The sequence below is a fragment of the Ambystoma mexicanum genome, chromosome 5p (assembly GCF_040938575.1).
Source record: "Ambystoma mexicanum isolate Mex_15411 chromosome 5p, UKY_AmexF1_1, whole genome shotgun sequence".
NCBI classification, from domain to species: domain Eukaryota; kingdom Metazoa; phylum Chordata; class Amphibia; order Caudata; family Ambystomatidae; genus Ambystoma; species Ambystoma mexicanum.
The window spans coordinates 65,732,486-65,804,574 of NC_090930.1; positions in this window are offsets into that span (position 1 = coordinate 65,732,486).

Here is a 72,089-nt window from a genome sequence, read left to right on the forward strand (position 1 = left end):
AAGTAGTCCCAACAAGAGAGAAGGAATCTGCACACACATGGTCGCGAGGAGGATTGACCTCTCACATTGATCACTTTTTTCTATCTTCTGTACTTTACAATTCATCTGATTCTATTGACATAAAGAATTTGGGCTTTGGGGACCATCAGGCAATCTCCTTAAAATTGAACTTAGATAGCTGTGGTTATGCACCCAACCTGGTCTTGAAATAGGTAGAAAATGACATGGCTGGTCTATCGGTTAGATGGAACCCTTCAACATGTCATCAGTTGATTTGTCGGACTAAAGCCGACCCATTAATGGATAGAATCATGTCATTGTTATATCCTGATCCGGTACGATTAGATATAATCATATCAAAGAGGATTGATACTCAGTTATTGGAGATGGTAAAGCAGAGGAAGCCCGTCTATGATAAAAACAGCACATGCACTTCTTTAATATAGAGATTTTTAGATTAAAGAACCACGCTCGCGCCAGGTCAATCGTGTGTAAACTCCCCACGCACCCCTTGGAATACACGTACCCCGCTTGCGCCAGCGAAATCACGTGTAAAACTTCACACTCACCCCCGGAATACACGGACCCCGCTCGCGCCAGGCCTATCGCATGTAAAACTTCACACGCACCCCTCGGAATACACATACCCCGCTTGCGCCAGCGAAAACATGTGGAAAAAATCCCCCCGTGGAGTGGGCTGCATGTGGAGCATGACCAGGGTGGATGGGCTGCCTGCGGGGTATGGACTGGGTTGATGGGCTGCCTGCGGGGCATGCCCAGGGTGATGGGCTGCCTGTGGGGTATGGACTAGGGTGATGGGCTGCCTGCAGGGCATGGGGAAGGTGGATGGGCTGCCTGCACGGTGCGTGTGAAGTTTCACACACGATAGGCGTGGAGCGAGCGGGGTACGTATATTCTGAGGGGTGCGTGTGAAGTTTTACGTGATTTGGCAGTGTGTGCCCTCCCGGGTGTGTCCCCCCCCACCCATGCCCCGCAGGCAGCCAACACCACAGGGGACCACCCCACACCCCTGGGCATGCCCCACAGGGAGCCCATCACCCCAGTCCATACCCCGCAGGCAGCCCATCACCCCTGGGCATGCCCCTCAGGCAGGTCACATGGCACCATGCACTTGGGAGCCCTGACACATGTCCCCCACCCCCATTGACGGGCACCTGTCAGCAGGCCCCAACTCATGTCCCCCACCCCCATTGATGGGCACCTGCTAGCACCAAGTTCACCAAGTATGCATTTTTTGTGTTCCTGCCTGCTGTGTGTGTTATTTTACACACACGTGGGCTTCAGGGGTCGCATATCTCTTTTCTTGCTTTTTGGGGATGCCTGAGCATTGCGTGACACGTCATTTCTCCTAGGGGGATGTTAGGCAGAATCCTGTGCAGTGCCCTTAGGGACCACTACACACAATTAAAACTACAGGTGACAATACATGTTTTACCTTTGGTAAAAGCCTGTACTACTATGTCAGAGTGGTAGCAGTGGCGGAGCAGCCAGGCTTATCTCAAGAGTATATGAGCAGTAGCAGAGATTACACAAAGAGACCGCAATTACTGTGACTCAAGCAAACACTGACTCAAGGTTTCAGGTAGAAAAATATAAGTACATTTATTTTTAAACCATTTGTTATAAACACACACACTTCTATTAAACTTAAACACAAACCACATGTCAAATATACTACAACTAACCAATTCACTTTGTACAGTATGTCTCAAGGTAAGTACCCTGTGTTGTAATGAACCGGTTATGAACAAAACACGTTACTGTGAATACGATTGCGATCACTTTTTGACAGTTCGGTCTACTCAATAAACGCGTATCCGCGACTTTGAAATGCTACCGGGGCAAAACCACACTTAGCACCTGAGATACTCAGAGGGAGTTGGAGGCAAAAATCACAGGCAATATTTTGGTTAGGCAGACAGAATCAAGAAACACTCAGAGAGAAGAGTTCAAAAGTCAAAGGGCCGGAGCCAAGGTCAAGTGACACCGGGGGCCTGTTGCCGAAGATCACACAGCCAGATAGTTCACGATTCAACGTAGCCAAGAGTACTTCGATATTGTCAATGTTCAGAAGCAAAAGTTATAAGAAGGAGGGAAGACAAGGCCAATCCTTGGAAACGAAGAAAAAAGGGTTCACCCAGTTTCCTCAAGCAGTACACAATACCTTATTCCAATGGTGCAGCTGGTGCCCTGGCAGTTGTTCCTGTTGGTTTCCCGCAGACCCACAATTCCTGGAGCTTCGTTGTGAAGGAGGACGTCTGAAGGGGGGTCTGCCCCACACAGGGATGAAGCCGGCAGCAGCAACAATGAATAAAAGGTGCGCTCCTTAAAAACAGGAGAGGCTCTTCAAATGGCTATCCGGACCACTACAGCTGTGTGCAGTGATTTCGACCAAGGAAGAGGATCCTCTGGCTGTAGAAGATGAGCTGATTATCCCCACCAGGCTCAAGGGAATAAGACTCCAGACTGGATCTTCTCTTAGTCGTTGAAGGGTAGATAGCTCAGGACTGCAGCAGGGCTTCATCAGGATGAGATAGTTGCAGCAGCCATCGTTCTCTCCGCTTCTCTTCGGTTCCTGGTAGTTCCAGTGGCGACTCTCTGACTCCTAGCCCAAGAGACCTGCCTTTTATGCGCAAAACCCCCATTCACACAGCCTGGCTGTCAATCACCCAGCAGGGGGGTTGTCCAGCCCGGACAACCACCTCAGCCAATCATGGCAAAGTGCGACTTGGGTTTCCTAGGATACCCTGTGCAGGGGGTGACTACACCCCTCCTTCACATTCAGCCCACCTAGACACCCAGGCGCCTGGTGGAGGGCTTCTGAGCAGAAGCCCGCCAAAAGACAGTGAACAAAGGAGGCGAACCTAGTTTGCAGCGCAAAGTAAAACACAAGAAGGACTTTAACAAAAAGAAATGGCGAATAAACCCACCCGGAGCCAAAAGAAAGACGATTTGGTCCATCAGGATTATGTTCGAGGCTAATATAATAGCCAAGAACAATACCACTTTTATCTAATATAATCGCGGTAGGAAAGTTAGGGTAGATACCACTGCCACCAGCCAAGTCTAAACGTTAAAAGAGCAAAGCAATGCTCTAGGAGGTACAGATAAAAAGGGATACGAATTAACCCTTTCCAGTACTCCATGGAAGATGGGGTGCACTGGATCTGTGGTAGATTGATTAAGTAAAGTTAATGGCAACTTTACCCTTTTCTGGGGGACTGTAGTCAGCCTCAGAAATGGAGTCGGGGGGAGTCTCAAAGACAACCCTGTGCCACGGCACTGAAGGTGCAGGTGACACACAGAAAGAAGGGGGCTACTGAAGTGGTGTACTTCAGAGTCCACAATCATAAAAACAGAGAAATACACATGGCAAAACATAGGCAATAGTGGGGGAAAAGCTCACACTCTTACCAAGTGGAAAAAAATAAACTCCAGAAGTCCAGCAAAGCTGCTGGGGGACTCACTAGGTGAGGGAAATTAGCCATAAATGAGAATTCTCCCTAACAGGGGCCACAGAATGGGACATTCATCATAGCTGTATATACGTGTTTGTTGTTTGCGCACACTTTTATAATGCGCAGGGACGCTGCCACCTGCCTTCGTGTGGCGGACGTGCTTAGGCCTGTGTCTGTCTTTGGCCATGCACGGGTTTCCCCTATTCGATTCCATGAATACGTATAGTTCGTGTGCGTGTGGGCGTTCCGTGTACTTCCCGTGTACATCCCCAGTTACGCCCTTATTTTCACGCGTTGTTCCCCATTCCGCGCGTTCCGCCCGGTGTTCCACCCCCTTTTGGTGTGTGCGCTACACGTTGTGCACTTTCCCTGTGCGCGTCGCGCACGGCATTCGGGATGTTACAGTGAGGTGTGCGCCATCCGCAGATTTGGTGCACATCCCGTGGAAAACACGCGCAGGGCCTTCCATGAATTGCATGCGTGCACGTGCGCTTGCTTTTACACACTTGCACCAGCTTGCGCCACGATTTTAGGCACACATTTGTTCCATGAATCGGCCCCCAAATATCTGGGTAATCTTTATCAGAGTCCTTTTCTAAGTCCTGGTGGAAGGAAAGAATCCAAGAAAAAATTAGACCCCTAGTCTCCCAAATGAGATTAATTATGGGAAAATACTATGGATGATATTCTAGATACCCTACAAGGGGGTGTCTGGAAAAAAGTACTCGGCTTAGCCTTCTCCATTCCTAATGATATAGGCCCTCATTACAACACCGGTGCTAAACCATGGCGCTATTATAACCCTACAAGCTAAATCTGTGCATTTCAAGGTGTGGTCTATCGAAATTCTTGGTATGTCTAGGGCAGGCCAATCTTAATATGGGTATGAGAAGGTTGCGTAAAGTAACAAATTATATAGACACAATGGCCCTCATTACGACCCTGGCGGAAAGTGACTGACCTGACCGCCATAGCGTAAATAGCGTTTCCGCCATCGCACGACGGAGCAAAGTGCGGCCAATTCCGACCCATCGGGCACGAGCACTACGCCATGGCGGAAGTGCAAAGTCCGCGATGGCGGAAATGTCCCCAAAACGCCCCTCACCGCTGTCGTACGGCGCCCTAGGTGCAATTCCGCCACCCATCTTAGCGGTCACCGTAATGAGCGGCAACCGGAAAGTACGGTGACTGTAAACATACGGAAACGGAAGTAAAAACATGGGCCCGGAACGGGAAACAGCACGCCGTACACCTATAAAATCAGAATTCCCACACAACCATTAAAAATACTACCCTGAGACACATCCCAACCCGTCATCCACCCCAGTGAAAGCAATAGAAATGGGAAAAGTAGCGAAAAAAGCGTGCGACCGCAAGCGGCAGGTCCACTTCTCCCGTGAGGAACTCACCGTGCTTACAGAGACCCTCCAGGAGAATGCTGCCGTCGTCTTCTCCACGCAAATGACCAGGACGGCACTTGCGAACAAGAAGGCCATATGGGCCCTGGTGGCACAGCGGGTAAGTGCGGTGGGGACCGCACCCCGCAACCCACAGCAATGCAGAAAGCGATGGGACGACCTGCGGATACGCGTACGGAGCATACTATCCGCCAATCGCAACATTGCCACAGCTACCGGGGGAGGATCGGAATCACCCATCAAGTTGACCCCCTGGGAAGAAATCTGTGCCTCCACCATTGGAATGGAGAGTATAGAGGGAGTCGGAGGGATGGAGAAAGGAGTGCAGACATCCGAAGAATCCGGTAGGTGGGCAACTAATACAATGCCAAATCCACAATGTCCAATCATGTGAAGTACCATGTGTCCACATAGTGCAACAGTAACACATGTCCAGGAGAACGTCCACATACATTGGCCTGACAGCGCACTTTAAAACTCACATTAAATACATAAATAATTAAAAACCCTAAAAACACCCTCTACACGTGCAGCAGGCACACCCTAACTGCAGGCTGCAAAACAACTGCATCCTCAATCCACACAAAAATGGAACCACCTCCAAGGCCCCGACCCAAATCACCCTCAGGTACCACCCCAATGCATGTGATACATTGCCATTCCAATTTCAACAGACCCATTAATAACGCTCGCCCTCCTTTACTCCACCACAGGGTCCGATTCAAACGACGAGCTCCAGGACACCCCTACCAGCACACCTGCAAAGAGGGCCAAGACCAACGGCCAAAGACCCTCCACCTCAGCTGCACGCATCAAGACACGGCAGCAGCACAAATCAAGTGGCAGCACATAGGAGGGAACATCAACAGGCACCCCAGCAGCCAGCATGCCCACAACAGCACCACCACAGGTCCCCCCAATGGATGCCACAGAAGGCACTGCCTCTGGTGGCAGCAGCACCATAGGTGACACTCCATTAATGGCAGCATGCTCCGACACAGAAGACGGGGATGTCGAAGTAAGATCCATCCATGACCTGTCTCAATCCCCCTGTTTGTTTCATCCCGTACACCATGAGGATACCACGCAGGGGCACCCACAAGACGACGACTGGCCATCCCCCACAAGCCCTGTGGCAAGGCAACATGAGGTGACCAGCCCCTCTGTGACACCACCGCAAATGGCCATGGCACAGCAGAGGCAACAGTCCCTCGACCAGGTCATCGTGCAACAGCAGCAACTGGCCACGCTCCTCAAGGACCATGCTGATGAATGTGGGGGTACTAAGGCAGCCATAGAAACAGCAACTGAGACGCTTAGGGCAGAAATGGAGAGAAGCACCGAGAGCCTGAGAGTACAAATGGAGAGAAGCACCGAGAGCCTGAGAGTACAAATGGAGAGAAGCACCGAGAGCCTGAGGGGGGAACTGCATGCGACGTCCAAAGACGTATGTGCTGAACTTGCCGCTGTGCGCCGTGTGCTCACTGAGCTCTCACAAACCCTTAGGGACATGCATGGACGTGAGCAGGCAGAGACATCATCCGTTGCAAGTTCCGTCCAGGGCAGCCCCCAACGTAGATCTGGGAGGAACCTGCGCTCCACAGGCAGGGGTGCCCCTGATACCCGGAGAGGGGGCTTGCAATAGCGTCTGCCCACTGACAATGAGCATCTTTGGACACTGGTGTTCGGGGGGGAGGTAGGAGGGTGGAGGAGGGGTGTTGGGCTCACTTGGGTGGCGGGTCGATGGGGTGTGTAACATAATTTCACATATGCTATAAACATTGCACAATCATCCAATGAGATGTGTGGACATTGATCTTTGTGTACGAGGCCTTTATAGGCGTACAGTCCATATTGTGCATGTTCCAGACACACACAGTGCCACAAGTCCCGTGTCCATGTAACAGCCACCAGGCGTGAGTGCTAGAAGCATGCATCTATGAGATTCTGACGAATTTCACGGCCCTCCTGTGCCTCGCGGACTCCTTGAGGTGCTGCCACATCCCCACCCTCATCATGACCATCTTCAGGTGCTTGCAGTTCTGCGTCAGGGGGCATGGGCACATTTCTACGTATGCACATGTTGTGTAGCATGACACATGCCATGACCATCTTTGCCACCTTCACATGGCGGTACAGGAGTGCCCCGCCAGACCTGCTGAGGCAGCGGAAACGAGTCTTCAGTAGGCCGAATGCCTGTTCTATGACTACACGGGTACGTGAGTGGGCATGGTTGTAGTCCTCCTCATGCTGGTTCTGTGGGTTCCGGAGTGGTGTAAGGAGCCATCTCTTCAGTGGATACCCGGCATCACCTGTATGTGGACAATAAAGGATGTTTGTGGAATGACATTGCTACGTACGCACCCCCCCCCCCTTCCTGCCAGGTCATTGCCGCATCACATACCCCACATTATCATGCATGAAATGAGACTCACCGAGTAGCCAGGATCTGTTCCCTGCGTGTCGCTCCATGTAGCGTGGTATTGTAGAGTTCCTCAAGACCATAGAATCATGGGTTGATCCAGGAAATCGGGCACAACAATGTGTAATGATCCTGTTGGAGTCACACACCATTTGTACATTAAGAGAATGATATTGTTTTCGGTTGCGGTACTGGGCCTCCATGGCATGTGGGACGACCAATTCCACATGGGTGCAGTCGATGGCACCAATGCAACCCGGTATGCCGCCAAGTGCATGGAATCCCACTTTTGTGTTCGTAATTTCCTGCTCCGAGCGTGGTAGAGAGATGTAGTCGTCTGCGTGCTTCAGGAGGGCATCGAGCACTTGCAATAGTGTCCGTGAGAACAGTGGCTGTGAAATGCCATGCAACTGTCCGACTGTGTGCTGGTAGGTGCCTGTGGCCAGTAAGTGGAGTACAGACACCACCTTCAGTAGGGGTGGGATGGCGGTTGGGCTATCTATCATGCTGACAAGGTCAGCCTGTGTCATGTCCACAATGGCGGTTATGGTGTCCCGGTCCAAACGGTAGAGGGTGTGGATCTGCTCATCAGTGAGGTCGAACGGATGAGCTCGGAGGCGTGGGATTGCGGGCTGCCTGCGTGGTGGTAGTGGCTGTGCTGGTGGGCCTTGCTGGCCCTGCCTTGCCCTCCTCCTCCTCCTGCGTCTCCTCTGTGCGGCCGGTTGTTGTAGTAGTTGGTGTTCGTCTTCTTCTTGAAGTTGGAGTACTTGCAGTGCTATCAGGTCCCCCAGGGCCAACATCGCTAGTCCTGCTGGTAGCATTTTGGAGTGGGTGTGGTTGTGGGAGGGGGTTGGGTGTGCAATTTATGTGTTTTCAGGCTGTATAGCCTCCACCTGTGGTGATTCATTTCACCTGTGCCAGCTGCAATCCCCTTTGGGCGAGCACCGTACCGAGGTTCACCGACGGGCGGGGCGTCCCATTTGTGAGTGAAGCCAGTTGCCATTTTCACACACTGCCGCACTACATGGATGATTTTGTGATTTCAAGCGGTCACAGATGCCTTTTCGACGTGATGTTGCAAATGTGGAATTCGAAGGACAGCGCTTTCGGTTTTCAGCTAGCGGCGAGGAGACGCCCACAGGTCTGACTGCAAATATAACGTTCTATTGTTTAATGTCCTTGGGACAGGGGCCATGGCGAGAATGCTATGATTGATATGAATAGTATGGGATGCGCAATAGCGTAGTGGACAAAAAGGCAGGACGTTCCCAAATACATGTTACTTCACAACACTAGAATTCCGGGCTGGAGAACAGTGGATTTTGCAGACTGCATTACGCACAGACTCCATGGAAGTTTCGAATGTGATGTGAGTAAATAATCAGGCGTTTTCATACCGGGATGAGGGAATGATGTATGGATGCATGGATGCATGGACAGATGATTTGACGGAGAGTTTGCCATGTACAGGGCTTTTTGGAATCTATCCACCTCCCCTGCGCTATGTCATGCAGAGCTGCCATAGTGGGACCATCGTCTTTCTGCCCTTGTTGAACCCTCCCTGTCTCGACGCCCCTTCAGGCACTTGTGTCTATGCACGTTACTAATCCCATCTAATGGATTCTTTCTTCACAGACGCATGCACACAAACACTCGTTTGTAATGGTGTTTTCACCTCGATTTTTATGGTTGTGATTCGCAAGTGATTTTTGGGTGGGTATAATCCTTTTGAGTGGGCTAGCATGCATATGGCTGTGGATTTAGTGTGATCATTGAAGTGAGTTATACAAATGTAGTTCTGATGGCCATACTATTCTTTTTCATTTCATTTGGGTGACAGGTATCTCCTCGCCTTTTGCCGCTGCCATCTGTACGCCACTCCTGCAGATGGCTTTTACTCCCGACACCTGCTGCTTCGTGTCAATCAGTGGAGCACCATTACGATCTTATGGGACGATCGCCAATGGGCCACATGCCCTTACGCAGTGCTAGTGGCTAGGAGCAACATTTCGTCCTTTCTGCTGGACTAGTGCCTACCTAATGGGACGGCCCTGCGGTTCTAGGCGCTTCCGTGTTGCCTTTTTGGACGTGAATGTAGCCCCTGTGTACCATGAAGGAACAGGGCGTCACACAAGAAGAAGCTGGTCATTTATTGCGGATGCAGCCCACAATACTGGAATGTATTTTGGAGTCATGACCTAATGGCTGTATGGCCCTTGGTGGTTTTGTGGTGCAGTAAATCTCTATTCTGTTTTTGTTTGTCTCATTTTTCTGCTCATGTTGCTGTACTTGGACCTTCACATGCCTGTGCTGCATCAGTGCGGCAATGGTGCCATGGCAGATATGGATGCCCACTCACAAGGCACTTGGAGCCCCTGGATTCATTTGTTCATTGGCATGCATGGGTGACTTGTACATTTCACTGGTTGCATTGTGTGACTTCATTGCACCTACGAGGAGTTGTGCAATGTGGCCAGGGAGTGGTGTACAGGCACTCAGTAGGGCCGTTTACGGTTGATTCGCGATGCCGTACTTCTCACCATGGCGGAATGGTACTTTCCGCCATGCTTGATGGCGTTAGGTACATGTTCGCTAGGGTCGGAATTCGCGTACCGTTGCGCCATGGTGGTAATTACGGTTTGGCATGGCGCGCGTGCGCGTACTTGGTGCAGTTAGCGTTGGCGTTCACTACGGTGTCGCTAATGGCATCGTACTTTACGGTGACGGGTCATAATCGCACCGAGCGCTATTCGATGGCGGTATTGCATTTCCGCCATCGTTTTTCGATTTCCTCCAGGGTCGTAATGAGGGCCAATGTCTTATAAAAAAAAAAACAAAAAAAAAAAAATCATTATCAGACTATGCAGAAAAAAATGAATGATCTAATGGACATGATGGGGATCTCAAAGGAGGATCTTATACTGGGTTTAGCAAGCTGTAAATTGAAAATGCGCCTGTATTATTGGAGTTGTCAGGCAGATTGAACTGGCTCTTATAGATAGTATTATGAGTTCGACCCCTCTGGAAGGAAGTGGGGGGACAGACCCAGATACATCTTGCAATTCCCCTCTGCCTCAGGTCGTTTCCTGTATCTACGATATAAATTGAATCAATTTCAAACTAACTAAAGGCTGCTCCAATGGGGTAAAAGGGACATCCAATTTACAATGGACTCAGGCCCTTTTTGGAAAAAAGTTACAGTAATGGAGTCTCCTAAACACCTGCTTATCTATTGTGAACCCTGTGGGGACTTGCGACTTTGCGACTTTCTATGTTTGGGAACTTTATGTGTTCATGCTCCACTGTGTCTCGAGAGGCTTTATGGGAAAGATGTATGAGGGGAGACAGCATTAAGCTTATTATCAGATTAACATTGATCTTGGCTAAAATTGATTTCAAGTTGAAGGAATTGAACTGTGAAGAGACAGAGATTTGTTAGGTCTTTTTTGAAATTGTCATATATGTCTACTCATATTTTTTATCAAGTGCATTGTTGTATGTATGTTAAACAATTCTTAATTTTGTCATTTTTATATCTATGTATGTTATATGTTAGGAACTTAAATATGAAATATGTTAATGTATCAAGTTTGAATAAGAAATTGTAAAGATTTTTAATCAAATACAATAAATAAATAAATAAAAATAAAAAGTGTCCTTGGATTCCAGCTGTCTTGCCAAAAGTATTGCCTATGATTTTTATCCCCTATTCTCTTGTGTTAATTCATGTGCTAAGTGTGTTTGACTACGGTAATAATTCATCTCTCGGGTACGCCTTTCTTTGGTAAAACCGAACTGTCATTACTGTCAAAAAGTGATCGCATATTAACCCACGGTAACGTCTTTGTTTCACAACACCGGTCTGTCAAATCCAAAGGTACTTACCTTGAATTGATCTGCACAAGGGGAATTGGTTGTGTGTAGTATATTTGAAGTGTGGTTTTAATTTAATAGAAGTGAAGTGTATTGTGAACAGATGGTCTAAAAATAAATGTACTTTTACTTTTTAACCAGAAACCTTGAGTCAGTGTTTGCTTGAGTCACAGTAATTGTATTCCTTTGTGTAATCTCTACTACTGCTCATTTGCTCTTGAGATAAGTCTGGCTGCTCAGCCACTGCTACCACTTTTTCTGTGTAGTACAGGTTTGTACCAAAGGTGAAATTGTACTACCACTTGTAGTCTTAATTGTGTGTAGTGGTCCCCAAGGGCACTGCGCAGGATTCTGCCTAACAATCAGTCTGGGATTACCTGAAATTAAAATCACTAGAAATCACAGACGCATGGTTAAATATTCAGAGTGAAGGTAGACGTTGTCGCCTTTGTGGGCAGGACTGCTCAGAGTCTGTCCAACATCAACAACATCTGTCCTTCGCTACTCAATTTACAGCTCGAGGTGGTAAGATCTGCTGGAATGGAGGTGAATATTCCTCTGAGAACCTCGGGAATCTCTTCATGCGTGGTAACCATGAAGCTTGTATATTGTATGTATCCAAATTCTGGAAAAGAATTGTTATTATCCTTGAGATAGACCATTCTACCCTTTACCAGAATGATGGAATACATGATAATAATTTTATTTAAACCTGGGTGAGAGTATAAGTATGGAGATGCAACAGCGCCCCCTTTAAGAGACAAATATATTAATGTGTCTAAGAGAATGAATTGGTCTGGGTTAAAATATAATAGCAACACATCAATCTAAATTCATACAAACATATACTATGAGGGCACAATTACTGAATGAGACCTTGTCATACCAACCTAAATGCACATCCATATATATTAAGGGTATAATAACTGAGTAAGATTCTGTAAATACTAACTGTTTGTATATATGAGGCAATGATAAACATCTTGCTAGGTAGTTAACAGCTATTTAATAAGAATTTGAGAACCCATGTTGTGAATGAGCGGCGAGTGATACCGTCTATAATATTAGTGACTTTAACATTTGTTTACATTAAACGCACGTGTGACATCATCACGTACATGTATGTGCAACGTCATCATGATGCGGCCCGCTTTTTCACGTAAGCAGCGTATTTAGGAGCCGGCAATATTCGCGGAACCCCTCTGGAGCAAATAGATGATTAGTATCTGGGATCTAGCCCATGGATTGTATAGTATTCCACGTCCCGAGGCTTCTTGTCTCGAGGCCTCCAGCCCGTGGTATGAGTGAATGTAGAATGCGATGACGTGAGTGTGGATGACGGTTGGGGATGTGAGAAGGAAGGTGGAGGCTGCAGTACGGGGCGCCGGTTATTCATAAAGGACTATCCTTATATGCATACAATAAAGAGAGTTTCTACCATTTCGGCTCGTGTCGCATACCTCAAATGGCGACGAGGATGCCGGCGCCTTGAGAACCCACAGATTGGAAGGAGCGGCAGATACAGCGACAGCGGTCATACCGAGAGCGGGTGATCCGAGTGGCTGCACCTTTCGTGCAGGCTTGTGCAGACAGAGAGCAGATGCTCCGAACTAGCGCACTAGCATTGCGTTGGTTCGTGCAGTTAAACGGCGCCAGGACAAGAGAGGCTGCTCCGAACTAACGTCTTTCACGTTGGTTTGTGCTGAACTGTCCCTGCCCTCCAAGTTACGTGCCATTGAAGCGTTAGAGAAAAGGACCCGCAGTGTAGCGAGTCACGTGATCTGCCTGAATACAGGCAGAGCAGGCAGAATGAGGAGTAGACAGTGATCCACTCCTCCTCCTCACAGTACTTAAAAAAAAAAAATAAGAAAGAAATTATAATACATAGCTTACACCTAAGGGGTATTCATATACTATAATCAGTTCTCTACAGGATTAGGCAGGGCATCAGTATACAACCGCCAGCAAGTTTCATTCCAAACCCAGGTCAACCTGTAGTTTTATGGTCAGAATGGAAAGAATTCTGGTTGAACTATATCCAGGCAGTAGAACAGGAGGAACTCACATCCCAAAAAAAGAAGTTGTTATTACTACATGCGTTGGGGTTGGAAGGGCAAAGGAAGTTCAGAGAATTGCCAGAATTGACTAGAGATGAAGCTGGTGATGCTGATGAGCATGACAGAGCGATCAGGCAATTGGACAAATATTATGCTCCAGAAACCAATGTGGCTATAAACAGGTATAAGTTCTATACCAAAGTACAGAAGGAAAATGAGAACATTGAAGAATATGTCTCCGCACTGAGAGTATTATCACAGACTTGCCAATTTGGCAATGGCATCACCTTGGATGAGTTGATCCGAGATCAGATCATTATCCACTCGAAAGATAACTTGATCCAAGATAGATTGTGGATGGTGGGTAATCCGTCTCTGCCAGAAACCATAGCAATAGCAAAGCGAGTAGAACACACTCATTTATGTTCGAAGGAGGTGAAAAGCAAGAAAGAGGAGGCTATACAATGTATGCAAAAAAATAGCCAGAGCAGCAAGGAGATGCAAGAAAAAGAAACAGAGGAACAAACACAGGTCAATGTAGTTTGACCGAAAGACAGAGGAGGAGGAAATACTAAGATCAAAGACAAGATTGAAGTCAATGCACCAGGACGAAATAACAGAATCAGAAGTTATGAGCAGAGAGGGAATTCATATAGAGGGAAGTCTTGGGTGAAAAATGAACTCAGACCCCATAATGATCAGAGAACTCAGCATAACCAACAGAAGGAAGGAGACAGATGATATAGTTGTGGAAGAGTTGGTCACTATGCCTATGCAAGACAATGTCCCGCGTTGGGACAAAAATGTAGAAACTGTGGCATAAGAGGTCATTTTGCAGTGATGTGTAGAAGAAGGAAGAAGATATCTGCCATTATGGAAGAAGAAGAAGAATCGGATGAAGAAAGAGTGTTTCTGATACGGGAACCACCTGATGGAGAATTCAAATGCCCGAGTTGTGAAGTAATTTTGGACAACTGGAGAATAAAAGTAAAAGTGGATAGTTGTTCGCCATGGACAATTATCACCAAGAAAACTTGGAAGAATTTAGCACAATGTGGCCTCAAAACCAGGATGGAGGCATCTGACATTCTGAACCCTGGTGGATTTGAGGGATCCAAAATGGAGATGATTGGGTGGTTCTCGAGCATCGTTCAATTTAAAGACAGAAGATCTCAAGTAAAGGTATACGTGGCTGAAAAGGGGGTAAATGTTTTGGGTTGGAGAGATCAAGCTGGACTCAGGATCAGGCTTGACCCAAACAATGAAGAACACATTCTGGTTGTCAACAAGAGTCAAGCAGTAAAAAGCAAGGAAGTCAAAGAAAAAGAACAGGCCAAATCGGCTAAATTGGGCTTGTTGAAAGATTTTTCACACAGAATTCGTCTTAAGAAGGGTGCAATTCCTGTCAGACATACTAAATCTAGTCCCATTCCATTTGCCATTGCTGAAAAGGTGGAACAGGAATTGACCTTGTTAGAATCTGAAGGAGTGATAGAGAAAATTGAGTCGTCTGAATGGATAAGCCCCATTGTGATTGCAGTAAAGAAAAATGGCAAACCTAGGATTTGTGTGGACTTGAGAGACGTCAACAAGAACATTATAACAGATGTTTTTCCACTTCCTATCATATCCGAGATGCTAAATCGTATTGATAATGCTGATGTGTTTTCTACGTTAGACTTATCTAGCGCTTATCATCAGATATCCCTGACAGAAGATTGTAGAGATATTACTGCTTTTGTTACGCCTCAGGGATTGTATCGATGCAAACGCATGCCGTTTGGTTTGGCGTCTGCAGCAGCAGTATTCCAGAGAATTATGACGAATGTGTTGAAAGGTTTGAATGGGACACTTGTATATCAAGATGATATAATAGTGTTTGGCAAAGGGTCTGTGGAGCATGATAGGAGGTTGAAGGAAGTGTTGAAGAGGTTGGAGGAAGTCGGTTTGAAAGTTGAAGATAGTAAATGTAAATTTGGAGTGGAGGAAGGTAGAGTATTTAGGACATATAGTAAATGGCAAGGGTTATAAGCCGAAAGGGGATGCATTGAAAGCCATCAAGGAATCCCCTGAACCTAAAAACAAAGATGAGTTAAGGTCATTTTTGGGATTGTGTGAATACTACAACAGATTTGTAAGGAATTTTGCCAGCACCACTGAACCATTGAGGAGTCTGTTGAAAAAGGATGCAAAATTTACATGGAGTGATGAATGTAGTAAGGCAGTTGGAAGTATAAAACAAGGAATTTGTAACTCTATAGAATTGGGAGGATTTGTTTATGGAAGATTGACCAAGATCACGGTAGATGCCAGTGGAAGTGGTTTAGGGTCAGTGCTGACACAGATTGATGAAGAGGCAAATGAGAAAACTATCAGTCATGCTTCAAGGGCTATTTCTGAAACAGAAGGTAGATATTCGGTGATTGAGAAGGAATTGTTGGCTTGTTCATGGGCAGTGAATTATTTCAGAAAGTATTTATGGGGAAATAAATGTATAGTTCAGACTGACCACAAACCTTTAATAGAAGTTCTCACGGTGAAGGGAATGTGTAAAGCGTCACCGAGATTAGCTAGATTGAGTTTAAAATTACAAGATTACAATTTCTCTGTAAGGTATGTACCAGGGAAAAGGAACACAATTGCTGATTATTTGTCGAGGTTACCATTGAAGAGCGATGAGACAAGCACTGATTCTGACGAAGAAAGAGTAGCGACTATATTTGAAGTCACATCCAAAGAGATGTGGATGGTGGAGTTGGCCAAAGATGAGGAGTTGCAAGAGATAAAGAGATGCACGGAGTCAGGTTGGCCAGAGAAAAGGGTCATTAGCGAAGGTTGTAGGAGATTTTGGGAAATTAGAGACGAGTTGTCTATGGAGGATGGATTTTTAGTTAGAGGAGATAAATTAATTCCCCCACACAAATTACGAGGTGAACTCATTGAAAAGGCACATCAAGGTCATCCCGGCATTACAGGTACTAAGAATAATGTGCGTTTGAAATACTGGTGGCCAGGCATGGATATTATGATTGAAAGATATATCAGGAACTGTTGGCCATGTCAAAACAGTGATAAAAGTTGCAAGATTGTCAAGTCCAAGCCAATTAGCATGGACAAGGGTGATTCCCCATGGGAGATGTTGGGGATTGATATCATTGGGCCATATATGAAGTTAGTGGGAGAAAAAAGATTCCTAATAGTATTAGTAGACTATTACTCAGGTTGGGTAGAAGTCAAAGCGGTAAAGAAAGTTGACACAGGTGAGGTAGTAAAATTTCTAATGCAGATTTGTAGTAGGGAAGGATTTCCCAAAGTAATAATAAGTGATAATGGTGTTCAGTTTAGAAGTAGTGAAACGGAAGATTTTGCCAGGAAGATGGGAATTGAGTGGAGGTTTTCGTCGTTATACCACCCACAAACCAATGGGTTGGTGGAAAGATATAACCGTGTAATTGTAGAAGCAGTGGAATTAGCATTGAGCAACAACATACCAGTTGATGAAGTTTTAAAGGAGAGGGTATGGAGCACGAGGATGTCAGTTAAAAGAGGAATGGAGGTTTCTCCTTTTGAATTAATGAGGGGAAGAGCTCCCAATACATTATTAAATCCTGAATGGGTTAATCTGAGGAAAGTGATGAAGACAGAATCTAAGAATTGCAATGAACGGAAAGGTACGGGTGATTTGCATAATACTCCTCCTGAGAAGTTTAGGTTGAGAATCCTACCTGGAGATTTTGTGCGAATCAAACTTGGGCGGAGTGTCAAAAAAGGTGAATCTAAGTACAGCAGACCTGTTAAGGTGGTACAAGTGTTCAAGAGAGCAGTGAGAGTTGTTGGAGGATCTGTTTGGAATCTGGATAGAGTTAGTAAGTGGATGTGGAAATGAAACAATGAAGGATTTATACAAGCCAAAGTTGGGAGAAGAGAGAATGATTTATTTGGTGATGAATATATTCAAAACGGTATGGATAGGGTGAATGATAATGTGGTGAGAGTGAGACAGTCTGGTTCTGGTGGAGAAAATGCACAGCAACAACAAGTGGTTGAGATGTCTGATAATAGGAGTGCGCGTAGTTTAAGAGAGAGGAGATTACCATTTTGGTCTAGGGATTATGACATGTGAATTTACTTAGTATTGCAATTGCGTTTAATTGGCTCGTTAGTCTCCTTATGACTTAATAAGTTTGCATTCAATTATTAATGTAATGTTTTTCAAATAGTTTTCATTCCTACATTAAGTTTTTTATTGTTATGGATAAGTTTAAGGAACCTTCAAGTTTTCATTTGTTTTTCAAAATTTGTGAAAGGGGGGGATGATGTAGTATTCCACGTCCCGAGGCTTCTTGTCTCGAGGCCTCCAGCCCGTGGTATGAGTGAATGTAGAATGCGATGACGTGAGTGTGGATGACGGTTGGGGATGTGAGAAGGAAGGTGGAGGCTGCAGTACGGGGCGCCGGTTATTCATAAAGGACTATCCTTATATGCATACAATAAAGAGAGTTTCTACCATTTCGGCTCGTGTCGCATACCTCAGATTGGTATGCATTTATGAACCACAATTTTAAGAGGGAAAGGGTTCGTTTTTTGTGTCTCCTTTTGGAATTTGGGAGGTAATGGAATGACATTGACTAACAGGGTAATTAATTGGCTTAATGGAGGTGAGGATTTTTAGATACTTGTACTAAGTTGAGTCCATTATTTTGTAGGAGAACTTTGAATTTTGGAGCCTACAATTTACACGTATAAGATTACAGGAGTTTACAGCATATATTTCATACTTGATTCATCAAACTCATCCGTACAGGTGGTTGATCAGTTCCATTTTTTATGATATTATTTTATGGGATTTTCAGCCTTTATAGAAGTGAATATGCAATAATTATAGGGTCTTTCCATACAGGATTGATCAAGAGTGATCAACTGAAATTCAGACCTCAAATTTGAGAGTTATAGAGAATAGTATATGGGGTAAGCTTTACTCACAGTATAACTGTATAACAAAGTACTAACAAGAGAATTAAGACACATTCACACTTTTATTTTGGAAACCCACATTTTGGTCTTGCTAGAATGGTTTCACAAGGTGTGTGGGTTTACGTTTCTCATTTAGAGGTAACTAACCATGTATGAAGTTAATACTTTGAAGTCTATTTGTTATTCCTTTAACTTTGTTTAAATTTGGAGAGAATATACAAGTGGGTCTTACAGTGAAATATAGTTAAGAACCGTTTAACAGTATTGAGTGAGAAACTAAACTGTGGTTTCAATTTATGTTTTTTCCTTTGAACATCGTTTTTTAAACTCTTGATCATGGCGTGAATTTTCCCTCATCCTGACCTGACATGTGGCAATATATGGTATGTTTTTTTTTAATAATTTATATATTGAATGAATTTATAATTTTGTACAGCCTTGAGAATGACCAGTGGTCGAAACATGTGTCGGCTGTTTTTTCTTGATGAATTAAAGATATTCAAATTTGAGAAGCACTACGCAAATGGATCTCTTGGATTGACTTTGAGTTATTTTGAAGAATAGTGATGTTGGACTTGCATTAAGTTTAAACTTAGATTAAGTGTATGGTGTGAGCGTGAGATATCCTCCCGAACTACGATTTTTTCTGTTTAGACTGGAAATGGGGGCGGGCAACCTGTCAAAATGTAACATTGATTGAAAAGGTACTCCCTTGTACTACTCTTTGAGTTGTAACACATGAGAATGCTGGGATGGTTGGAGAGAGCAGAGATAGATGACAGCAGTGTGGCGGTTTTTTGTCGGTGGCTTTGAACCTCATATTTATGACGCGCTTCATATCCTTGAACGTGAAAGCAGACCAGGAAACCAAGCAACGACAAACTCAGCAGGCTGACCACCAATTAGCCCAGCTGCTCTGCCCCACCATAGCTGCTCAGGTAAGGCTACACCACGGAAATAAAACACACAATCTCTACCACCCCCACGCTAAAGGTTTGGTGGAGAGGTTCAATACAGTTGTACCATCCACCATACAATTAGCAAAACAGAACAGACTGGGACATCTGCATCCTATTGAATGCATGCTGTTTACATACAGGACCACGCCTCATACCCCTATTAAAATAACACAATTTGGACTCATTGGTGGTCACAAGACTCCATTAATATCTAAGCCATGGTGGATTCTCTGATGCTCTTTTGATGCTGGTAGACCTGTCGGCTGCCTTCGATCTGGTTGATCATGAAATGCTGGTTGCGAGGCTTGCCCACTCTGCCTCCTTTTCGCAAGCAGCAACCAGCTGGGTCAGGTCATTCCTGACTGATCGGACAGCCAGAGTCTTCTTTGATAAGTCCAAGGCAAATGTCGTTGTTGTGACTTGCAGAGTCCCTAGGGGCTACTGCTTGTCCCCCAACCTATATAACATCTTTACGAGGCCCCTGTATGATCTACTGGGTTCTGGGGCTGAATATTACACCAACTATGCGGATGATACTAAGTGTCTCATTCCCCTTTCTGGGAACCACACAAGGGGCACTGAGGTCCTCAATGCATCTTCACCCTCATTCATGCCTGGATGGCGGACAATGGTCTAGCCCTGAATGACTCCAAGACAGAGTTTATGATAGTTGGTACGGCGGCTCGTCTGAAGGAGCCAAATTCAGACTATCAGGAACTTCAGCTAGTGGGCTGTGCCATAGTCAAACTTCCCAAAGTGAAGACTCTGGGCATAGTCCTTGACCAAGACCTCAGTATGAAGGTGCATAGGAGCAGCCACATGTAGTTTACCTCATATTGTTTGAAACTGTTTGCCCAGTTGAAAACCTTTCTGACTCATGATAACTATACCGCTGTTGCAGAAGCCATAATTGGTGCAAAATTGGATTATTGTGCCAGCCTCCTGCAGGGGGTTAACAAGGGTGGAATTGTGCAACTACAAATAGTCCAGAATAATTCGGTCAGAGCTGCTGAAGGCTCTCCCAAAAATGACCATGTCTCAGGAGCCAGGGGGGCCTTACACTGGCTGCCTATTTATGGTAGAATTAACTTCAGACTCCTTTGTATTACACATAAGTGCCTTTATGGTACTAGCCCAGGTTACCTATCTAAGGGCCTCTCCTGGCTGCCTGCACGTATAGTGTTGAGGTCAAACAACTTGGCCCTGCTTCATGTCCCCAGGGCCAATCTCAACTGCGTCATCCAGGGATCTTTCTATCATGCAGCACCAAGAAGCTGGAACGCTCTCCCACCAGACTTAAGGACATGTCCATCGCTTTATATATGTAAACGTGGACTGAAGACATTCCTATTTCATTGATCCCTTGAACTTGGGCCCCCTCGGCTGCTGCTAACTGGTTTGGTTTATGTGTGCGTGGTGTATGTTTTGTCAGCGCTCATATGCCTTTAGGCTTGTTTTTAGCGCTATACAAATTAATAAAGTAGAGTATGTGCCCTACACTACATATAGGAAAAGTGCTTTCTGTTTTAGGTATGTCTCTGGACCGAATGTGAGAGTGTACATTCAATGGTCCCATGATAGATGCCAACCCAGATCCAGTAAAGGTGTTTGGCTAAAGGTAAAGTACCAGAGTCTGCTCCTAAAGGGATGCCCAAATGCATACTTACCCTGAAGGTCACTCGGGTGTTAAGAAGATGCCCCCACAATAGAAGTGACACCAGGAAGAGTGAAAACAAAGCTTTACAGCCTCTAGATGTGGGGGGATTGGTAGTGATGTCAAACAGTTCCAGGTATACCATGATTTCGTTCATGGGTCCTAGAGCCCAGGTCCCATTATGGCACATCGAGTCAAAACAAGGTGCCATAAGTCAATGGTTCCAGTAAGGTACAGTGGGGTGAGTGCTGAGGAGAAATAGGATGGTTATCATCAAGGGTATGTTATCCTGCTGATTTCAGTCACCATGACAACAGCTCATATGTTTATACAGTTTCCTTTTTTTTTTTTATTTTTTATTAAAGCCTGATGTCATATTAGTGAAGAGTAGTGAAGGGCAGACAAAGAAAAGTGCAATTCCTGTTTGGACCTGTTCGGACCAGGAGGACCCAGTGCCTGAACCCCTGCTCAGACAGCAGGTAAGCATGCACCTACATCTGTTTAATTCCTCTGTCCCCACAGGCCATCCCCACCCCTCTGGTCCCCCTGTGATGTTCCTTTGTGCCCCCCACCCTTCTCGCACACAGTTGTTGCCTGTTTTGCTGATTCTTCTACCCTGCTCCCCCTCACCCCTGCTCCAGCCTACTTCTGCAGGAGTCTGTCCTGATACATTCTGGTTTCACCATCACCGTCTTGTGGCCAATGCTGGACTTCACTTTTATGGACTTCATTGTTTCATTGTGCGTCACCGTTTCTCAACTCTCATGCTGGACTTCCTTTGCATCTTGTACTCGTGGTGGCCCTGAATTATGCTGTTCCCATTTTCCTCTTGTATCCTGGCTTGCAACATTATGGGCCTCATTACACGGTATGCGGTAAGGGTTTACCGGTACCAGTAAGGGCACCGTTAAGGAACGGGCCCGCAAAGGGACCTTGGTGCTAATTACGGTACCGCAATTTGCGGTATCGTATTTTCCTCCTTCCCCATTCCCATTGAGCCCTATGGGGGCAAAAATGGGAATGGGGAAGTGCCTTGGTGAATGGGGAATTACCGCCCCCGCTCACCTTGGAGTAGGGCGGTAATTCCGCCATCCACCAAGGCAGACACGGTAAAATACCGGCGGCAACCATGGCGCTAAGAGCGCCATGGTTACCGCATACCGTGTAATGAGGCCCTATGTGCTACTACTAACTTCTGTAATTGTATTTGCGCTCCCCTCTTGCTTCGCCACTCTTTTTTGACTGCTTACTCTCTGTTCTCTGCTCCTCTCCCTTTTCCTCTCTCCTCCCCTTACTTTCTTCTATGCACTTACTCTATCTGAATTTTCCCTGGACCTAGTATGATAGCAACCTCGTCTGTCTCCTCCCCTCTCCTTTTATTTGTTCCCTCCTCCCCTCAGCACTATCTGAAAATGACAGGCCTACTACAATAGTCGCTTGTTTTGTTCCTCCCCTCCCTTTCTGCACCCCTGTCCCTCTCCTTTTGTTTTCTCTGGCTCTACCAGAAATGTCGTCAGGCCTAGTAGGATAGTTAATTTCACATCCTTCCTGTTCATGGCCTGTAAGAATGTCATTGTATTTTCCCTTGTTCCCTCCCTTGCCTTGAAGCACTTTGAAACACATTGTGTATAGGCGCTATATAAATAAACTATCATATCATATCATTATATAGTTTATTTTATTCATTTATATACATGAAGAACAATGCTCTTTTGATCACAAAAGAAAGAACGTACAATGGTATGTTATTATTTAGTGTTAGGCTGAAAGTGCATTCAGTCATGTCAGGTTAATTCTGAAGAAGATAATAATAGATGTCCTCGAAGAGTCCCTAGCAAAAGGGTGCAGTACTCGAGTCTATTGCTAGATGTCCTCGCAGAGTCAGTAACCGAAAAGGATGCAGTACTCCATTCTATTACTAGATGTCCTCGCAGAGTCCGTAGCAAAAGGGTGCAGTTCATTAATAGCTGTCCCAGTAGATCCAGTAGTACAAGGGTGCAGTACCGCAGCTCATAAATAGATGTCCCAGTAGAGCCAGTAGCCAAAAAGGATGCAGTACTGCAGTCTGTTAATAGGTGTCCTCGTTGAGTCCGTAGTAAAAGGGTGCAGTACCATAGTGTGTTAATAGATGTCCTCGCTGAGCCCGTAGCAAAAAGTTGCGGTACTGCAGCCTATTAATAGATGTCCTCGCAGAGCCAGTAGCCAAAAAGAATGCAGTACCGCAGTCTATTAATAGATGTCCTCGCAGAGCCAGTAGCCAAAAAGGGTGCAGTACCCCAGTCTGTTAATAGTGCGGCGCCGCCCGATGACGGGCACGCACGCGGCGGCGTGACGTTGCACGCGGTCGCGTGCAGTACAAATAAACGGGGCGTTTCCCGGTCGCGTTAGAACGACCGGGAAGCCCGAACCAAGACGGACGTGTGGGTCTCAGTTCTTGGTGCCGGGGCTTGCGGCGATGCGCGCGGGGGGCGCCAATCACCCTCAACAGTGGCGACGAGTGGGGGAAACGATGCCCGGGCCCGGCGGTGATCATCGGAATAATTTTTCACCGAAACGAGGTCGGAAGACAGACTTCGTTTCAGGCCGCGGGTAGTGCGTTGCCCACGCGGCTGGCGGCCATTTTGTGCAACGGGCTGTGGGATTTCAAGGAGCTCCGGTTTGGGCCCTGAAACGACCCCAGGCCTAATTTTTGGACATTCCAGTAGCTGACAGCTACATCTACACGGAGTTATGCCCAATTAGTGCATCGACTCAATTTTGGGTTTCCTACGTCGAGTGGAAGCTAGGAGAAGGCCTATCTTGGCTGGGCCTGCTGGATCCAGTTATTATTTTGGCTACCAATTTTTGGAACAACCAAAGGCATCCTGCTTTTTCATCCCCTTCATCATCATCCTGGTGACTCCACCTATCTTCATCCTCTTCATCATCACAGAGGTGGCAGGAGTCACTGCATCCAGAGGTGGTCCATGCTGATGATCATTTTGGGCTGAATGTTTGAGTTGCGGCCCGATCAGCATTATGGGGGTGCCTGTGCGCTCAAACTCATGAGTGACACCGAGGATCAGGACGGAGCACACTGTGTGGCGGCGCAGCTTCATACTCGTGCACCAGTGGCCCAGAAAGGTTTAATACCGCCAATGCAGCAATCGGCAGCTCCAGCAGATGGTCGGGCAGCGGTTCCCGCCCTCCAACCCCCAGTTCAACCTGCTGCTGCTCCTGGTGTTCAGCTGGCGGCGCCTGCCATGGCACAGGTACGTGCGCATGCTGCTCTGCAGCCCATCCCCGAATTCGATGTGTCGGGCCCGCCATCCAGCTTGGGGCCCAGATGGAGAAGGTGGGTGGACCGCCTGGACATGTATTTCAGGGCTGCGCAAGTGGTCGATGATGACACCAGGCTGGCCACGATGTTGTACTCGGCAGGGCTCTCTGTCCAGGAGACTTTTGAATCTTTGCACAAGGGAATGGAACCTACGATCATGCAAAGGCCGCCCTCCAGGCATATTTCCTGCCCCTAGCCAACGCGGACTATGAGCGATTTGTGATGCTCTCTGCCAAACAAAAAGATGACGAGACCTTGGACACGTTCTATGGGCGCCTAAGGATTCTGCCGCTCGCCTGCGCCTGGGGCGATGCAGAGGACATGATCAGGACCATGCTTATCCAGGCGTGCTCATCAGGCAAGCTCAGGCGCCAAGTGCTGAGGGAGCCTGGGATAACGCTCCAGCGCATCCTTGAGCTAGGAAGGTGCCACGAGGTGTCAGAGGCGAGAGCTGCAAGATTGGAGGCCGGGTCGCGCCCTATCAAAACTGAAGAGATCTGCGCGATGTGGCGAGGGGGGAGAGGTGCTAGGAGATATGGCGGCGGCACACGGGACAGAGCTGGGAGGGCAGGCGAGATTTGCCAAAAATGCGGATACGACCTGCCTCACCCAGCGGAGTGCCCTGCAGCTGGAAAGACCTGTGGACGGTGCGGGTTGCCAGACCACTTCTCAAGGGTGTGTAGGGTGGCCTTGCCCATACTGGTGCCAAGGGGCCAAGGCCGAGCTGTCTCCACTCGCCAAGGTCGGCCGTCCAATGTCACCCAGGTGGACCAGGGTGAGGAGGAGGCTCAGGTGGAAGAAGCAGAAGAAGAAGACGAAGAGAACGTATTCTTTGTCTCAAGTGTGGAGCTTCTAAGAGGCAGGAACCGACGACAACCAAGGTGCGTGGTCGAAGTGAACCAGTCTCCAGTCCCTGTACTCGTGGACACAGGGGCATCGGTGAACGTCATGGCCCGAGAACATTACAACGCCATGGATCAGCCGCCCAGGCTGGTCACGCCAAAGGCCCGCATCTTCGCATTCGGTGGTGTGGAGCCCATCCCTCTGGACGGGGCCTTTGTAGCAAAAGTAGAACACGATGGCTCCCACATCACAGCCCGCTTCTACGTGACCCCAGTGAGTAAGAACACTTTGTTGAGTTGTGCAGCGGCGGAGGCTCTCGGCATCGTCAGCTTCGCGTACTCCGTCTACCTGGAGGACATTAATGACTTGCTGGATAAGCATCATGCCCTATTCAAGGGGATTGGGCAGATGGCCGGGGAGCCGGTGCGGCTGCACATTGATGATTCGGTACAGCCGGTGGCCCTCAAACATCGGAGGGTACCTTTACACCTCCGTGAGCTGGTGGACAAAGAACTGGACAGCCTCGTCGATCTAGACATTATCGAGAAGGTGGAGGGACCGACTCCTTGGGTGTCCCCCATAGTGGTGGCAAGGAAGCTCAAACAACCGGGCGCAGTCAGGATCTGCGTAGACATGAGGATCCCCAACAAAGCCATCAAGAGGGAGAGGCGCCTCACACTGATGCTGGATGACATCATTGCGGAGGTGCAGGGCGCTTGTTTCTTCTCGAAGCTCGACCTCAGGGCCGGCTATCATCAGGTCGTCCTCCACCCCGATTCAAGGTACATTACCACCTTCACCACACACCGGGGACTATATCGGTACAAGAGGTTGAGTTTTGGGGTGTCCTCGGCCGCGGAAGTATTCCAGAACATCATTCGGGGTGCCCTAGCCGACCTCGAGGGCGTCCTAAACATAAGCGACGACATTCTGGTCTTCGCAAGGACGGAGGTGGACCACATGAGGCGTCTGGCGAAAACATTCGAGAGGCTGCAGTTGTTGGGACTCACACTACATATGGAGAAGTGCGAATTTCTGCGCCCCTCCCTGGAGTTCTTCGGGTTCGTGTTCAAGGAGGGGGGGGTGTCTCCTGACCCAAAAAAGGTACTGGACATACAGAAGGCCCAACCACCGGAATCTGTGTCGGAGGGGTGAAGCTTTTTGGGCATGGTCACGTACTGTGGCCGGTTCATCAAGAACCTGGCATCCAGGTCTGAGCCCCTCCGGGCCCTGACAAGAAAGGACACCATCTGGAATTGGGGTCCGCTGGAACAGGCGGCTTTTGATGACATTAGGGGTGCCCTCACGGCCGAGGACACAATGGCCCTCATTACGACCCTTGCGGAAATCAACCGACCGGACCGCCATAGCGTAAATAGCGTTTCCGCCATTGCACGATGGAGCAAAGTGCGGCTCATTCCGACCCATCGGGCACGAGCACCACGCCATGGCGGAAGTGCAAAGTCTGCGATGGTGGAAATGACCCCAAAACGGCCCACACCGCCGCCGTACGGCGCCCTAGGTGCAATACCGCCACCCATCACAGCGGACACCGCAGTGAGCGCCAACCGGAAAGTACGGTGACTGTAAATATACGGAAACGGAAGTAAAAGCATGGTCCCGGAACGGGAAACATCCCGCCGTACACCTATAAAACCACAAAATCCACACAACCATAAAAAATACTACCCTGAGACACATCCCAACCCGTCATCCACCCTAGTGAAACCAAGAAAAATGGGAAAAGTAGCGAAGAAAGCGTGCGACCGCAAGCGGCAGGTCCACTTCTCCCGTGAGGAACTCACGGTGCTCACGGAGACCCTCCAGGAGAATGCTGCCGTCGTCTTCTCCACGCAAATGACCAGGACGGCACTTGCGAACAAGAAGGCCATATGGGCCCTGGTGGCACAGCGTGTAAGTGCGGTGGGGACCGCACCCCGCAACCCACAGCAATGCAGAAAGCGATGGGACGACCTGCGGATACGCGTCCGTAGCATACTTTCTGCCAACCGCAACATTGCCACAGCTACCGGGGGAGGATCGGAATCACCCATCAAGTTGACCCCCTGGGAAGAAATCTGTGCCTCCACCATTGGAATGGAGAGCATAGAGGGAGTCGGAGGGATGGAGAAAGGAGTGCAGACATCCGAAGATTCAGGTAGGTGCCCCAAATAAAACAATGCCAAAACCACAATGTCCAATCATGTGAAGTACCACGTGCCCACACAGTGCAACAGGAACACATGTCCATGAGAACGTCCACATACATAGGCCTGATAGCACACTTTAAAACTCACATCAAATACATAAATAATTAAAAATCCTAAAAACACCCTCTACACGTGCAGCAGGCACACCCTAACTGCAGGCTGCCAAACAACTGCACCCTCACTCCACACACAAATGAAACCACCTCCAAGGCCCCGACCCAAATCACCCTCAGGTACCACCCCAATGCATGTGATACATTGCCATTCCAATTCCCACAGACCCATTAATAACGCTCGCCCTCCTTTACTCCACCACAGGGTCCGATCCAAACGACGAGCTCCAGGACACCCCTACCAGCACACCTGCAAAGAGGGCCAAGACCAACGGCCAAAGACCCTCCACCTCAGCTGCACGCATCAAGACACGGCAGCAGCACAAATCAAGTGACAGCACACAGGAGGGAACTCCAACAGGCACCCCAGCAGCCAGCATGCCCACAACACCACCACCACAGGTCCCCCCAATGGCTGCCACAGTAGGCACTGCTTCTGGTGGCAGCAGCACCATAGGTGATACTGCATTAATGGCAGCATGCTCCGACACAGAAAACGGGGATGTCGAAGTTAGATCCATCCATGACCTGTCTCAATCCCCCTGTCTGTTCCATCCCGTACACCATGAGGATACCACGCAGGGGCACCCACAAGACGACGACTGGCCATCCCCCACAAGCCCTGTGGCAAGGCAACATGAGGTGATCAGCCCCTCTGTGACACCACCGCAAATGGCCATGGCCCAGCAGAGGCAACAGTCCCTCGACCAGTTAAGCGTGCAACAGCAGCAACTGGCCACGCTCCTCAAGGACCATGCCGATGAATGTGGGGGCACTAAGGCAGACATAGAAACATCAACTGAGACACTGAGGGCAGAAATGGAGAGAAGTACAGAGACACTAAGGGCACAAATGGAGAGTAGCACCGAGAGCCTGAGAGTACAAATGGAGAGTAGCACCGAGAGCCTGAGAGTACAAATGGAGAGAAGCACCGAGAGCCTGAGGGGGGAACTGCATGCGACGTCCAAAGACGTATGTGCCGAACTTGCCGCAGTGCGCCGTGTGCTCACTGAGCTCTCACAAACCCTTAGGGACATGCATGGACGTGAGCAGGCAGAGACATCATCCGTTGCAAGTTCCGTCCAGGGCAGCCCCCAACGTAGATCTGGGAGGAACCTGCGCTCCACAGGCAGGGGTGCCCCTGATACCCGCAGAGGGGGCTTGCAATAGCGACAGCCCACTGACAATGAGCATCTTTGGACACTGGTGTTCGGGGGGGAGGTAGGAGGGTGGAGGGGGTGTGTTGGGCTCACTTGGGTGGCGGGTCGATAGGGTGTTCAACATGATATCACATATGCCATAAACAATGCACGATCATCCAATGAGATGTGTGGACATTGATCTTTGTGTACGAGGCCATTATAGGCGTACAGTCCATATTGTGCATGTCCCAGACACACACAGTGCCACGAGTCCCGTGTCCATGTATCAGCCACCAGGCGTGAGTGCTAGAAGCATGCATCTATGAGATGCTGACGAATGTCACGGCCCTCCTGTGCCTCGCAGACTCCTTGAGGTGCTGCCACATCCCCACCCTCATCATGACCATCATCAGGTGCTTGCAGTTCTGCGTCAGGGGGCATGGGCACATTTCTACGTACGCACATGTTGTGGAGCATGACACATGCCATGACCATCTTTGCAACCTTCACATGGCGGTACAGGAGTGCCCCGCCAGACCTGCTGAGGCAGCGGAAACGAGTCTTCAGTAGGCCGAATGCCTGTTCTATGACTACACGGGTACGTGAGTGGGCATGGTTGTAGTCCTCCTCATGCTGGTCCCGTGGGTTCCGGACTGGTGTGAGGAGCCATCTCTTCAGTGGATACCCGGCATCACCTGTATGTGGACAAGAAAGGAATATTGAGGAATGCCATTGCTACGTACGCACCCCCCCCCTTCCTGCCAGGTCATTGCCGCATCACATACCCCACATCATCATGCATGAAATGAGACTCACCGAGTAGCCAGGATCTGTTCCCTGCGTGTCGCTCCATGTAGCGTGGTATAGTGGAGTTCCTCAAGACCATAGAATCATGGGTAGATCCAGGGAATCTGGCACAACAATGTGTAATGATCCTGTTGGAGTCACACACCATTTGTACATTCAGGGAATTAAATTGTTTTCGGTTGCGGTACTGGGCCTCCATGGCATGTGGGACGACCAATTCCACATGGGTGCAGTCGATGGCACCAATGCAACCCGGTATGCCGGCAAGTGCATGGAATCCCACTTTTGTGTTCGTAATTTCCTGCTCCGAGCGTGGTAGAGAGATGAAGTCGTCTGCGTGCTTCAGGAGGGCATCGAGCACTTGCAATAGTGTCCGTGAGAACAGTGGCTGTGAAATGCCATGCAACTGTCCGACTGTGTGCTGGTAGGTGCCTGTGGCCAGGAAGTGTAGTACAGACACCACCTTCAGTAGGGGTGGGATGGCGGTTGGGCTATCTATCATGCTGACAAGGTCAGCCTGTGTCATGTCCACAATGGCGGTTATGGTGTCCCGGTCCAAACGGTACAGGGTGTGGATCTGCTCATCAGTGAGGTTGAACGGATGTGCTCGGAGGCGTGGGATTGCGGGCTGCCTGCGTGGTGGTAGTGGCTGTGCTGGCGGCCCTTGCTGGCCCTGCCTTGGCCTCCTCCTCCTCCTGCGTCTCCGCCGTGCGGCCGGTAGTAGTTGGTGTTCGTCTTCTTCTTGAAGTTGGAGTACTTGCAGTGCTATCAGGTCCCCCAGGGCCAACATGGCTAGTCCTGCCGGTAGCATTTCGGAGTGGGTGTGGTTGTGGGAGGAGACTGGGTGTGCAATTCATGTGTTTTCAGGCTGTATGGCCTCCACCTGTGGTGATTCATTCCACCTGTGCAAGCTGCACTCCCCTTTGGGCGAGCACGTCCCGCACACAACGCTGCAATTCGACGAATGGCATCTTGCTATTGCAATCATGTATTTGTACCCGATGGCAGTGTAACATTGGTTGATATGTTCATTCGGCTATGGTCCCATTGTTTCACATACAATCTTTGCAGTCGCGAACAGACTTGTGAAGGGTCAGTGGAACGTAGTACTCGAGTAACGGTGGACCCTCATGCAACACTGTACCGAGCTTCACCGACGGGCGGGGCGTTCCATTTGTGAGTGAAGGCAGTTGCCATTTTCACACACAGCCGCACTAGATGGATTAATTTGTGGTTTCAAGCGGCCACAGATGCCTTTTCGACGTGATGTTGCAAATGAGGAATTCGAAGGGCGGCGCTTTCGGTTTTCAGCTAGCGGCGAGGAGATGCCCACAGGTCTGACTGCAAATATAACGTTCTATTGTTCAATGTCCTTGGGACAGGGGCCATGGCGAGGATGCAATGATTGATATGAATAGTATGGGATGCGCAATAGCGACGTGGGCGATGAGGCCGGACGTTCCCAAATACATGTTACTTCACAACACTTGAATAACGGGCTGGGGCACGGTGGATTTTGCAGGCTGCATAACGCACAGACTCAATGGAAATTTCACATGTTATGTGAGTATGGAAACAGGCGTTTTCATTACGGGATGAGGGAATGATGTATGGATGCATGGACAGATGATTTGATACAGAGTTTGCCATGTACAGGGCTTCTTGGAATCTATCCGCCTCCCCTGCGCTATGTGATGCAGGGCTGCCATAGTGGGGCCATCGTCTATCTGGCCTTGTTGAGCCCTCCCTGTCTCGACGCGCCTTCAGACACTTGTGTCTATGCACGTTACCAATCCCATCAGATGGATTCTGTTGTAACAGACGCATGCACAGGTACACTCGTTTGTGATAATGTTTTCACCTCGATATAGATAGTTATGATTCGCAAGTGGTTTGTGGGTGGTGATGATCCTTTGGAGTGGGCTAGCATGCATATGGCTGTGGATTTGGTGTGATCATTGAAGTGGTTAATTCAAATGTAGTTCTGATGGCCATACTATTCTTTTTCATTTCATTTGGTTGACAGGTATCTCCTCCCCTTTTGCCACTGCCATCTGTATGCCACTCCTGCAGATGGATTTTACTCCCGACACCTGCTGCTTCGTGTTAATCAGTGGAGCAGCATTACGATCTTATGGGACGATCGCCAATGGGCCACATGCCCTTACGCAGTACTAGTGGCTAGGAGCAACATTTCGGCCTTTCAGCTGGACTAGTGCCTCCCTATTGGGACGGCCCTGCGGTTCTAGGCGCTTCCATGTTGCCTTTTCGTACGGGAATGTAGCCCCTGTGTACCATGAAGGAACAGGGCGTCACACAAGAAGTAGCTGGTCATTTATTGCGGATGCAGCCCACGATAATGAAATATATTTTGGAGTTCATGGCCTAATGGCTGTATGGGCTTGGTGAATTTGTTGTGCATTAAATTTCTATTCTGATATGAACCGTGTAGCGTTCTTCTTTGCGAGTGATGTGGCATATTCCTATTTGGGGAGCGATGTATTGTGAGGAGATCTGCATTGGGTTCCAGCTTCGGAGTATAGTTGCGTGGTACTGTGCTGGGCGCGTTTGCCTACGGAGCCCAGTGAGGTCAGGGATAAGGGCTGCCATTATGACTGTTTTGATGATGTCATGCTCAGGGGCGGGGGATTAGCTTTTGTGTAACAGATGCCGGTCAGCCAGTTGGATTTGGATTGGTGGAATGATGTGATTATCGGAATTTTGCTGGTCACAGGTGCCTGTGTTTGCGTGCGTTTCTTGGTGGGAGACTGAGGTCATGTCCATTTGTATAGCTTCTGTATTCGTGCCATCTGTGCCCTGCAGCTCCCATTGGGCACTCTTGAGATTCATTTGTTCGTTGGCAGGCATGGATGACTAGTACATTTCACTGGTTGCATTGTGTGACTTCATTGCACCTGCGGGGGGTTGTACAATGTGGCCAGGGAGCGGTGTACAAGCACTCAGTAGGGCCGTTTACGGTTGGTTCGCGATGCCGTACTTCTCACCATGGTGGAATGGTACTTTCCGCCGTGCTTGATGGCGTTAGGTGCATGTCCGCTAGGGTCGGAATTCGCGTACCGTTGCGCCATGGTGGTAATTACGGTTTGGCATGGCGCGCGCGCGCGTGCTTGGTGCAGTTAGCGTTGGCGTTCACTACGGTGTCGCTAATGGCATCGTACTTTGCGGTGACGGGTCATGATCGCACCGAGCGCTATTCGATGGCGGTATTGCATTTCCGCCATCGTTTTTCGATTTCCGCCAGGGTCGTAATGAGGCCCAATGTCGTTCTTTGATCCTGCCCTACCATCGGAGATCATCGTTGACGCTAGCCCATTTGGCCTGGGTGCGGTGTTGACACAGGTTGACCGTGATGGCGGCGTCCGGCCAGTCGCATATGCCAGCAAAGCGATGTCAGACGCCGAACAACGCTACTCGCAGATTGAGCGCGAGGCGCTGGCGGTGCTGTGGGGATGCCGCCACTTCCGGCTCTATGTACTCGGACGCCCGGTGACGGTGGTCACTGACCATAAACCACTGCTGCCCATCCTGGCAGGGTCGTAATCCAAACCGCCAGCACGCATTGAGAGGTGGATGCTGGCTCTTTTGGAGTACGGGGTGACCCTGGTTTACCGGCCAGGGGTAAACAACGCAGCTGACTACCTATCCAGACACCCCGGAGCGCCTGCAGAAGGAGACCGTGACACCTGTGAGCAAGAAGCTGAGGAGCATGTCCAAGTCGTGGTAGAAGCAGCCACGCCGAATGCCATGCCTCTCCAGGAGCTGGAGGCTGCGGCGGCACAGGATGAGTGCTTCAAAGTGTTGAGGCAGTCCATGCAGCAAGGCTCCTGGAAGTCAGCGCTCGAGGCCCTGGCGGGACGCACTCAGGAGGCCCGGACTGGTTTAGAACAACTATGGAAGGTTTGTGAAGAACTGTCCTTCTCTGCGTCGGGCCTGCTACTTCGGGGTGACCGGATTGTAGTCCCCCAGTCAAAGGTGGGTGAGGTGATCACACTGGCACACCGAGGCCACCAAGGGGCCGCCAAGACCAAGGCCCGCCTCCGGATGAAGGTGTGGTTCCCCGAGCTCGAACGCAAGGTGGACAAATTTGTGGCGGCTTGTGTCTAGTGTCAGGCAGCCTCACCCTTACAGCGGGAGCCGGTCATCGAGGCGATGCCGAGGGGGACCCATCCGTGGGAGGTGGTTCATGCCGATTTTGGGTCCACCACCATGGGCACCCACTTCCTGGTCCTGGTGGACGAGTACTCCCGGTACCCCGAGGTGGAGTTCGTGGAATCCGTGGCGTTTGAGAACGTGGTGGTGGTGGTGGAAAAGTTGTTCGCGGCTCACGGATTCCCACACACGCTGTGCTCGGACAATGGTGCGCCATTTCAGGGTGAACGGTTTGCTGAACTGAAGGTGAGCTGCGGGGTGGTGCACCGGAAGATCATGCCTCTGTGGCCTTGAGCGAATGGGGAGGCGGAACGCCTGATGATGACCCTCAATAAGACATTTAGAATTGCCCAAGGACAGGGACAGTCCCTACAGAGAGCCCTGTACCAATTCTTGAGGGTATATCGCACCACGCCACATGCGTCCACAGGGGTGGCCCCGGCGGAGGCAATGTTCAAAAGGTGTCCGCGAGGGCTTTTGCCGGAGGTCGGAGAGCGAGAACCTGCGGTGATTGACGACCAACGAGTCGAAATGGACCGGCAAGCGAGAATTGAGCAAGAGAACGTGCGGAGGGGGCTTCGCCCACAACAGCTGGAGCCGGGCGATGAGGTTCTCATTCGCAATCGACACCCGCATGGAAAACTCTCTTTGCCGTATGAGCCTGAGCCACTGGATGTCGTGGCAGTCCGGGGCTTCATGGTGACTGCGTCGGATGGACGGTCGGAAGTGACTCGCAACGTGAGTTTCTTCAAAAAGATCAGAGACCCTAGAACTGACCCACCTCCTGATCCGGACCTGGGAGGAGTCCTGGAGAACAAGGGAGACCCACCCTGCATGCCGGAGTCCCCAGTTCGGGGGCCGTCGGCGGACAGATCACCCGTGCCGGAGGCGAGCCGGAGGTACCCCCAGAGGGCTGGGTGAGGGAAACCAGCTCGCCTCACCGATTACGTGCTGGGACAATTGGCTGAGGATCCGGAGGGTGAGAAAGGCTAGCTAAGGGGACCCGGGTGGATGCCAATAAAGGGTGTTCACGGAACAGGGGTTTGTGATTTGTTGTCGTTGCCCAATTGTTTTCATGACTTGTTTCAATTGCAGTGTTGTATAGTTTGCAGTGAATAGTTCAATGATAATTGTTGGTTCTCCCCGAAAAAGGAGGAGTGTGGCGCCGCCCGATGACGGGGCGCGCACGCGGCGGCGTGACGTTGCACGCCGTTGCATGCAGTACAAATAAACGGGGCGTTTCCCGGCCGCGTTAGAGCGACCGGGAAGCCCGAACCAAGACGGACGTGTGGTTCTCAGTTCTTGGTGCCGGGGCTTGCGGCGATGCGCGCGGGGGGCGCCAGTCACCCTCAACAAATAGCTGAGTGTGAGTGTGTTTTCCCGTGGTCCACCAAGAGGAGATGATGTGACAGCTATTTCTTTACTTAGCTCTTAGATATACAATCTTTGTTTTGCTGCTACCCTATGGTGGGCCTGTTGCCCTTTTAAGATACAGCGTCAAGGCCTATCGTCACCGTGCAACAAAGGAGCTCCAGGCAAGCGGCCAACCCCGAAACAGGTTGAACAAAGAAAGTAGTCTCATCCTGCAGCCGCACGGGGCCTCGTGGTGGCCTGCTCATCATCTCGCATCAGGTGAGGCTGGGGGGTGTGCGCACCCCAGGCCCAGTAGGGTGGGGTGGGGGGTGGGGTGTGATGGGGGGGTGGGGGGGTGCCCACCGGTGCCCACCCCAGGCCCAGTAGGGTGAGGAGTGATCACCCCGGGTGGGCCCACCCCAGGCCCAGAAGGGTGGGGGGGTGCCCACGCACCCCCCCAGGACCAGTAGGGTGGTGCACCATTCTGCATCCCCCACTGAGACAGAGAGGGGCAGCAGTCGGGCATCTCCGCTGGTCACAGGAAAAGGAAAAACGGGAGAGAGGCCCCACCAAGTGTTACCCATAGCATGGACAAGGTTACAGTGCAGCCCACCCAGCACACCTGTTGCCCTGAGGGCCAACAGGGCACCAGAACAGCCCACAGGGCCCTTCCATATGCTATCCTAGTGGCTCCTCCATTGTCTCCAGAGACTCCGAAAGGTAGAGGCTCCGCAGGGAGCACTCGTGCGCTTTTGCGGGGTGAGGGCATACCAACCCCTCAGGACATTTCTCCACCACCAACAAGACCTGAAGGGTAGCGGCTCCACCCGGAGTGCCTGTGCCCCCTTCTGTGGTCTACGGAGTGTGGTCAAGCAAGCCACGGCCCATCGTCGGTGCGCGCCAGTGGTGGCACGCCCAGTAACCATCATGGGGGACACCAAAGAAGGAAACGACAGGGCATACCATCAGAATGTGCAGCTTGCGCTGCTGTATCCATTTGATGTGGTGGGGGCTCTGGATAGTTTAGGACCCCGATGGACGGTGTGGGTGGAAAACCTAGAACTGTACTTTGATGCCTTTGAGATTAAGGACAGAGCCAAATGACCAACGCTCCTGTATTCAGCTGGCCCGGCTATCCAGAGACTGTTCAAAACCCTCCGGCTTAGGGATCAAACGTATGGCACAGCAATTGAGGCACTTAACGAATACTTCATGATCATGGTCAACCGGGATTGTGAACGGTTCAGAATGAGACGCGTGAGACAGGAGGAAGGGGAGAGCCACAACGCATTTCATGAGAAGCTGCACGGAATTGCGCTGTCCTGCGCCCTGGGCAACTTCGAGGACGATGAGATCAGAGTGCAGATAATATATGGCTGTAGCTCAGCGAACTTGCAAAAACAGGTCCTCTGGGAGCCAAGACTGGGTCTCAACCGGATCCTGGAGCTGGGCCGTGCCCAGGAGTAGGCGGAGGTGCGTGCCTCGGCTATGGACACCTCCGGGCAGCAGCTCAAGCTGGAGGCCCTCATGCAACAGGTCAAGTTGGAAGAGGTGTCGTCCGTCAGCAAGTGGCGAGGAAGTAGGCCAATGAGAAGAGGGGATTGGCCACGGAGAGACCCAGGCACCACCATATGCCATCAGTGTGGATGGGATCTCCCGCACACGCAGGAGTGCCCGGCCAAAGGACATATCTGTGGGAGGTGTGGAAAGGTGGATCACTTTGCACAGGACGTGCCCAGCTCCAACGCCGGCCAGCATGGTGGGGCCATCGGCAGGACGAGCGTCAAAGAAGGGCGCAGGGAGGAAGACCCCCAAAATGGTAGTGGTCCAGGTGGCTGGAGAGCAAAGGAGGGGAGTGTATGACTATGCTGAGGAAGAAGAGGAGGAAAATGTGTTTTTCTTGTCCCGCAGCAGCGCAAGCGGGCAGTTTGATACAGGCATCTTTTGATTTCTTGCGGCCGCCATCAGGCCCTGTGGTGTGCGGACTGGAATGCACCCGTTGTTTGCAGTGATTTGAATAGTTTACTAGAGAGGGGTGTGGACTGGATTACACCATAGTTGCAGGCCCATACATGGGGTCGTAGTTTGATGTGTGCTATGTTTTTTTGTTTATAATAAAGGAGGGATGTGCTGTGTGGCCCATTTAACTGTGGGCCTGTTGCCCTTTAAAGATACAGCATCAAGACTGTGGCCCTCATTCCGAGTTTGGAGGTAGCCATGGTCCAGATTAGAGAGAACCAGCGCTCTGGAGACAGTGAGCATCTGGGGAAGTGAGAAAAGGAAGAAGACCTCTGAGGAGGTGCAGCTGGTAGTGGGACTTCTTAGAGATGTACGTGATGTGAGGAGAGGAGCAGAGGGTGGAGTCGAAGATGACACAAAGGTTTTTTACGTAGCAGAAAGGCACAGGTAGAGGGCCCAAGGAGGGCATCCAGAGTGAAAGAGGGAAAGCGCGAGTAGTGGTCCCAATGAGAAGGATCTCAGTTTTACTAGCATTCAGGCAGAGATCGTTAGAGGCACACAATTCCTGAATCGCGATAGACAATCAGGAATGAGTGCGAGAGGAGAGGAGGCTGAGGAGAGCCTGGTGGACAGCTGTCATCTGCATAATACTAAAAGTTAGGAGAGAAGGTAGAGATGAGATGGGCCAGAGGTGCCAAGTAAAGGTTGAAGAGCCAGGGTGAGAGGTTAGAGCCCTGGGGAACACCACATGTGGAGAGAGAGTTGGTGGAGAGAAAGGACCGCAGTTAGACCTGGGAGGGTCGATCAGAGAGAAAGGAAGTCTACCAGTCTAGGGCCTGATCCGTGATGCCCAGTTTGTCATGGAGACGATTGATCAGGATGGAGCAGTTGACCATGTCGAAAGCAGAGGAGAGATCGAGGAGGATGAGGAAAGAAGGAAGGCTAGAGTCGAGATTTGACAGCAGGTCTTCATGGGTCTTCAGGAGAGTAGTTTCCCTGCTTCTGGCTGCTCTAAAGCTAGACTGGTGGTCATGGAGACAACCAACAGATTTGGTATGGAGAGTAAGCTGGGAGATGGACAGCTTTTCCAGGAGTTTGCCTAGGAAAGGAGAGATAGAAATTGGGCGTTTTTCACAGAGGGGGTGCACAAGGGAGCGCTTTAGGGGGAAGGAAAGTTCCTGTGGCAACAGAATGGTTGCAGAAATTAGCCAAGGCTGAAGCGAGGGTGTTGATGTGGTCCTTGATGGTTCTGGAGGAGCAGGGGAGCATCTGCTTGGACAAACCTTTCATAGATCGGACTTGTCTAGGAACATCGTCAGGAGTGACCACAGGGAAAGAGGAGAATGGAGTAGGCGTTTGAGAGGCGACTAGGGAGGTGCCGAGAGAGGTAGAAGGAGAGGAAGAGGAAGAGGAGAGAGCCGACAGGATCTCCTGAGTTTCAGTGGTGAAGTGAGAAGCTAGTGGCGAGCAGAGGGCCTGGAAGGGAACAGGAGAGGTGGAGACTGCAGCACAATTGGCCAGCTCCTTGCAGATTTTGAAGAGTGCGGCCATATTGTTAGAGGCTGCAGAGATGCGGGCTTCACTGTAGGCTCTCTTCTTGGACAGGACAGACAGTCTGTATTGCCTTTGGAGCAGGCGACATGCCAGTTTGTCAGAGGATGCGCCTGATGCCCTCTACTTCCTCTCAGCCACCATGCACTTGCGCTTAAGGTTGGCGAAGTCGGAGTCATACCAAGAGTTGCACTTGGAGGTGGGCTTCAAACGGGTTCTCATGAAAGGGGCAAGGACATCAAGAGTGTTAGAGAGATGCAGGTTAGAGATGGCTGTGTCAGAGTGTAAGTCAGCCACAGGCGTAGGAGGATGTGAGAAACTAGCAGCAAAAGCCTCCACTGACACACGCTTCATGGGCCGGAAGGCCGAGAAGGCGGGGTGCACAGCTGGGGTCAGCTTCACCTGGGGTCCAGAGAGCATCAGGTGTGAAGAGAGAAGAAAGTGAGACAGGAGTGGTGAGAGGGTTTGAGAGGGGGATGTCAGAGGAGATGAACACATCCAGAGTGTGTCCGGCAGAGTGAGTCGGGCCCGAGGGAAAAATAGAAAGAGATTCCAAGGTGGGGAAGTTGAGAGGTAGAGGCAAGGAGAGAGGAGGAGAGGTTAGCCCACTCAGAGGGGAAGAGGGCAACCTGACCAGGTGGCCTATAGATGGCGGCCACAGTAAGAGAGAGGCCAGAGAGATAGGGTGCCTGCAGACCAGGCATTCAAAGGAGGAGTAGGCCTGCATAGGAATGATAGAAGCATGGATCCACTCTGGAAAGATTAGAGCTGCTCTACCTCCTAGAAGATTGTTTCTGGGTTCGGAGAGGATCTTTTAACCATCAGGGAGGAGAGTGTCAAAACTTGTGAAAGAGCTGGTCGTGAACCATGTCTCGGTGAGACCGAGGACATCCAGATCAAGTTCTTCGAGGAGTTGGCAGATGTCGGAGTGTTTGACAGCAGAGCGAGAGTTCAGAGAAGCGAAGTGGAGTAGATTGCCACATTTGAAAGACTTCCATGGAGGGATACAGGCAAGAGGTATGCCCTGCAGTGGTGGTAGAGGGGCCCGAGAGTAGGCAGAGGAGGAAGAAGGAGATGGCAGAGAAGACAGAGAGGATGGTGAGGGTGCCAGAGATGTGGCGGAGGAAGAACATGGCAGAGTAGCCAGAGAAGATGAGGATGGTGCCAGAGAGGTGGTGGGGGAGAGGGAGGTGGCGGAGGAGCAAGAGAGGTGTAGGTAGGAGTAGCAGGAGAAGGAAGGAAGTTGATAAGACGTAGGAGACGCCTATCGAAAAGGAGGAGATTGGGCTGAGGGCCCTGGACCATGAGAGTGGCATTCAGATAGACATTAATGATGGTCTTGGAGGAGTGGAAGGAGGTCATGAGGACCTCCCACCGAGTGCTACCATTAATGGGAGAGGAGGAAAAAGGGGACAGCACAGAGACCATATGGGGGGTCCATAGGCCCGAAGAGGGAAAGACAAAAAGGATATTGATAAGGGTCTGTCTGGAGGAAGCGATGGTGTAGGTATCAGCGTTAGGGAGGCCTGGGTTGGAGACCAGGATGTCCCTTTTGAGGTACTTCCTATCAGACTTAGTGGGAGGAATAGGATAGGAGATAGAGTAGCCGTTAGAGAAGATAGGAAAGATGGAGAGCACCATAGAGGGTGCGAAGGAAAGAGGAGACAGGCCCGAGGGAACAGAGAGAGACGCACAGCCCTATGGCACACAACTGGGGATGCGCCGTGGGTGGGAGGCCAGGGTGACAACAAATGAAGACACAGGTGGAGAACAAGTAACATACAACAGTGAACTGCATGCCTTACGGTGGGAACTAGGGTGGGAGGGAGCATAAATTGACCCAGTAACAGTGCCACAGTTACCAGAATGCAAAACACCCGATTCAACTTTCCTAGATGGGGGTTGGGAGCTTTGTTTTTAAACACAGTACAATGCAAAATACCCAGATTCGACTTACCTGGAGAGTTACAGCAGGATGTTGGTTGCAGGCCTGTCATGGCGGACACCGGAAGCCACCAACTGCAGCGGTCCTTGACCTTTGGGTCCTTGGCCGAGGGGGCTGTCAGGCAGAGGCTGCCTAGAAAGCCAAAGAAAAAAGGTCCCAGTTCCACCAATCAGAGCGCGTGGGCGGGAGGGAGGGAGGGGAACAGGCACATGTACCGCTCACAGCACCAACAAAGTAAATTAATGAATTCCCCAAGGCTGGAGCCTTGCAACTAGTGAGGCTGTGCTAGAAGCACACACAAAAGAAATTAATTTACCCCATGGGCTGCGGTGGAACACTCACCCCAGGTAGGAGAATGCCTACTGCTGGGAACAGAGACAGGCCCGTTCCACCAATGGGAGCATGTGGGCGTGAGGGAGTGGAACAGGGAGTAGGGAGGCAAGGTAGGGGGCGGGACAAAGGCAACACAAAGGCCCTCCCCACCCCATGTAAGAATATTTACATTGCCTTTGGCCATCGCACCAGTTTTTAAAAAAGGTACGTCAAAATAAGGAAGCATGCCCTCCCCCATGTAAGAACACTCATCATGTTGGCCTTGCCCTTAATGTGAGTACAGCATTCCATGCTATAGTAGGACTCAGCCAGCCCAACTGCCATACCCTCCCCCACTCCAACCCCACATTCACATCATAACACTCAAGTTGGCTTTCCTTTGCCCAAAAATGGCAGTAAAACATGCCATGCTCCTGCCAAAAAACGTTCATGCGCCAATGCCCCTCACTGGGCCACAGCTTGCATACACACTCATATGCACACGCAGATATATATATATATATATATATATATATATATATACATATATATATATATATATATATATATATATATGTATATATATATTACATGGCCATGGTAGTGGCCATGTAGTTATGGTTAAGTTGGTGTTTCCATAGGAAGAGCACTTTTTGGGTGGCTTATAACTTCGCTCCCCCTGGGCGAATCCTCACCAAACTTTGCAAAAAAAAGTATATGAATATTTTGGTGAGGATTCGTCCAGGGGGGGGGAAAGTTATAGGGGGGGGCCCCAAAACTTTTGTTTTTTCCCATAGACATAATGGGAAAAAACTTTGCTCACGCCTACAGCCCAAACCGCTGGACAGATTTACACCAAATTTGCGGCAGGAGCGGCGGCTTGGTCCCGAAAGCGTGCTTTGCTTTATTTGGTGTAAATCCGTCCAGTAGTTTTTTAAAAAATGAAAAAAAATGTAAGTGAAAAAAATTAGTGATATTGGTGTTCGCTTCACGGACACACTTCCCTGTTCGCGCCGCGGACAGTGCTCTCTCATTGGATGCGGTGAAAGCATGCAGTGTGTCTGGCTTCAGAGACGCCCGCCATCTTTGTTCCTCGCATGAGAGGCTTTGTATCCCGCCTGCACAGTAAGTCCCCCACCCCCGCTCATGCCCGTGTCTGTCTCCTGTTCCTCCCACCCACCCCCGCTCATGTCCGTGTGTCTTTCGCCCTCCCGCCCAGCCCCGCTCATGTCCGTGTGTCTCTCCCCTCCCGCCCACCCCCCGCTCATGCCCCGTGTCTCTCCCCTCCCCCCGCTCATGCCCCGTGTGTCTCTCCTCTCCCTCCGCCCACTCCCCGCTCATGCCCCGTGTGTCTCTCCCTCCCGCCGCCCACCCCCCGCTCATGCCCCGTGTGTCTCTCCACCTCCCGCCCACCCCCCGCTCATGCCCCGTGTGTCTACCCCACCCGTCGCCCACCCCCCGTTCATGCCCCGTGTGTCTACCCCTCCTGCCGCCCACCCCCCGCTCATGCCCCGTGTGTCTACCCCTCCCGCCGCTCATGCCCCGTGTGTCTACCCCTCCCGCCGCCCACCCCCCGCTCATGCCCCGTGTGTCTACCCCTCCCGCCGCCCACCCCCCGCTCATGCCCCATGTGTCTACCCCTGCCGCCGCCCACCCCCCGCTCATGCCCCGTGTGTCTCTCCCGCCCACCCCCCGTTCAGGCCCCGTGTCTCTCCCTCCCGACGCCCACCCCCGCTCATGTCCGTGTGTCTCTGCCCACCCGCCCAACCCCCGCTCATGCCCCGTGTGTCTCTTCCCACCCGCCCACCCCCCGCTCATGCCCCGTGTGTCTCTTATAACCCGCCCACCCCCCGCTCATGCCCCGTGTATCTCTGCCACCCGACCACCCCCCGTGTGTCTCTCCCCACCTGCTCATGCCCCGTGTGTCTCTCCCAAACCCGCCCACCCCCGCTCATGCCCTGTGTGTCTCTCCCCACCCGCCCATCCCGCGCTCATGCCCCATGTGTCTACCCGCCCGCCGCCCACCCCCCGCTCATGCCCCGTGTGTCTCTCCCTCCTGCCGCCCACCCCCCGCTCATGCCCCATGTCTCTCCCTCCCGCCGCCCACCCCCGCTCATGTCTGTGTGTCTCTTCCCACCCGCCCACCCCCCGCTCATGCCCCGTGTGTCTCTCCCCACCTGCCCACCCCCCGCTCATGCCCCGTGTGTCTCTTCCCACCCGCCCATCCCCCACTCATGCCCCGTGTGTCTCTGCCACCCGACCACCCCTGTGTGTCTCTCCCCACCCGATCATGCCCCGTGGGTCTCTCCCAAACCAGCCCACCCCCCGCTCATGCCCCGTGTGTCTCTCCCCACCCGCCCACCCCCGCTCATGTCTATGTGTCTCTCCCCAATCTCCGTGTGCCTCTTCCCACCCGCCCACCCCCGCTCATGTCCGTGTGTCTCTTCCCACCCGCCCAACCCCCGCTCAAGCCCCGTGTGTCTCTGACCAATCGCCCACCTCCCGCTCATGCCCCATGTGACTCTGCCACCCGACCACCCCCCGTGTGTCTCTCCCCACCCGACCATGCCCCGTGTGTCTCTCCCAAACCCGCCCACCCCCCGCTCATGCCCTGTGTGTCTCTCCCCACCCGCCCACCCCCCGTTCATGCCCCATGTGTCTACCCCTCCCGCTGCCCACCCCCCGCTCATGCCCTGTGTGTCTCTCCCTCTCACCGCCCACCCCCCGCTCATGCCCCGTGTCTCTCCCTCCCGCCGCTCACCCCCCGCTCATGTCCGTGTGTCTCTCAACACCGCCCACCCCCCGCTCATGCCCTGTGTGTCTCTTCCCACCTGCCCACCCCCCGCTCATGCCCCGTGTGTCTCTGCCACCCGACCACCCCCCGTGTGTCTCTCCCCACCTGCCACCTGACCATGCCCCGTGTGTCTCTCCCCACCTGACCATGCCCTGTGTGTCTCTCCCAAACCCGCCCACCCCCGCTCATGCCCTGTGTGTCTCTCCCCACCCGCCCACCCCCCGTGTGTCTCTCCCTACCCGACCACCCCCGCTCATGCCCCGTGTGTCTCTCCCCACCCGACCACCCCCCGTGTGTTTCTCCCAACCCACCCACCCCCGCTCATGTCCGTGTGTCTCTCCCCAATGTCCGTGTGTCTCTCCCCTCTCGCCCCCCCGCTCATGTCCATGTGTCTCTCCCTCCCGCCCACCCCCCGCTCATGCCCCGCTCGTCTCTCCCCTCCCGCCCACCCCCCGCTCATGCCCCGTGTGTGTGTGTGTCTGTCTGTCTCTCTCCCGCCCACCACCCGCTCATGCCCCGTGCATCTCTCCCCACCCCCCGCTCATGCCCCGTGTGTCTCTCCCCACCCGCCCACCCCCCACTCATGCCGCGTGTGTCTCTTACCACCCGCCCACCCCCCGCTCACGCCCGTCTGTCTCTTCCCACCCGCCCACCCCCCGCTCATGCCCCGTGTGTCTCTCAACACAGCCCACCCCCCGCTCATGCCCCGTGTGTCTCTTCCCACCCGCCCACCCCCCACTCATGCCCCGTGTGTCTCTTCCCACCCGCCCACCCCCCGTGTGTCTCTGCCACCCGACCACCCCTGTGTGTCTCTCCCCTCCCGACCACGCCCCGTGTGTCTCTCCCAAACCCGCCCACCCCCCGCTCATGCCCCGTGTGTCTCTCCCCACCCGCCCACCCCCGCTCAAGTCCGTGTGTCTCTCCCCAATGTCCCTGTGTCTCTCCCCTCCCGCCCACCCCCTGCTCATGTCCGTGTGTCTCTCCCCTCCGGCCCACCCCCGGTCACGCCCCGTGTGTCTCTCCCCGAATCGCCCACCCCCCACTCATGCCCCGTGTGTCTCTTCCCACCCCCCGCTCATGCCCCGTGTGTCTCTGCCACCCGACCACCCCTGTGTGTCTCTCCCCTCCCGACCACGCCCCGTGTGTCTCTCCCAAACCTGCCCACCCCCTGCTCATGCCCTGTGTGTCTCTCCCCACCCGCCCACCCCCGCTCAAGTCCGTGTGTCTCTCCTCAATGTCTGTGTGTCTCTCCTCTCTCGCCCACCCCCCGCTCATGTCCGTGTGTCTCTGCCCTCCCGCCCACCCCTCGGTCACGCCCCGTGTGTCTCTCCCCTCCCGCCCGCCCCCCGCTCATGCCCCGCTCGTCTCTCCCCTACCGCCCACCCCCCGCTCAAACCCGTGTATGTAAATCCCACCCACCCCCCGCTCATGCCCCGTGTGTGTGTCTCTAACACCCACCCACCCCCCGCTCACGCCCCGTGTGACTCGCCCACCCCCGCTCACGCCCCGTGTGTCTCGCCCACCCCCCGCTCATGCCCCATGTGTCCCGCCCACCCCCCGCTCAGGCCCCACTCATCTCTCCCCTCCCACCCACCCCCCGCTCATGCCCCATGTGTGTGTGTCTGTCTCTCTCCCGCCCACCCCCCGCTCATGCCCCGTGTGTGTGTCTCTCCCACCCACCCCCCGCTCATGCCCCGTGTGTGTGTCTCTCCCACCCAACCCCGCTCATGCCCATGTGTATGTCTCGATCACCCACCCCACGCTCACGCCCAGTGTGTCTCTCTCCCACCCACCGACCCCCACTCATGACCCGTGTCTCTCCTACCCCCCGCTCATGCCCCGTGTGTCTCTCCCTCCGGCCGCCCACCCCCCGCTCATGCCCCGTGTGTCTCTCCCCACCCGCCCACCCCCTGCTCATGCCCCGTGTGTCTCTTCTCAGTCGCCCACCCCCCGCTCACGCCCCGTGTGTCTCTTCCCACCCGCCCACCTCCCGCTCATGCCCCGTGTGTCTCTTCCCACCCGCCCAACCCCGCTCATGTCCGTGTGTCTCTCCCCAATGTCCGTGTGTCTCTCCCCTCCCGCACACCCCCCGCTCATGTCCGTGTGTCTCTCCCCTCCCGCCCACCCCCCGCTCATGCCCCGTGTGTCTCTCCCCTCCCGCCCACCCCCCGCTCATGCCCCGTGTGTCTCTCCCCTCCCGCCCACCCCCCGCTCATGCCCTGCTCGTCTCTCCCCTGCCGCCCACCCCCCGCTCATGCCCCGTGTGTGTGTGTGTCTGTCTCTATCCCGCCCACCCCCCGCTCAGGCCCCGTGTGTCTCTCCCACCCGCCCACCTCCCGCTCATGCCCCATGTGTCTTTCCCATCCGCCCACCCCCGCTCATGCCCCGTGTGTCTCTCCCACCCGCCCACCCCCCGCTCATGCCCCGTGTGTCTCTCCCACCTGCCCACCCCCCCGCTCATGACCCGTGTGTCTCTCCCACCCCCCGCTCATGTCCCGTGTGTCTCTCCCGTCCCGCCCACCCCCCGCTCATGCCCCATATGTCTCTCCCCTCCCGCCCACCCCCCGCTCATGCCCCGTGTGTCTCTCCCTCCTGCCGCCCACCCCCCACTCATGCCCCGTGTGTCTCTCCCTCCTGCCGCCCACCCCCGCTCATGCCCCATGTGTCTCTCCCTTCCGCCGCCCACCCCCGCTCATGCCCCGTGTGTCTCTCCTTCCCGCCGCCCACCCCCCGCTCATGCCCTGTGTGTCTCTCCCTCCCGCCACCCACCCCCCGCTCATGCCCCGTGTCTCCCTTCTTTCTCCCCAACCCCCCGCTCATGCCCTGTGTCTCTCCTGTTCACCCCCGCTCATGCTCCGTGTCTGTCTCCCTCTTTTTTCCCCGCTCATGGCCCGTGTCTCCCCTGTTCACCCCCACCCCCTGCTCATGCCCCATGTCTCCCTTCTTTCCCGCTCATGCCCCCTGTCTCCTTTCTTTCCACCCCCTGCTCATGCCCTGTGTCTCCCTCGTGTTACCCCCCACTCATGCCCCGTGTCTCTCTCCTGGTCTTCCCGACGCCAATGCCCTGTTGTGTTCTCTTTATACACCCTGCCTTCCCTTTCCCTGGTGTCCATCTTGGTAAAAGATTTTCCTTCCTACACCGGGACGCCTGCCTGCGGTGTCCTGGTTTGGGAAGAAAAATCTTTTTTTTACCACGCCGGGTTCCCACTTTGAGAACCTAGGATGCTAGTGGTCTTCCTCCATTGAAAAGGACATTATGGTTACGTTGCACTAATAAAAAACTAAGAAATTCAGCCCACCCCCCGCTCATGTCCGTGTGTCTCTCCCCTCCCGCCCACCCCCCGGTCACGCCACGTGTGTCTCTCCCCTCCCGCCCACCCCCCTCTCATGCCCCGTGTGTCTCTTCCCATGCTCATGCCCCGTGTGTCTCTGCCACCCGACCACCCCTGTGTGTCTCTCCCCTCCTGACCATGGCCCGTGTGTCTCTCCCAAACCCGCCCACCCCCTGCTCATGCCCCGTGTGTCTCTCCCCACCCACCCACCCCCGCTCAAGTCCGTGTTTCTCTCCCCAATGTCCGTGTGTCTCTCCTATCCCGCCCACCCCCGCTCATGTCCGTGTGTCTCTCGCCTCCAGCCCACCCCCCGGTCACGCCCCGTGTGTCTCTCCCCTCCCGCCCGCCCCCGCTCATGCCCCGCTCGTCTCTCCCCTCCCGCCCACCCCCCGCTCAAGCCCTGTGTATGTCCCTCCCACCCACCCCCGCTCATGCCCCGTGTGTGTGTCTCTAACACCCACCCACCCCCCGCTCATGCCCCGTGTGTCTCGCCCACCCCCCGCTCATGCCCCGTTTGTCTCGCCCACCCCCCGCTCATGCCCTGTGTGTCCCGCCCACCCCCCGCTCATGCCCCACTCATCTCTCATCTCCCACCCACCCCCCGCTCATGCCCCATGTGTGTGTGTCTGTCTCTCTCCCGCCCACCCCCTGCTCATGCCCCGTGTGTGTGTCTCTCCCACCCACCCCCCGCTCATGCCCCGTGTGTGTGTCTCTCCCACCCACCCCCCGCTCATGCCCCGTGTGTATGTCTCTCCCACCCACCCCCTGCTCACGCCCCGTGTGTCTCTCTCACACCCACCCACCCCCGCTCATGACCCGTGTGTCTCTCCCACCCCCCGCTCATGCCCCGTGTGTCTCTCCCTCCCGCCGCCCACCCCCGCTGATGCCCTGTGTGTCTCTCCCCACCCCCCGCTCATGCCCCGTGTGTCTCTCCCCACCCGCCCACCCCCTGCTCAAGCCCCGTGTGTCTCTTCTCAGTCGCCCACCCCCCGCTCACGCCCTGTGTGTCTCTTCCCACCCGCCCACCCCCCGCTCATGCCCCGTGTGTCTCTTCCCACCCGCCCAACCCTGCTCATGTCCGTGTGTCTCTCCCCAATGTCCGTGTGTCTCTCCCCTCCCGCCCACCCCCCGCTCATGTCCATGTGTCTCTCCCCTCCCGCACACCCCCCGCTCATGTCCGTGTGTCTCTCCCCTCCCGCCCACCCCCCGCTCATGCCCCGTGTGTCTCTCCCCTCCCGCCCACCCCCCGCTCATGCCCCGCTCGTCTCTCCCCTGCCGCCCACCCCCGCTAATGCCCCGTGTGTGTGTGTCTGTCTCTATCCCGCCCAACCCCCGCTCATGCCCCGTGTGTGTCTCTCCCACCCGCCCACCCCCCGCTCATGCCCCGTGTGTCTCCCCCACCCATCCACCTCCCGCTCATGCCCCGTGTGTCTTTCCCACCCACCCACCCCCGCTCATGCCCCGTGTTTCTCGCCCACCCGCCCACCCCCGCTCATGCCCCGTGTGTCTCTCCCACCTGCCCACCCCCCGCTCATGCCCCGTATGTCTCTCCCACCCCCCGCTCATGCCCCGTGTGTCTCTCCCGTCCCGCCCACCCCCCGCTCATGCCCCATATGTCTCTCCCCTCCCGCCCACCCCCCGCTCATGCCCCGTGTCTCCCCCCTGCTCATGCCCCGTGTGTCTCTCCTCTCCTGCCGCCCACCCCCCGCTCATGCCCCGTGTGTCTCTCCCTCCCGCCGCCCACCCCCCGCTCATGCCCCGTGTGTCTCTCCCTCCCGCCGCCCACCCCCGCTCATGCCCCGTGTGTCTCTCCCTTCCGCCGCCCACCCCCTGCTCATGCCCCTTGTGTCTCTCCTTCCCGCCGCCCACCCCCGCTCATGCCCTGTGTGTCTCTCCCTCCCGCCGCCCACCCCCCGCTCATGCCCCGTGTCTCCCTTCTTTCTCCCCCACCCCCCGCTCATGCCCTGTGTCTCTCCTGTTCACCCCCGCTCATGCTCCGTGTCTGTCTCCCTCCTTTTCCCCCGCTCATGGCCCGTGTCTCCCCTGTTCACCCCCACCCCCTGCTCATGCCCCATGTCTCCCTTCTTTCCCGCTCATGCCCCCTGTCTCCTTTCTTTCCACCCCCTGCTCATGCCCTGTGTCTCCCTCGTGTTACCCCCCACTCATGCCCCGTGTCTCTCTCCTGGTCTTCCCGACGCCAATGCCCTGTTGTGTTCTCTTTATACACCCTGCCTTCCCTTTCCCTGGTGTCCATCTTGGTAAAAGATTTTCCTTCCTACACCGGGACGCCTGCCTGCGGTGTCCTGGTTTGGGAAGAAAAAATCTTTTTTTTACCACCCCAGGTTCCCACTTTGAGAACCTAGGATGCTAGTGGTCTTCCTCCATTGAAAAGGACATTATGGTTACGTTGCACTAATAAAAAACTAAGAAATTCAGTAAAACAAAATGTGTTAAAGTGACTTTATGGTTAAGTTGCACTAATAAAAACCGATGAAATTCAGTAAAAAAACTGTTAAAGGGACGTTATAGTTAAGTTGCGCTACTAAAAACCTATGAAATTCAGTAAAAAAACGTTGTTAAAGGGACGTTATGGTTAAGTTACGCTACTAAAAACCTATGAAATTCAGTGAAAAAACTTAGTTAAAGGGACGTTATGGTTCAAAGTAAAACCGAAAAACCCCTGAAATTCAGCAGTTATGGAAAGATAAGCAACCATAACTGGCGCCATCGTGCACTGCTAACACTAACACCCAGGACATTAAAGATGACATCACAAATGTCATTGATGACATCACATGTCCACATGTCTGGCTCCACCTTTTTTTTTCTTTACTGACATATCTAGGCCACATGGTTTTGCTCAGTAAGAGTCAAGGGGCCTCATTACGACCCTGGCGCTAAGGGATTACCAGTACCGGTAAGGGTACCGGTACCGGTAATCCCTTAGCGCCTGATTACAAGGTCCCTTTGCGGGTTCCCACCTTAACGGCTGGTTTTACCAGCCATTAAGGATTGGACCCGCAAAGGGACCTTGCTGCTAATTACGGTACCTTCACAGTACGCAAAACTCTAATAAGAAAGCAGTTATCATTTCACTATTCAACATGGCAAGATTATGAATATGGCACCTTCATCATGTATGCTGCACACACTGCCTATGTTTCTGCATAAGTAGCTTAGTATACTGGATAGAACTTCATAATAGAATGCTATTTATATCAATGCATTGCTTAATGCACTAATTAGCTCATGATATTTATCCCAATGATCCTTGACAGTTTTTGGTCAACATTATAAGAATCCCTTGTACAGAGTTTTCATGAAAAGTAAATGCACATGTGATGTCATCAGTGATGTCATCAATGACATTTGTGATGTCATCTTTGATGTCCTGGGTGTTAGTGTTAGCAGTGCATGGTGGCGCGAGTTATGGTTGCTTATCTCACCATAACTGCCGAATTTCCGGGTTTTTTTCGGTTTTACTTTGAACCATAACATCCCTTTAACAAAGTTTTTTTTACTGAATTTCATAGGTTTTTAGTAGCGCAACTTTACCATAACGTCCCTTTAACAAAGTTTTTTTACTGAATATATATATATAAATATATATATATATATATATTCATTCACCCGCAAGTAACGCACCCCCCAATGCCATCTGTCATTATTACGAGCACCCAGAACATTTACACTGTGCTCTCATTAACACGCGCAGTCGCACCAGCAATCGAAGTGAACGGAAACGGTCTGGAGTGGTGTTCCACTACTTTTATTTTTTACTGTTAACAGCTACACTACTTTTTCAACCATTTCCACCATTCTGGAGCTGTTCTTTATGTGGTTAAAACACACTTCTCCACTTTACCACCGGATAACAGTTACAGCTAAACTGAAATCTATTTCAACTCAATTGGCTGTCAACCAGCATGATTGCAACCCTTGAAAACTGTGTTGCACAGTTGCTCCTTTCCTACCTGCTCTATCCCCCGCTGGAGTAGGTTATTTAACTGATACACTTATAGCACTGCATACATTCATATGTATGCACTTACAGACACCTCCTCGCAAACATACACCCACTTACACACTCGCTCGCATGCATGCATTCATAAATGCATGCACACAAATACGCTTTTTTCCTTATCCATTTCCCTCCAGATTGCTCAAGCCCTCTCCTGTCTACACCTCTACAACTCACAGGCTATTAGTTAATGCTAATTATTGGAGGCGTGGGCCATCTAAAAGCCACGGCCTGCAGTTAGGCCTTTAGCTTCAACATAGAGGGGTCTACTGATATCTCTGGGCAGGTTTTTGTCCTGTGCCTCTACCTTTGCTGCTGCCAGCAGTCATGTAAATGACTGGTCTCTCACCTCGGAGAGCGGTGTATTTACTTAAAAGTAAGTAAATAACCACGGCTCAGATGTGAGAAATGTGACAGGTTCTTTCTTTCTGAGCCCCGGCATGGCGTCACAGCAGAGTGATGCCTGCTGCCTCACAGTGGGGTTCAGGGACCTTGCCAGGTCATTAAAAGGCGTCCAGGATGCTGCTTGTGGCCGCCTTCTTACAGGTAACCTCCACTACTCCTAGGCATACTCTTCCTCGTCCCGGTACACACGTCAATGGGTATTAGGACAAGGAAGAGGGCCTGCTGGAGGTAATGGCCGGCGAGTGTGTGTTGCAACAGTGATTGGGCAGCCGGGACGATGGACCTGGGCAAGGGGTGGACAGCAAAAAATCCCAACTGGACACATTGGCCCTCATTCCGAGGTTGGTACTAGTCATGGCGCTATTAGCACCATGACTAGCACAAATACCGGTACCGCCACCGACTTGGTGGTATGGGGACTTACTGCTCTATTCCGCCCTTTGCTGGACCGGTAAATCCCCATTTGTAAAGCCATTCCCCATTCCCATTTGAGCCCCCATAGGGCTCAATGGGAAGGCTTCAATAACGGTACCGCAAATTGCGGTACCGTTATTGCGGTACCGTCCATATGTCCGCAAAGGGACCTCGGAATAGGTAGGGCGCAAAGGGATTACCAGCACCGGTTTCATTTCCGGTGCCCGGTATCCCTTTGCGCCCAGGTCGTAATGACCCCCATTCTAACAGATACCCTGTGGATTCCAGCGCCAAGAACATCAATTTACTATAACTTCTCTGTGGCGCTACGGTGTAGATATCTACATGGGGTGATAAACCGGCCCACTCCTTACAGAGGGCGGTGAATGTGCAGACATTGTCCATATGCAAATGTTATCCAGTTCATTATCGCTGGGCCTCAGATATTACTTCTCGGTTTCCCCTGCGGTTTTCACATTTGGGCCTTTTCTGCAGAGAAGGAACCACAATGGGGGCCTGTCTGGGTCTAGGCAGGAACACCTCTTCCTGCAGAGAAGGAACCGCGATGAGGGCCTGTCTGGGTCTAGGCATGACACCTCTGCCCCGTGAGCATGTTCTCTGTACAGCATTATAGATCTCCACGGTGTAGTGCAGGAGTGGAGGTCCACAAAAAGTGATTGAGTCTCCCGCTTTCACTGCCACACAAGTGCTTTATTTATTTTTTCATTTTTTTTTTCAGGGGTCAGCAAATCCGATGTGCAATGGATGAGCCTCACCCTGGGAGATCAGCCTTGTTTTTTTTTTTATTTTATTTTTTTGTAAAAATATCTTTATTCAGTTCTTAAAGATGATGCAAGGGTAATAAATTCAATTCAATAAGAAGACTTTTGTGGCAATTACATTCCCCCCTCAAAGCAGAAGGGGTGGTTTCAGTTTTACTTTGGGCATTTGGGTGGGTACATATATATTTCCTTTTTCAGAGTCTGTGGTTTACACAATGTTCGTGTTTTTGCCTGAGTAGGCTAAGAGTCTTGCCTGGGCTGGGGGTTTTACTCAGGTCCCCCATCTTCCAGGCTGTCCTTGATTTCGTAGTCTCTTAGCAGGCCGTGGACCATCCTGCGGCAGGCCTCGGTTGTCAGTAGCTCATCATTGCGGACCAGGCGTTTCCTTGCATAGAGGAGAATGTCCTTCAGGCAGCAGAGGATCCTCCAGCAGTCCTGGATTGCCTCTACTGCGTGGGTCTGTACAAAGAGTCCATACAGCACAGACTGGTGTATAATGTCTTGGGGCGGGATGTGAGCACTCAGCTCAGTGTTCAGGGCACTCCGCAGTTTCCTTGCAAAGGGGCATGCCCAGAAGAGGTGGTATGCTGTTTCCTCTGCCGGGCACCCCCTTGGGCAGCTCCTGTGTGGGCAGAGGCCCCTCCTGTTCATGAATGCTCGCACAGATAGTGCCCCCCTCACCTTCAGCCAGGCAATGTCCTTGTGAATGTTCGGGAGTTTGTTTGATGCCACATTTTTCCACACCTGGGTAACTGTGGCCGCTGGCAGGTCCTCAATGGGGTCTGTGGTGTCCTGTGTCCTGATCAGGTTGTGAATCGTCCTCGGGTTCCACAATGCAGGCACCACCCCCTGAAGGCCAAAATCTGCTATTAACTTTTCCATCTCCCTGTAGTACCAAGGGAGCGACCAGTTGCACAGGACAGAATTTTCCCACTTGTCCCAGCCCAGCCTCCTCCATGCTGGTGTGAGGAAGAAGCGGAAAAGGAGGTAGGCTGAGTGGGTCTTGTTGGTGTTACCCAGGGAAATCCTGACGCAGGTGCAGGCGAAGAAGGCCCGCAGTATCGCAGGGAGGTCCTGGATTCCTTTCCCCCCTTTGCGAGGCTCCTTGTACATGGACAATCTCTTAACTCTGTCCATCTTTGAACCCCAGACAAAGTGGAAGACCATGGCGTTGATGGCCCGCGCCTCACTGGCTGGGAGAGGTCACGCTTGGGCCACATACTTCAGGACAGGCAGCGCATAATTTCTCAGCACCAGAGCTTTCCTTCCATGCTCAGTTTGCAGAGACTCCAGAGACCCAGTTTCTGTTTGACCTTGGCCAGGCGTTCCTTCCAGCTTTTCAGCGCTGTCCCCTCCTTCCCGTACCAGACCCCAAGGATCTTGATGAAATCCTTCTCGATTGGGAAGGGAAGGGGCTCCTGGTTGCCATCCCAGTGTCCAAACAGCATGGTCTGGGATTTTGCTGCATTTATATTTGTGCCCGATGCCTGGCCAAAGTCTTTGCAGGTCCTCAGAAGCTCTGACACCGATTGACTGTCTGCACAGAAGAGGGTGACGTCATCCATGTAGAGAGAACAATTCACCTCTCTTCTCGCGTCTCCTGGTGCCGGGATGCCTCTGATGTCTGGGTTATTCCGGATGTACTCCGCCAAGAGTTCTATGATGCAAACAAACAGAGGGGGAGAGAGAGGACAGCCCTGCCTAACCCCAGACTTTACTGGAAAGGGGTCTGTTTTCCAACCATTCACCATGACTGAACTGAATATGTCTTTATACATTACTCTAATATAACTGCAGAAGAATTCCCCCAGCCCAAACCCTTCTAGGACCCAGTCTATGAACTCATGGGAGACGCGGTCGAAGGCCTTCTCCTGGTCAAGGCAAACCAGTGCTGCCCGAACCTTGTGGTCCGTGACATACTGGATTGTGTCCCTGATCAAGGCGAGGCTGTCAGCGACCCTACGTCCAGGGACCCCACAGGTCTGGTCGGGGTGGACAATCTCACCGATAGCACCCCTGAGTGTAGTCACCATTGTCTTTGCCAGAATCTTGTAGTCCACGTTCAGGAGAGATATGGGCCTCCAGTTCTTGAGGTCACACCTTTCTCCCTTCCGTTTGTACAAGAGCGTGATGATACTTTCTCTCATAGACTGAGGCATGCTACCACCTGCAACCATCTCTTTGTACACCTCGAGTAGGTCTGGTCCTACTATGTCCCACCTAGTGACATAAAATTCGGCTGGGAGACTGTCACTTCCTGGTGTTTTGCCTGTCTTGAAAGATTTTGTCACAAGGTGCAGCTCCTGCAGTGTGAGGGAGCATTCAGTGCCGCTTGCGCTGCTGGGGAGACCGTTCTTGGGATGCCCGACAGAAACCTTTCTGCCTGGTGTCCCACTGACCTCTTCTCCGCATAGAGGTCCCCATAAAAGTCGGTTGCTACCCTCATTATACCATCCCTTGAGTTACATAGTTTCCCCTCCTTGTCGCGCAGTTCAACCAGAGGGGTGTGCGCAGCGTAGACTTTCCTGAAGTAGAAGGAGTTGCATTTCCCCCCCTTCTCCAGGTTCTCTACTTTGGAACGGAGATGATGCCCCTGGATTCATCCCGAAAGTGCTGGCTCAGCCCTTTCTTGACTTCCTCCCTTACGTCCCATCCCTTGAGTTGGAGGTCGTGCAGCTGCTGCAGCTCTCGGTGCAGTTTTTTACACTCCCCCTTCCTCCCTTGTGCTTTCCTCCACCCCGCATTCTTAAAAAAGTCTTGAACCCTTCCCTTGACCCATTCGTACTACTCCCCTGTCGACTGGAAGCCGTCCTTCATTTCCTGCCACAACCTGTACATCTCCTTTAGGTCGGCCTCCAGTCTCTCTTCTCTCAGCAGGGAGCTGGTCCTGCAAGGAACTTGCCCCTCAGTTCACCCTGGAAGTGGATACCTCGATGGTCAGAAAAGTGAACAGGTATCATGGTACTCTGTCCCCCCCTCACTGTTTGGGAGGTGAAGACAAAGTCTATCCTAGAGTGCAGAGAGCCATCTGCGGAGCTCCAGGAGAAGTTCCTGGCGTTAGGCCCCATTGACCCGATTACATCCTTCAAGATTGCTTCGCGGACCATCTCTGCCAGGAGCTTTGCTGCGGCATTCATCCACCCAGAATAGTGCAAGTGAACGCCGCGGCTAGATAATTGCTACCCGATACATATGTCACCTTCCTATTATAGCAGGGATGTCATTTAGGGGTCGCCAGAGCTCACAACTGCATCCTCTGAGGTCTCCCTTGCGACCTCTGTGGTCTCTCTTGCGACCTCTAAAAAAAAAAAATGAAAACATTTTTTTTTGTTTGTTTTTGGAATGCAAGCTCCTGGGCTGTGGCCAGCACCATGTGGCTCTTTACTTCTGGAGTGGCTGGCTTTTTTGTTCAGGCCCCTTAAAAAAAAGAAGAAAATAAGAACAGGAGTGCCACACGTAAAACACTTTCAGCACTAACCCTAAATAAGAAAGAATAGGAATACCAAATAATGTGTCTTTCTGAATTTCTACAATAATTGCTAGACTCATTAAAGGTTTATTTCAGGCACACTTCAGGGGGTGAGTCACTGATTTAGTCTGTTCTTAAACACCTCAACTCAGCCTTTCATCCTTCTGAGGTCGAAAAATGAGTACCAACACAGGTTGGGTGATATTGGGTGTATATTTTTTCTATATAAAGCGCTTAAGCGTAAGTGCTTTATAATAACACATAATTATCATTTGGTCATGGACGTCTGCTTGTATTCACAGTAATTTGGTAATATGGGCCTATACACACTGATCTTAACGATACATATGGCAATACATTCTTGTATGAAATGTACATCACATTATAGTGATATCATAACCATATTTTTCGTAGTGTACAATGCTATGTGATGTCACTTCCTGTTTTGTCAATGGGTGAAAGGTCGTGTTCCATAGCCGTGAATCACTTCGGGGTGGGGTCAGATGTCATCAGGGGGTCATGGGTTGTGTAATTATTATTATTTTTTTTTAAACCTAGGGTCTTACTAAAAAACGTGCTCTATGGGTTCATATTATTTGAGGCACAAAACTAGAAACCTCATGTGACCGACAGTGACCACTTTTATATACAAAATGTAATCAAAACCTATTCATGATCATGGAAAAGATTTTAGGGACGTGGCTTGTAACAAAGCATTCTGGGTACATTTTACAAACTGTGATTGCTTGATGAAGCGGAAATGGGGGGGATTTAGGGAGGGCCCTTGCAATGTTTTCTGACAAATCACAGAATTCTAATACAGAACTAGTCGCCCACCATTCAATGGCAGCACAAAGTGAGGCAGCCGAGGACGCCATGCTTGTGGGATTCGAATCCGTAGAATCCCCAGCATTTTCCATAGAGCAACATGTGTGTTTGAACTTTTCGTGTCTAGGCACCGTGTTTCCCGCTGGATCCTCCCAAGACTCCCATTCTACAGTACATTGCCAATTCGGCCAACTCCAAGAGAATAGTCTCCACTATGTACCACATCCACTGCTAAAGAGGACCTTTCATGCAAGTTAAAGTGGGCAAGTGATGCTGGGAGGGAGCTTGATGATACACTCTGGTCCTCTATATACACAGAAGGTAACTCTAAATATGAGGTTCAAGCTGATACAATGTAAGGTCTTACATCGTGTGTATTCAACCCCGTCACGATTGATGGAAGGTGCCCAAGATTTAAGGAGAACAGTGCGGCCCAAATACCTCTGGACATACCATGCTGCATGTTCGGTTGTTACCAGGACTTGCAAAGGATACTAGAAAACTACTGTGGTTACTGGGACCTGTGAATGCCCATATTGTGGTGTATCTTTAAGAAACACACGCAGCGGAGTGACATAACACTAGCATGTGGAAATTAATTAATGGGGCACATCACGTGCGCTTGCCATGATATCATTGCTGAGCTGCAGGGTGCAAGGTTCGTCGCCATACTGGACTTGAGGGCACCACCAGATCGTTTAACACCCCGAGTCCAGGTACATCACCACCTTCACCAAGGGTTGTACAGGTACAAGCCCCTCAGGTTCGGTGTGTCGTCGGCTGCTGAGGTGTTCCAGAATATGATCAAGGGGTAACGTTACACCTATTCTTGGCCACGCCTTGGTCATGTGGCTGGATTATCCCAGATCCGCGATCCGGCAAAAATGGTCTCCACAGATCTCAGATCCAGGAAATTCATTTGTACCTTTCAAGGGCTTTATTTAATACTTTTTCTTTGCTTCTTGCCGCCGGGATTCAAACCTACGTCGTCAGACTTACCCTCTAGACCACTGGAACATTTCATCAGGGGGTATGCTGGTTGTGAGTGAACTCTGCAGACCCCCGCAGGCTGTGGCAGAGGTACGCAGTTTTCTTGGGATGGTAACATACTATGGGCGTTTTATAAGGAACCTTGCCACGGGATCTGAGCCCCTGAGGAGCCTCACAAGAATAGATACCACCTGCCCGTGGGGTCCTCTGAGGCAAGCACCATTTGAGGACTTTAATATGGCCCTCACGGCTGAAGAAACAATGACGTTCTTCGATCCGTTTGGTGGTAGATGCCAGCCCGTTTGACCTAGGAGCGGTCCTGACGCAGTTAGACACCAAGGCCCATTTCCTTTGCCAGCCGTGCCCTGTCTGAGACAGAGTAGAGGTATTCCCAGATTGAGTGCAAGGCCCTCGCAGTGTTCTGGGGGTGCAAGCATTTTCGGCTGTATGTGTTGGGCAGACAAGTGACCATCGTGCCGGATAACAAGCTGCTGCGGCCAGTCATGGCGGACTCGTCATCAAAGTCGCCAGCCAGGATAGAGCGGTGGATGCTGGCTCTGTTGGAGTATGGTGTGTTGCTGGTATACAGACCAGGTCCGAACAATTCGGCCGACTATTTGTCATAACACCTCCAGGACATGGAGGCGGATGGAGCAACCAATCTGGAGGAGGCTGATGAGCATGTGAGCATGTGCAAACCATGCTTGAGTCTGCCACTCCGAACTCGATGCCCGTTCAGGCGCTGGAGAAGGCCTCAGAGGACGATGATTTTTTATGGCTTCTCCGAGATGTGCTGCAAAGAGGGGTGTTGAAATCAATCTTGGAAGGCCTGAGTAAGAGGATTCAAGAAGCACGAACAACGTTGGAGCAGTTATGGAGGGTCCATGACGAGCTGGCATTTGTGGACTCAGGGCTGCTACTGAGGGGAGACAGGATGGTCATACCTGAAAGGAAGATTCAGCAGGTGGTTGAACTGGCACACCAGGGCCATCAAGGAATGGCAAATACTAAAGCTCACCTAAGGCTGAAAGTCTGGTTTCCTGACCTGGAAAAGAAAGTTGAGGAGTTCGTAGCGGGCTCCGTATGGTGCCAGGCGGTGGCCCCTGTGCAGAAGGAACCCCCTATCGAGTTCCTGCCTCGAGGAACACAAGCATGGGAGGCGGTGCATGCAGGCTTTCAGTCGGCTGGGGGTGGCATTCATTTTCTGGTGGCAGTGAATCAGTGGTCGAGGTATCCAGAGGTTGAATTCCTGGATTCCGTGTCATTTGACGATGTGGCAATGGCACTACAAAAGGTCTTCGCAACTCATGACTTTCCCCAGGTGCTATGCTCTGACAATGGACTGCCGTTCCAAGGGGAAAGCTTCAGCCAACTCATGAAGGAGTATGGAATACACAATAGGAAGATTACTCCAATCTGGCGGAGAGCCAATGGGGAGGCAGAACAGTTCATTAGGACCCTTAACAAAGTGTTCTGTATCGCTCATGGACAGGGACAATGTCTCTGAAGAGCCTTCTATCAGTTCCTAAGGGATTATCGGGTGACCCCCCCCCCATTGCTCTGCGAGGGTGGCTCCAGAAGATGCAATGTTTTAGAGATGTTTGAGAGGCCTCCTTCCAGACAAAGGAGACTGGGAGCCGGCTGTGATTGGTGATGATTGAGTGGCGGAGGAGAGAAGATACAGGAGTGAGGGCTAAAACATTAGAAGAGGGCTCCGACCATACCTGTTGGCCCTGGGGGACAAAGTGATTGTGAGGAACCGGCATCCGCAAGGGAAACTGTCTTTGCGATATGAACCTGACCCCATGGACGTGATAGCAGTGAAAGGGTCTATGGTAACTCCGTCGGACGGGAGTGCCATGGTCACAAGTAATGCAAGCTTCTTCAAGAAATTGAATGAAAGCGCCCAGCCAGAGGTGTCCCCCAGAAGGGGGTGCGCAGAGAGTCCGAAGAAGATGGCGGGACTGCTTGTTCGCAGGTTTCACTGGACCAAGGGGATGCAGGTGAGGAGAGGCCAAGATGGGAAGGGGCCGGTGATATCCGCAATGTGCAGAGTGGGGAGAACCTGCTCACCTGATGGACGATGTGCTGGACACATAAATCGAACAGTTGAGGGCATCGTCGGAGACTGAGTAGCAACGTTTATTGACTAGTTGTTAATGGCCTGTTGTGTGTGTAGTGGCCTTGTTATCATGTTGTTTGTTGTTACGAAAAAGGAGGAGTGTCGTGTACCTTTAAGAGACACACGCAGCGGAGTGACGTAACTCCTTCGCGTGCAGAAATTAATAAATGGGGCGCATCACGTGCGCTTGCCAGAGCACACGTGGAGCCCAGACTGGAAGCAGAGTCCTCTGTGTCATCTGTGAAGCTGGTGGGCTCACAGTGCAGCAGGCCTCACACAGCGGGGGCCGTACCACACATATATATGGTATTAGCTTAGAGATGTGTCCTGATGAAGTGGTTGAGTCCAGCCCTCCCATAATTAGTAAATGGTTGGTAGATATGATATGGTGCTGCATAGTGAGATGGGTTACTGCTCCTAGTGGCCACTTCAAGACCCTGCAACATTTGGGACCGGTTTAAATGCTTCCTTTGTAATCGAGTGCCGGAGGTCGATCCAACAGTATGACTCCTGGCATATGTGGCCTTTACCAAGCTGTGTATTGGGGGGAGACGAGGCTACTGTATTACCTTGGCAATTAGCGTTTGTTGGACTGAGTGAACCAAATTGTTTTGTAGGGGATCTTCTACTGCAAAGAATATTATGAGTTGTTTTCCAGACTTTGTATAAACCTGGACATGAAGTCGAATTGTCGCATCTAGTTAGATGTCTAATTGTTTTCAATCTCTGTTCGTGATGTGAAACTTAAATTAAAAACAAATTAAAAATGAGATAAAAGCTTCAGTGATAGCACAGGATACCACACAGCCCAGTGACATTCAGCAGTCAAAATGTATCTGTCCTTCCCACTGGGCACCAAGCAAGTGGAAGCTATCCAGGTAGACCACTAGCAGGCAGAAAGATGGCTCTGTATCCACCTTTACTAAAAGGGGCCCATTGCCAATTCCAGAAACCCAGTCTACTGCCAGCTCAAATATTGCATAGGAAACCGAGCTATGCCAAGGACCCAAACAATCACTGACGAGTGACCCCGGGGTATGATAAGTGGTGAATCAGACAATACGTACCTTGCTCCTTTTTATGCATTAGGCCCAGAGGGGGCATTATTACATTCACCAATGGGGGTGTAGCAAAGGGACCTGCGATCCTGCCCAGTTCCTTCACTCTCAAAATGTTCTCAGTAACTACCCCTCGGCAGCTTGTCCCTATAATCCCTATAAGCTGGATGCCCAATCATATGATTCTGCCGCTTTATCAACATGGCATCAAACCTTTCTTTACACAGCCATATTGAATGAAGTGTTGGGCGCATTACCTATGGTATTATGCTTGCTGTCTATCCATCCTTGCAGAAAGATGAGTCTACTCTCCATGTCTTAATCGGGGGCATTTGTAACTTCTGTATGATCAGCAGCCTATAGCTTGCTAAATCTCCCTCTCAGAAAGCCCATGTAGCCCTATCCCAAAGGGTGTTCTCATCCTAGCTGGCGCTGGTGCTTCGCCTGGCTAGAAAAGAGGATAGATAAGGGCCTGACCCTAATCTATCTCACTGCTTTCCCACAACTACTGGTTTGCTGAAAAACCCAACACTGGGGGTGGGCTGTATTCTTAAGTGTATTTCTCCCCCTTAAGTGTGCCTAAAAAGTAGAATCCTCTGCGTAAATTTGTAAACAATTATTTTCTTTCCCTGACATTCACTAGTCTGAATGTTCTGGGGGTCCAGGGAATAAGCCTGAACACTTGAGGTCTACCGGTTTCAGCAGATTATGCAATGGTCTAACCACTTTCTTCAGGACCTAAACAGCCTAAAGCTGTTTATCTAAAAGACAGAAGATTAAACAATCTTCCTCTGTTTGTGGAGCAGAAGTCGTTTCCTTTCTTCTGTTATCAACCTGTAGTGGGAGATATAAAATATATTGGATATCACCATATCTATCCTCTGCTTGCTTTTCATGAGGAACGTATTACTTTTTCCTCATTTTTTTACCCACCATCATGATTCCGGTCGTGTTCGAGGGGACCTGTGTTTTAATTCTGCCAGTCTGTCCCTGTAATGAGAGAGCCACAGGCGAAGATATCCCACGTTTCCACAAAGCATACAACATATTTTTATACACAATGTGTAACCTATTACACTATCCTATATACCAGAGAAACGGCACTGTGGCTCGGAGGTGGAGCACACAATATTTGTGAGCCATCCTGCGGATTCAGGGGAAATCTACAAGAGACTGCTGACTCTAGGCAGAGCATCTGCATCAGGCACGAACCAAGCCAGACATCACTCTTGTCGGTTTACCCATCGTACGATCCAGGGGAAAACTATGTGTTGCTGCAGTCTGGGCAGAACCTCAGCATTAGGCACAAATTAGTGTAGAAGAGGTCCCAAATATGGACTGCACTCCAGCCACCCATTTTGAGATATCAGAAGCATACTCGCCAAGATATGTGACGTATGATGAGCAAATAAACCAGCAGAGAGCCGCACTAGGGCTCTGCCCAGTGCCGATCAGAAGTGTAATACCTGTTGAAGTGCCAATAATCAAACAACCATGGGCAGTAAGTACGGTATCCATTGAGACAATCATACCAGCAGCTGCCACGAAATGAAGACTACTTGCAAACTGTCCTTGAAGAGACCCAAAGGGCCTTAATTGAAGTAAAATGGTGAACAACACCAAGGCCCAGACAGACGCACGAATGAACAAAACACTGATCAAAAGAAGTCACATAAAGATGAAACACTACGAATAAATGATGTAATGAACATAGAAGAAGATACGATGGTGAAATATAAAGAAACGTAACCATAATGCAGGATGGAATCATGCAACTGGCTAAATGCCTGTAAATAAGCTTGGAACGCAAGAAGCTAAGAAAATGGTACTGCTTGCTATGCTTAGTAGAATATTAGAAGCGGCATGCGCCAACTATATATCTACCTCAAGAAGCACATTATACAAGTGCGACTCCATTTTATAAAAGCAGAATTTAGCCCAGGATGGTAGGGCCAACAAGCCAAGATTCATATGCCTGCACAAGCCAGACGAAAGAGCGGAATCGAAACTCAGTAAGAAGCAGCTCATGCTTGGGAATACAAGGTCAACTTCAGGAAGGGAGGAGAGCGGCAACTCCGGAGAAACGAAACCTAAAAGCATAGCAACCAGCCAGTGAAGGTCGAGATAAGGGGGCCCAGGCAGGTGGCAAGGCCGAATGAAGAATCGAATGCTTAAATAGAAGGAAAATGGAGCAGATCTACGGTGGACTAATACGTGACCAGCCAGGCGCAGAGAGGTACCCACGTCTGATGTCATCCAAACCCAGAGGGTGCCCTAAATTTTCCTGATAAGAAGCTACAGTTTCGAGGCCAACTTCAGCCAACTAATTGACACATGGCCCAAGAGTACTGATTGATGGAAGCGAGGCAGGGTGAATCGTGGGGCACTCCGCACCTGGGTGTCCATTCTGCATGCTGCTAATTAAAGTGGAGATTTATGTCTAGGGGTGTAACCCACCCAATCACAATGGACCAAATAATCTAGGGTCCTATAGCTATTAGAACCAATGAGATGTTGTACTTTTAGTGACATCTATCACGAGTGATGTAGAGGGATGGGCATAGACGCCCACCCGATAAGAGTTATTCAATCCCTACACTCTATTATCGTATACAGATATAATACCTATACTTAAGTTACCTTTTCCAACCAATAGAATTACATGCCAAACTTTTGAGTTGTACACGTCAATGATGACAAGAAACTGCTATAACTATTGCTGACTGAATGAAGGATTGGGGAGTTGAAGCAAGACAGGGGATTGCATCACTGATGATTTACATTTGTTTCCCCGTTTTTTGTACTTGTCATCCCCGTTTTTTGTACTTGTCATTAAACAGACTTCCCTTTGCCAAACCATTGACTTGTCCTTATTGATTGGAGTAAGAGAATCCTACACCCCATCCTCCTCAAGGTGCAGCTATCTCGTTTTAAAGTACTGGAGGGCGAGCTCTGAATCTCATGGGCCCGTTCAGAGGTTGCTCCGTCCTCCCATACACTTGGTAGCAGAGCATGGTTTTGACCATCAACTAGTGAAGTTTGAGTATTGATAAGACACCTGATACAAAGTAACTCTAGGTCTTCGGCAATATCACGAGTCCTTCGCCATTCAGCTGAGTAGACTGAGAAGCTTCCCGTGGACGATAGTGTAAGCCCATCAAAAATAAAACTGCAGTGGGTCTGAAGGAACCTGCCTTACAGAGCATAACCCTTCTCATTCCTACGGGCAGCCGATTGGACGAAAAGACCGAAGGAGGCGGTAAAGGAGGGGCGGTGATCCCGAGGATCCAGAGAGGAACCAGGCGAGCGGTGAGTGAACCAAAAAATTCAATACTTTGGCAAATGTCTTATAGGCATTAGAACAAGTACAGGAAAAGGTAACGGAGGGTGGCAGAGAAAACAAAATAGTCAAGCAGAGAAGACTGTAGGAGAGAAAACAGAGGGTACTGGGATAGATACCCGAGAGAAAACAGAGGGTACCGGGATAGACCCCCGAGAGAAAACAGAGGGTACCGGGATAGACACCCGAGAGAAAACAGAGGATACCAGGGAGGAAACATGAGCTAAAAGTGAGAGGATTCGCCTTGTTCCTGAGCTTTAATAAACAGTTCTCCGTCTGGCTCTTTCTGTGGGGTGTCTGTTAGGGCAATTCTTCCTTTCGTTTCTTGTTCAGTAATTATTATACAATCATGGGGTGGTGATTTCTTCTCACCCGTACCTTCATTGGGAGGGGGCATTAACTCTGCAGGATTCAAAGCGAAACATCTCTGAATTTGAATATGTGGTGCGAACAGGACAATTTTGTATCTCGTCAGTCTAGATGATGTAAGATGTTGTGTCTGCGTTCTATTTAAAAGAACGTCTACTGTGTGGGGCACCATCAAAGTTAAGGCGTGACCCAAATCCATTCCCTCGGTTTGTTTTACTGAGGCGGCAGCCACAGCAACAGCTCGCAAAGAGCACGGCAAAGCGCATGCAACAGGTTCTAGCGCGGAAGACAAATAACCGCATGGTCTATTTCGTCCTCCTTGTTCCTGAGTCAAAACAGTCAGCGCACAGCCATTATTTTTCATGCACAAATAACTTTAAATCCTTTTCATAATTTGGTGTGCCCAAAACTGGAGCTAAGCACAACGCAACTTTGAGCAGATCAAATGCATTCTGACATTCCTCGCTCCATGGTAAAGGCAAAGCAACATCCTTTTTTGTCAATGCCACCATAGGTTTCACAATCATAGCGAAATTGGCAATCCACTGCCTGCAATATGAAGTCATGCCTATTATGACTCTGACCTCCTTCTGTGTCTTTGGAATAGGCATACCAGAGATGCTTTATATCCTTTCTGGTGTCAGTCTCCTTCCTTCTTTTGAAAGGAGGTAGCCCATATAGGCCACTTCCTTTCGACAATACTGGATTTTTTTAATGAAGCTTTATGTCCATGTGCTGCCAAATGTGTCAACAATTTAACAGTACTCTCTTTGCAAATGTCTTCTGTGTCTTCTGTGTCGGCAGCAATCAACATGTCATCAATGTACTGCAATAGTACACACCCTGTTGGCCATTCTAGCATGTCTAGCTGTTCTTTTAGTACTCTGCTATAAATAATCGGGCTTTCAGTGTAACCTTGTGGAATTCGTGTGAATGTGAAAGAACGTCCTCCTAGTGTGAAAGCAAATAAATATCTGCTATCTGGATGTACTGGGATTCTAAAAAATGCATTCTTAAGGTCTACAACACTAAAATGTGAAGCAGAGGCTGGAATCATTGTCAAAATGGTAGTGACATCTGGGACCAATGGAAATTGGGGATCAACTACTTTATTCAATCCGCGCAAATCAATTATAAAACAATATGGTATTTCATTACCCCCTTTCTTATAAAGTGGAAGAATGGGACTGTTACAAGTGCTACCAGTAATCTCTTCTATCACGCTTTGTTTAATCAAATCAGAAACAATGCATTTCAATGCTTTTTGACCCTCCACCGAAATTTTATACTGTGGGATACATGGCAATGCAACCCCGTCCTTCAAAACAATTTGCACTGGCTCTATTTTCAATCAACCAACATCATTGTCATTCATGTCCATATACAAGTCGGTACCTTACTTAATTCAGTTGGTAATGGTTTAGACAAAAATTGTGACACTGGCATGTTTTGTGGTGATATTGTCAAATACACTCCATCAGGAGAACAATGAATAACCGCACTTAATTTTTTCAACAAATTTAAACCCAATAAATTCTCGCCGCAATTTTGTGTCAAAAGGAAAGGGCAAGACTCAGTGAATGGACCTAGTGTTATAGGTACGGACTGTGACACTGGAATGATTACTGGGGTGCCTGCGAACCCTACTGCAACCTTCTTTTGCCCTGACAGTGGTATTTCTGGAACCAAGTGATGGTCTATTGACCACATCTGTGCACCTGTGTCCACTAGAAAAGTGTGCTCTCTACTCCCCACTTTCATCTCTACGTAGGGCCCTTTCTGATCAACGGGAACAGATACTGGTTCCGACCCCTGTCTTGGGCTGTCCTAGTTGAACAATACATCATCCGATGTAAAGTCACCTGAATAGTATGAATTGGACTGAGTATCAAAAACATTTTCTTCTCCGTCACTATTCTGCTGCTGTTGGTTTTGGTTCTGATTCGGGTTGTTATTTCCTTGGTTATTCTGATTTTGTGGCATTCTAGTGTTTCTATTTTGTCCTTGCGTTCCCGGGCGACCTCTATTCTGTCTTCTTGGGGCATTTCCATTCCTATTCTGTAAATGTGGGCACTGTGCTCGCCAATGGCCTTCTTCCTTACAATATGCACATTGATTCAGTCCAATTGGACCTCCGTGCATGTTAGAGAAATTCCCTCTCGTTTGTGCATTTCCTCCGCCCCTATTACTATTCGCTACCTGTTGCAGTAACACTCTCGTTTTTAGATATACCCTATCCCTGTAAGAGGATTCAATTCAACACTACAGCTAAGTCAATGCCTAGTCTGGGATACTGAATGGAAACCCTTATTGATATATCTTTATGTCCAGTTCATGCGTTCTGGATGACTACCCCTATATAACACCCCTCTCTTGGAATCCCCCTGACCCCACTGAGCCAAGAAGTAGTTCTGTTTTGCCAGTTAAAAGGTTTATTTGAGAATTTAAACAATATATATATATATATATATATATATATATCACACTTTATGATAAATTAATAATTGGATATCACACTTAATCTGAGCAGTAATCAATAATGGATAGTCTGGCACTAGCACACTTGTGAATAGGAACAGAAGAATAAGGTGGTAGAGAATGCTTTATATAAGTTCAGATGGATGCAATGTTGAATGAAAATGCAATACAGAAAATACTCAATATGATTTCAACAAAACAATGTAATCACTTTTCTCTGGCAATCCACTCCCCCCTTTATGCAATGCAAGGAAATGGAAGGAAAGCACACAGTTCTCAGAAAGGCAATCAAATGTAATTCAGTTCACCCCAGCAAGCTTAGACTACAGAAGTTTGAAACACAGGCAAAAGTGCTTTGATATGTGCTGGTAATGAAGTGAGGAATATGCTAAAATGCTTTTAATTCCCTCTAGAGGTTCAGGGTGAGTGGTATCTGGTTAATATTAGACCAGACTCACTCTAGCAATGATTCAGGGATGGTTCTTAAGAGGCAAACGAAATTTAGCAGTTCAGGCAAAACAACTATCTTTTTACAAGTAAAGAAATCGGGCCAAATCGCAAATCGCGGCAAAATTTGCGGGTGCGAAAATCGTGATTACGGAGAACGCATAAGGAATGGGAAGTCTGTTCTAAGCTTGTTGGAAAGGTACGATTCTAAGCTTTCAGAGGAAAGTTAAACCAAGTTCCTAGCCCAAACGGTTACGGAGTTATGAACGATTAAATAAAGGTAGTTTTTCAGATTTGAAATTTTAAAAGTTCAAAGCGACAGGTTGCAGCTTGCAGCTAGAAAATGACAGGTGAGAGCTTTGCAAATGACAGGTCACAGTTAGGAGGCAGTTCTGGTTGGATTAAAATAGATTGAATTATATTATTTTAACTAAGAGATTGGTTCTGCACAGTTCTGCTAGGTACTCACAATATATTTTAGAAATATGCCTCGCCACGGATCTGGTCAGGTTTTGGACTGGACTCCGGTTTTGGTCTCGGCACTTCACAGTGATCTGGGTCAGCTCTCTGGTTCTGCTAACAGCGGTCTGGGTCAGCTCTGCTCTGCTGGTCTAGCCTCTCTGGATTCTGGATACTGCTCTGCTTTCTAGGTACTGCTACAGGTTCTGGAGATTGATGGATTTGAAGTCTGGATATCTGGATGTGGTATGGTCCGGCAGCATGCTCCGCAGCAAATGGAATTGAAGTTCCCTATCTGTCCTGACTGTCTGCTTTTATGTGTTTTGAAAGTGGGTGTGTGTGCAGCATCACTAGCCAGCCCCTCTCTCAACTGCCCATTGGTCAAGCTTTCCTTTCTCTCTTGATTGGGGAAAAGAAGTGGAGTGTCAGAGCGATGTCATTTAATAGCTTGCAGAGAGGACACTCCCCTGTCAAATTACACACAATCTATATTTGACCCAAATGCATATTTGCACAGGTGCACATTTGTTTAAAATTACATGCACCCATCACATTTACTGATGGTAGCCCCTGTTCAAACTCTGCTCTTCCTGGGGGCTTGGGTTCAAAAATGGCAACATATTTCACTTTTTGGTCGGGTTACCAATATTGGATTTGTCCCCGAATTTACACAAATGTTCGCAAAGCATGTGGGCATTAGGTGGTGGAGTGTCAGATTTTTAACATACATACATTTAGGGTAATATCCTCTTTTCCGCTAAAAACCCCCCTGAACATACCACCGGGTCCTAACACGTCTTCAAATGTGCACAGAAAAATCACAAGAATAATGATATTACTTATAAAATTCTCACAAGTCCTCTCTATGAATGATCCATCTTTTTAGATTTATGTTCTGGCCCCAAAGGGGTGTGGTTTCCCAGGTCACATGGTGTAGAAACCAGTTTATCCAGTTTCTGCCAAGCTCAGAGACCCTGCCCCTCCCAGCTCCTGCCAAGAGGAAGCTGTTTTACGGTCCCCCAATAAACCATCTGCCTGAGCCCTGGAAGGCCCATTGTTCAAGAGGAAGCCATTTACGGCCTCCCCCCAATAAACCCTCTGCCTGGGTCCTTTGTTTAGCCTCTAGCAGTCTCTTGGTAATTCAATCAGAGAGGGGTAACCTTCCCTCAGAATGCAGCCAGGCCTGAGAACTGCTGTGGATCCAGTTTCACTCCAATTGGGGGGAAGTTGTCAAGCAGAATCCAGTTCCTTAAGCCAGGCCCCAGCTAATGTCACTTTTAGTTACCCAGTTTTCTGCATTCAAATAAAACTAACAATTTTTACATATGCAGCTAGAATGCTGATTCTAAGTTTAAAACTATGACATTTAAACAATTGCAACCTACGTGACATTCAAAAGTAGGTCACTCATTTCTTTTAAACATTTAGATTTTTAGTGTCTTTCAGTCCAAATTTACTTAAACTGCTGAAATCCACAGCTCAGCCAGTCTTGTTATAAACCTTCAAGTCACTTCAGAATATAACTTTACATTGTATCCACCTCTCAGTAAGTCTTTCTTTGGCCTGCTTTGGGTTAATTTATTCAGTTTTACACAAAAGTCTGGTGGTTTTAAAACGCCGGCTTTCTGATAGTGGTGAGTACTGGTAATGCAACCATTTTTGGGATTTAAGAAAATGAATTCCCCACAGTTCTAGGTTGCTTTTGGCAATCAGAATTGCCATTCCCAATGGTTTCAGGCTACTGTGTGGGTAGTCCAATGGTGGTTTTAGGCAGTGCCCTTCTGTGCCCATAACATCGGCAAAAATGGTTGGCAGCCTATTCTTCATGCATTTCCCTGGGCATTTTCTGGGAAGCTCTGGCCATCATGATGTTTTCAATGGCAGTACTGCACAGTTTTTGTGGTAGGGCTCGGATGCATGGGTGAAAATATCCCACAAGCCCCCCTCTTGCGATGGCCATTCTGTTTCACTGATGGAACTCGCAAGATCTGGGATGTTTCCTCATCTTCTTCCGGTAGATGGCACAGTTCAGCATCTTTTTCTTCATCCGGTCGGATCGATCGGTTGTCCTCGCCGGTCCTGATGGGAAGATTGGGCGTTACCCCGGGCCCCTTGCGTCTCTGCTCCCCGTCTCCGGATCGTCCTCCCTGGCCAGTCTCAAGGTTTTCTTTCTCCTAGGACGACAAAGGAAGAGCGGCAATACCTATTCATGGACATTTCTCCCCCACCATTGATATAGTGTGGTGGCATATGAATTTATAGTCAAAACATATGAACATGCACATTTCTTTTTGCATTCAAAAACGAAAACACCCACATTGAGAAACTCAGAATTTGATAGGCGATATGTAGGATATTTTAAGTTAGAACTGAATTAATCTGAGACAGTACCCTCTAGGATTCCAGAGGATTCCTCCAGTTGTTGCAGAGTGTGCTGGGATAGCAACACTTCAACTGGTTAATGTGGACCCACTTGTCTTCCCCCTCTGCCAAACCGCCTTTGGGGATGCGGATCTTGTAGGCCACAGGGGAGATTTTGTCTATAATTTCAAACGGTCCCTTCCATGTAGGCAAACATTTTCGCTGTTTGGCCTGGTTTCTTTGGAAGTTGTATAAATAGACCCGGTCCCCCACCTGATATTCCTTCCTGGAAGTTTTCAGGTCATAGTGGGTCTTCATGCTATCAGCTGATCTTTCTAGATTCCGCTGAGCATAAGCAAAAGCATGTTGAAGGTGTTTCCTTAAATTCTCCACATACTCATGAGTTGTGGAGGCATTTATCAGTGTCTGCTCTTGGGTCCTGTAGAGCAAATGCTGAGGAAGCACCATCTTGCGCCCAGTCATCAACTCAAATGGTGACATTTTGGTTGCAGATGAAGGGGTAGATCTGATGGCCATTAGGACCAGAGGTAATCGGATATCCCAACTTGGCCCAGAATCTGCCACAAACTTCTTTAATATGCTCACAATGGTTCGGTTATATCTCTCTATTGCCCCAGAAGAAGCTGGCCGGTAAGCAATATGCAACTTCCTTTTGACCCCCAGTATCTCCCACATCTTTGTCATTACTTCACTGGTGAAGAGGCTACCCCTGTCTGACTCAATCCTTTGAGGTAGACCGAAACGGGAAAAGATGTGGTTAATCATCAGGGCAGCTGCAGTTTCTGCCTTGCAATTTGGGGCTGGGAGACATTCCACCCACTTGGTAAACAAGCATGTCACAGTCAACTTATTCCCCCTAGCAGAGCGAATCACGGGGCCTACAAAGTCGATTTGTAAATCTGACCATGGCAGTGTCATCCCCCTCTTTTGGAGAGGTGCACGGTGCGTGAGGGATGATGGCTGAAATTGTGCACACACAAGACACCCCTTCAAGTATTGGTCAAGGTCCTGCCCCATGTGTGGCCAGTATGCAACCTCTCTTAAGATTTCCAGTGTTGTGTGAAACCCCCTAAGACCGGCGGTGGCCGCATCATGGGCGTGACTTAACATCCGGCTTCGGAATGAGGTAGGAACCACCCACTGATCGTGGCCAGCTTTGGATTTCCTTACCAGCAAACTGTCTTGGATCCGGAACATTTTTGTACATTTCATCAACACTCTTAGGTCCTCTTTCCCAATGTAATCGGTATCCGTCAGGGGAAAGTTCTCAGGGTCCTCAATGTGTTGGTAAAATTTACCAATTATTGGATCCCCCTTCTGAGCGGTAATCAAATCAGCATCAGGGGTCTCCTTACTCCATTGTGCAATTGAAAGGTCATTGTGAGCATTTGTCTGGGACCTAGTGATAGCAGTGACCTGGATTTCCCCCAACAGGGACTCAATCTCAATTAGATCCCCTTGGATGGCCACGGTTTTGGCCAGCTGATCAGCTAAGTCATTTCCAGTTTTGTCTGGTCCCTCTACTTTGGAATGACCCTTGATCTTTTTCCAGTAGATGGTCATCCCATTCGATGTGACCAGATCATCAATGTTTTGGATCAACTTCCCATGTTTCAAGGGTTTGTTGTTAGCACATAACATGCCTCTGGTTTTCCAATTAACCAGGTGCTCCACGAACCCGTTCCGTACATAATCCGAATCTGTGATTATGACCAGTTCGTGGAGTTGATGCTGGACAGCAGTGAGGATGGCCTGATGCACAGCCATCAATTCTGCCACCTGACTACTTCGGGGACCAATTTTGTATCCAGCGGAGGGTTCTGGGGACTCATTCACCCA